Raw genomic sequence first — 72,089 nt, forward strand, 5'->3', positions numbered from 1 at the left:
ACAGTCTCAACGGCAGCTCCAGGCTCAACAGTATCAACAGCAGCTCCAGGCTCAACAGTCTCAACAGCAGCTCCAGGCTCAACAGTCTCAACAGAAGCTCCAGGCTCAACAGTCACAACACCAGCTCCAGGCTCCACAGTCTCAACAGCAGCTCCAGGCTCAACAGTCTCAACTGCAGCTCCAGGCTCAACAGTCTCAACAGCAGCTCCAGGCTCAACAGTCTCAACAGCAGCTCCAGGCTCCACAGTCTCAACAGCAGCGCCAGGCTCAACAGTCTCAACAGCAGCTCCAGGCTCAACAGTCTCAACGGCAGCGCCAGCCTCAACAGTCTCAACAGCAGCGCCAGGCTCAACAGTCTCAACAGCAGCGCCAGGCTCAACAGTCTCAACAGCAGCTCCAGGCTCAACAGTCTCAACAGCAGCTCCAGGCTCAACAGTCTCAACAGCAGCGCCAGGCTCAACAGTCTCAACAGCAGCGCCAGGCTCAACAGTCTCAACAGCAGCTCTAGGCTCAACAGTCTCAACGGCAGCGCCAGGCTCAACAGTCTCAACGGCAGCTCCAGGCTCAACAGTCTCAACTGCAGCTCCAGGCTCAACAGTCTCAACTGCAGCTCCAGGCTCAACAGTCTCAACAGCAGCTCCAGGCTCAACAGTATCAACAGCAGCTCCAGGCTCAACAGTCTCAACTGCAGCTCCAGGCTCAACAGTCTCAACAGCAGCTCCAGGCTCAACAGTCACAACACCAGCTCCAGGCTCGACAGTCTCAACAGCAGCTCCAGGCTCAACAGTCTCAACTGCAGCTCCAGGCTCAACAGTCTCAACATCAGCGCCAGGCTCAACAGTCTCAACAGCAGCGCCAGGCTCAACAGTCTCAACAGCAGCTCCAGGCTCAACAGTCTCAGCTGCAGCTCCAGGCTCAACAGTCTCAACAGCAGCTCCAGGCTCAACAGTCTCAACTGCAGCTCCAGGCTCAACAGTCTCAAGAGCAGCTCCAGGCTCAACAGTCTCAACTGGAGCTCCAGGCTCAACAGTCTCAACAGCAGCTCCAGGCTCAACAGTCTCAACTGCAGCTCCAGGCTCAACAGTCTCAACAGCAGCTCCAGGCTCAACAGTCTCAACAGCAGCTCCAGGGTCAACGTTCTCAACAGCAGCTCCAGGCTCAACAGTCTCAACAGCTGCTCCAGGCTCAACAGTCTCAACACCACTCGGAACTGCACCTTTATCAACATCACCAATTTCACAAGCAATCACAGCCACAGTTGCTACAGCCACTTCAACAGCAGGTTATGTGTCTCAAGCAAGCTCACAAACTTCAACAGCCCCATTAATATCCTCAGCAGTCACTGCGGCTGCCTCTCCCACACCATCGACACCAACATCACATTCAGTAGCAGTGTCTTCCTACTCTACAGCTGGGCCAAGCTCAGTAACAGCTCCATCAACAGCTGTGAAAATTACGCTTTCATCTCCACCAGGTATTAAAATGTTTGCAGGCAACAGCAGCCCACCATCTCACTACAATATCGCTTCCAAAATGTTTTACATACTAGCCACATACACACAAATCCTGCACCAAACATCAACAGTCTAAACAACAATAACAAAACAATAATAAAATGCAAACTTCATCATGTCCAACATGACAATAATAACATTTACTTAATTATTTAAAGATAATTAGCAACTGCTAATGTTGCATTGGTTGATGTTTTACATTTTACTTCTTGCAGGATCCGCAACAACGATAAAAACGACGATCTTTACCTCTTCAAGTCCTCAAACTATTTCTGAAGGTAAAAACATTTCTGGATGTGAACGTGCCTTTGAATGCTTTGTTACCGATGCTGAACAAGACAACTGGGAGAGGCCGGCATTGAACATTTATCTTAATAATTTAGCCTTTGGTTGTCAGTGAAACATATTGAAAACCATATTCCATACGTAATATATATGTAGAGTGCGATGAGAGGGGGTTATAATGAGAGGAGGGGGGAGAGGTGTGAGAGTACAAGGATGAGAGTAACGTGAGATGAGAGCGGAGAGTAAGTCAGGTTAGAGTCAAGCGAGGATCTTAAAGATTATTGATACATTCATAACCATTTCTCAGCTGCCCTATTTCCTCGGGTCACCAATGTCACAAAAAGTATCCTATGGTCTGTGAACTCAGGTCAGGACATTGCAGCTTGTATGGCATGCCCACTTCCCTCCCTATAAATTTTAATTAAGCTTTATTCATGTAATTTTTGCATGTATGTTGAACTTCTTTCGCACCGTACGGAGCCAACCGTGCTAATTGTAGGTGCAAGGGAAGTGATTTGTTTACCTTTCCTATACTTCACACTCCTATCATGTTTTGTAATGTTTATTGTTGTAACGTTTTGACCAGTTTAACACGTAGGGTGCCGCGGCCAATATCATCCATAATATAGGTTTTTTTTGTTGGGTTAGATCGCATAAATATAAATGCGTCTTTAAACCCAACACCACCCAACACAGCCAATTAGAAAGGTTTGTCACGTAAATAGAATATGCCAATTAATTACTAGTACAGCACACCAGTGTGTTGGAGAGCAAATCCACAACATTTACAAGCCCCGACTGAACATCTGTGAAAATAACTTCACAACTTATTGTATTTCTTCCAGTATAAATACATATTCTGTTTAAGGGTGATAAATAATTTTAACTTGTTCTTTCTCTTTTTACCAAAGCGACATTGGTCCCTGTGACAAATGCACCAATCAACGCAGTGAAGACAACAACCTCATCTCCAAGCACAGGTAAACGTGCATCCATCAAAGTTGATGATGTTTGAGGTGGGTAGGTGGCTAATAATGTGTCGCAGACGCTGAGTCGGCACCGCCGAGATCATGGGTTCTAATTTGGGATTCAGCCACACAACCAAAATGTGTTCTGAAGCGAAATGCGTTTATCAGTCACCAATTACTTATGCAGACTTACGCATCGACTAGAAACCATCCTTAATCTCCCAGTGCATTCATCAAATCAAATGTTATATGGCTATGCTATATGGATTACATGAAATGGGTTAATATGAACGCTGTAGTCACTAGAGAAGCGCTACCATTGACCACAATGTTGAAAAACAGAGAATGGAGTCTTGAATAGAATTTAATAGAACTTGGTTTTTCACAGTTGTGCTGCACAGCTCTCCGATATGTATTCAAAGTGTGCTTCTGCATTTTGTACTACCCATTGATCAACCAATAATTAAAGATGTTCCGCGAAAATAAGGTTCTAAGTGGAATGTGGAAAATGCTTAATATTCCATTTGTATTCATACTCCTAACGCTATGCAAAAATTTAAACTTTTCAGGCACAACTGCAAAAACAACAACAGCTCCTAGCCTAACAAACTCACCACCAATAACCACAATAGGCACATCAACTACAACAGCAAAAATATTAACAAGCCAGTCTTCCATGGCAATAGTAGGACCCATATCGTCAGCCACAACGCCACCAACAGTCGCACTAATCACAACAATAACTGCAACTGCAGCGTCATCAGCCTCAACAACAGCTCCAGGCTCAACAGTCTCAACAGCAGCTCTAGGCTCAACAGTCTCAACAGCAGCGCCAAGCTCAACAGTCTCAACAGCAGCACCAGGCTCAACCGTATCAACAACAGCTCCAGGCTCAACAGTCTCAACAGCAGCTCCAAGCTCAACAGTCTCAACAGCAGCGCCAGGCTCAACAGTCTCAACGGCAGCGCCAGGCTCAACAGTCTCAACGGCAGCTCCAGGCTCAACAGTCTCAACAGCAGCTCCAGGCTCAACAGTCTCAACAGCAGCTCCAGGCTCAACAGTCACAACACCAGCTCCAGACTCAACAGTCTCAACAGCAGCTCCAGGCTCAACAGTCTCAACAGCAGCTCCAGGCTCAACAGTCTCAACAGCAGCTCCAGGCTCAACAGTCTCAACGGCAGCGCCAGGCTCAACAGTCTCAACGGCAGCTCCAGGCTCAACAGTATCCACAGCAGCTCCAGGCTCAACAGTATCAACAACAGCTGCTCCAGGCTCAACAGTCTCAACAGCAGCTCCAGGCTCAACAGTCTCAACAGCAGCGCCAAGCTCAACAGTCTCAACAGCAGCACCAGGCTCAACAGTATCAACAACAGCTCCAGGCTCAACAGTCTCAACAGCAGCTCCAGGCTCAACAGTCTCAACAGCAGCGCCAAGCTCAACAGTCTCAACAGCAGTACCAGGCTCAACAGTCTCAACTGCAGCTACAGGCTCAACAGTCTCAACTGCAGCTACAGGCTCAACAGTCTCAACTGCAGCTCCAGGCTCAACAGTCTCAACTGCAGCTCCAGGCTCAACAGTCTCAACGGCAGCGCCAGGCTCAACAGTCTCAACGGCAGCTCCAGGCTCAACAGTCTCAACAGCAGCTCCAGGCTCAACAGTCTCAACAGCAGCTCCAGGCTCAACAGTCACAACACCAGCTCCAGGCTCAACAGTCTCAACAGCAGCTCCAGGCTCAACAGTCTCAACAGCAGCTCCAGGCTCAACAGTCTCAACAGCAGCTCCAGGCTCAACAGTCTCAACGGCAGCGCCAGGCTCAACAGTCTCAACGGCAGCTCCAGGCTCAACAGTATCCACAGCAGCTCCAGGCTCAACAGTATCAACAACAGCTCCAGGCTCAACAGTCTCAACAGCAGCTCCAGGCTCAACAGTCTCAACAGCAGCGCCAAGCTCAACAGTCTCAACAGCAGCACCAGGCTCAACAGTATCAACAACAGCTCCAGGCTCAACAGTCTCAACAGCAGCTCCAGGCTCAACAGTCTCAACAGCAGCGCCAAGCTCAACAGTCTCAACAGCAGCACCAGGCTCAACAGTCTCAACTGCAGCTACAGGCTCAACAGTCTCAACTGCAGCTACAGGCTCAACAGTCTCAACTGCAGCTCCAGGCTCAACAGTCTCAACGGCAGCTCCAGGCTCAACAGTCTCAACAACAGCAACAGGCTCAACAGTCTCAACAGCAGCTCCAGGCTCAACGGTCTCAACAGCAGCGCCAGGCTCAACAGTCTCAACAGCAGCGCCAGGCTCAACAGTCTCAACTGCAGCGCCAGGCTCAACTGTCTCAACAGCAGCGCCAGGCTCAACAGTCTCAACTGCAGCGCCAGGCTCAACTGTCTCAACAGCAGCGCCAGGCTCAACAGTCTCAACGGCAGCTCCAGGCTCAACAGTTTCAACGGCAGCGCCAGGCTCAACAGTCTCAACGGCAGCTCCAGGCTCAACAATCTCAAAAGCTGCTCCAGGCTCAACAGTCTCAACAGCAGCGCCAGGCTCAACAGTCTCAACAGCAGCGCCAGGCTCAACAGTCTCAATGGCAGCTCCAGGCTCAACAGTCTCAACTGCAGCTCCAGTCTCAACAGTCTCAACTGCAGCTCCAGGCTCAACAGTCTCAACAGCAGCTCCAGGCTCAACAGTCTCAACAGCAGCTCCAGGCTCAACAGTCTCAACAGCAGCTCCAGGCTCAACAGTCTCAACTGCAGCACCAGGCTCAACAGTCTCAACTGCAGCTCCAGGCTCAACAGTCTCAACGGCAGCTCCAGGCTCAACAGTCTCAACTGCAGCTCCAGGCTCAACAGTCTCAACAGCAGCTCCAGGCTCAACAGTCTCAACAGCAGCGCCAGGCTCAACAGTCTCAACAGCAGCGCCCGGCTCAACAGTCTCAACAGCAGCTCCAGGCTCAACAGTCTCAACGGCAGCGCCAGGCTCAACAGTCTCAACGGCAGCTCCAGGCTCAACAGTCTCAACAGCAGCTCCAGGCTCAACAGTCTCAACAGCAGCTCCAGGCTCAACAGTCACAACACCAGCTCCAGGCTCAACAGTCTCAACAGCAGCTCCAAGCTCAACAGTCTCAACAGCAGCTCCAGGCTCAACAGTCTCAACAGCAGCTCCAGGCTCAACAGTCTCAACGGCAGCACCAGGCTCAACAGTCTCAACGGCAGCTCCAGGCTCAACAGTATCCACAGCAGCTCCAGGCTCAACAGTATCAACAACAGCTCCAGGCTCAACAGTCTCAACAGCAGCTCCAGGCTCAACAGTCTCAACGGCAGCGCCAGGCTCAACAGTCTCAACGGCAGCTCCAGGCTCAACAGTATCAACAACAGCTCCAGGCTCAACAGTCTCAACAGCAGCTCCAGGCTCAACAGTCTCAACGGCAGCGCCAGGCTCAACAGTCTCAACGGCAGCTCCAGGCTCAACAGTCTCAACAGCAGCTCCAGGCTCAACAGTCTCAACAGCAGCTCCAGGCTCAACAGTCACAACACCAGCTCCAAGCTCAACAGTCTCAACAGCAGCTCCAGGCTCAACAGTCTCAACAGCAGCTCCAGGCTCAACAGTCTCAACAGCAGCTCCAGGCTCAACAGTCTCAACGGCAGCGCCAGGCTCAACAGTCTCAACGGCAGCTCCAGGCTCAACAGTATCCACAGCAGCTCCAGGCTCAACAGTATCAACAACAGCTCCAGGCTCAACAGTCTCAACAGCAGCTCCAGGCTCAACAGTCTCAACAGCAGCGCCAAGCTCAACAGTCTCAACAGCAGCACCAGGCTCAACCGTATCAACAACAGCTCCAGGCTCAACAGTCTCAACAGCAGCTCCAGGCTCAACAGTCTCAACAGCAGCGCCAAGCTCAACAGTCTTAACAGCAGCACCAGGCTCAACAGTCTCAACAGCAGCTCCAGGCTCAACAGTCTCAACAGCAGCTCCAGGCTCAACAGTCTCAACTGCAGCGCCAGGCTCAACGGTCTCAACTGCAGCTCCAGGCTCAACAGTCTCAACTGCAGCACCAGGCTCAACAGTCTCAACTGCAGCTCCAGGTACAACAGTCTCAACAGCAGCTCCAGGCTCAACAGTATCAACAGCAGCTCCAGGCTCAACAGTCTCAACTGCAGCTTCAGGCTCAACAGTCTCAACAGCAGCTCCAGGCTCAACAGTCTCAACTGCAGCTCCAGGCTCCACAGTCTCAACAGCAGCTCCAGGCTCAACAGTCTCAACTGCAGCTCCAGGCTCAACAGTCTCAACTGCAGCTCCAGGCTCAACAGTCTCAACAGCAGCTCCAGGCTCAACAGTCTCAACGGCAGCTCCAGGCTCAACAGTCTCAACTGCAGCCCCAGGCTCAACAGTCTCAACGGCAGCTCCAGGCTCAACAGTCTCAACAGCAGCTCCAGGCTCAACAGTCTCAACAGCAGCGCCAGGCTCAACAGTCTCAACAGCAGCGCCAGGCTCAACAGTCTCAACAGCAGCTCCAGGCTCAACAGTCTCAACGGCAGCGCCAGGCTCAACAGTCTCAACGGCAGCTCCAGGCTCAACAGTCTCAACAGCAGCTCCAGGCTCAACAGTCTCAACAGCAGCTCCAGGCTCAACAGTCACAACACCAGCTCCAGGCTCAACAGTCTCAACAGCAGCACCAGGCTCAACAGTCTCAACAGCAGCGCCAGGCTCAACAGTCTCAACAGCAGCGCCAGGCTCAACAGTCTCAACAGCAGCTCCAGGCTCAACAGTCACAACACCAGCTCCAGGCTCAACAGTCTCAACAGCAGCACCAGGCTCAACAGTCTCAACAGCAGCGCCAGGCTCAACAGTCTCAACAGCAGCGCCAGGCTCAACAGTCTCAACAGTTGCTCCAGGCTCAACAGTCTCAACAGCAGCGTCAGGCTCAACAATCTCAACAGCAGCACCAGGCTCAACAATCTCAACAGCAGCACCAGGCTCAACTGTCTCAACAGCAGCTCCAGGCTCAACAGTCTCAACTGCAGCTCCAGGCTCAAAAGTCTCAACAGCAGCTACAGTCTCAACAGCAGCTCCAGGCTCAACAGCCTCAACACCACTCGGAACTGCACCTTTATCAACATCACAAGCAATCACAGCCACAGTTGCTACAGCCACTTCAACAGCAGGTTACATGTTTCCAGCAAGCTCACAAACTTCAACAGCCCCATTAGTATCCTCAGCAATCACTGCAGCTGCCTCTCCCACACCATCGACACCAACATCACATTCGGTAGCAGTGTCTTCCTACTCTACAGCTGGGCCAAGCTCAGTAACAGCTCCATCAACAGCTGTGAAAATTACGCTTTCATCTCCACCAGGTATTAAAATTTTGCAGGCAACAGCAGCCCACCATCTCACTACAATATCGCTTCCAAAATGTTTTACATACTAGCCACATTCACACAAATCCTGCACCAAACAACAAAAGCCTAAACAACAACAACAATAATAAAACAATCATAGAACGCAAACTTCATCATGTCCAACATTACAATAATAACATTTTCAGAATTTTAAGATTATTAGCAACTGCTAATGTTGCATTTGTTGATGTTTTACATTTTACTTCTTGCAGGATCCACAACAGCGATAAAAACGACAATCCTTACCTCTTCAAGTCCTCAGACTATTTCCGAAGGTAAAAACATTTCTGGACGTGAACGTGCCTCTTAACGCTTTGTCACTTATGTTGAACAAGATAACTGGCAGAGGCTGGCATTCAACATTTCTCCCAATGATTTAGCCTTAGGTTGTCATTGAAACATATTGTAATCAACATTCCACACGTAGTATATATGTAGAGTGCGATTAAAGGCGATTCTAATGAGATACGGGGGAGAGGTGTGAGAGTGCAAGGGTGAGAGTAGAGTGAGATGAGAGCGGAGATGTATTAAGGGTAGAGTCAAGCGAGGATTTTAAAGATTAAGGATAAATTCATGAACATTTCTCAGCTCCCCTATTTCCTAAGGTCAGCAATGTCACAAAGACTATCCTGTCGTCTGTGGAATCAGTGCAGGACATTGCAGCTTGTATCCCATGCCCACTTCCCTCCCTATAAAGTTTTTTTTTTAATTGCATTTTTTAAAATGTAAGTTGAATTCTGTCTCACTGCACGTAGCCAACAGTGCTAATCGGAGGTGCAGGGGAAGTGATTTGATTACCTTTCCTATACTTTGCACTCCGATCGTGTTTTGTATTGTTTGTTGTTGTAACGTTCTGACCTGCCCCCGAGTGAACATATGTGAAAAAAAGGTTCATAGCTCATCGCATTTCTTCCAGTAAAAATACATATTCTGTTTCTATCACCCCAACCCTACTGAAAACCAGTTTTAACTTGTGCTTTTCTCTTTTTACCAAAGGTACAATCGTATCTGTGACAAATGCACCAATCAACGCAGGGAAGACAACAACCTCAACTACAAGCACAGGTAAAAACGTGCATCCTTCAAGGTCGATCATGTTTGAGGTGGCCGGGTGGCTAATAATGTGTCGCAGACAATCATAATTAAAGTGGGTTCTCAAGCATAATGAGTTGATGGTTTTAACCAAGTCACCAAAAACTTACGCAAACTTATGCATCGACGAGTAACCATCCCTAATCTCCCAGTCCATTCATCAAATCAGATGTTACGAGGCTATGCTATATAGATTACATGCAATGGGTTCACGTGATCTCTGTTGCCTGACGGGAGAGGCACTAACATTAACAAGAATGTTGAAAAACAGAGAATGGATATTTGAAAAGAACTTGGGTTTTCGCGGTTGTGCTGCATTGCTCTCCGATATGTTTTCAGGGTGTGCCTCTGTGTGTTGTAAACCCCATTGATCAACCAATAATTAACTGATTAAATGTTCCTATAAATAATGTTTTAAGCGGAGTATGACGAATGCATGACATTGTATTTGTATGAATATCACTAACACTGCAAATATGAAAACTTTTCAGGCACAACTTCAAAGACAGCAACAGTTCCTAGCCTCACAAACTCAACACCAATAACCACAATAAGCACATTAACTACAACAACAGCAGCAACAGCAGCAATAATATTAGCAAGCCAGTCTTCCACGGCAACAGTAGCCACAACGCCACCAACAGTCTCAACAGCAGCTCCAGGCTCAACAGTCTCAACTGCAACTCCAGGCTCAACACCCTCACCACTAACCTCATCCACACCAATTGCATCAGCAGCAGTCACCTCAACTTCTCAAACAGTGAGAATATCCACAACAGCAGCCAAAGGTAATTTGAATGCTGTATCAAAACCCTTGCCCTTCACACACAATAATATACAGCACAATAAACTCCTTACCCCCTACTGTGAAAACTTGGCAGGATCCTCCTGATAGAGTACCTTAGGACTCAGTGACTTTGCCTTGGGTAAACAAGCATAATAATCAATACATCAAATAGAAGCTCTCTGCTGTATGCCTGGGTTGCATTGCATGTTGTTTTAACGTGGTGCCCTACATTTGTCTCTCCGTGCTGGAAGCTTCTTCAATCCACTTCCTGTTAGAATCTAATTTAATTACACTGCAAAATTGTATAATTGTTACATTAATAAAATCTGAACGATAAATGTTAACTTGCACATGTAAATCAAAAAGAACAACACGCTTGAAAAAAACTAGACTCTACACACATCAACAAAATAATCTTTGTATTGCCGATGATCGACGTTCAATCACACGCGATCCATGAAACAGTTTGCGACGTTGCAGCATGACCTTGCAAAGAGTTACTTTGCCAATCATTTAAATCTACTGCAACACAAGAGCTTTTTTGAAATAAAGCGGTCTATTTCTTCCCCAACAGCCACCACGACAGCAAGTGTCAACGGGACGACGACTGTTCCACCAGCAGCATCAACTGCTTCAACAAGAGCAACAGCTGGTAAAGCATGCCACTCTAATTTTCTGCTATAAAGTGCTGCACCATAACGTAGCAGAGACGTTTCAGTGGTGCACTACCACTGTCGAAGGGAGATCACTGGAAAAAACTGCCGAATATGTATTTGCCGGGGACAATTATTGACGGCGGAACGGGATCCAATAAAGTCATCCCTATCTGCCATGTCGGTCATGGGCATTATTTGACCATGCTTCACCATGCTGGTCAGTGCGGGTTTGGTGAACGGGGGTAACCCAGGAGTGGTCGGGGATCAAACCTGGGTAACTGGGTTCATAATACAGTGCGTTAACAACCACACCACCGCTCCACCCCGCACATTGATGGTGCAGTGCAGTGCCGTGTACGATAAATCACTGGCTCCTTCTCGTTTTCAGGACTACTGACGTCACAGACAACGGCGGTCACATCAAATGCCACGGAAGGTGAGTGCTCTGAATGGTATTACAGTCACACTCATGCAAAGCACCATTAAAACAAGTACGGTAAGTTCTCTATTTACGTCGGGGATGCTTCCCTGGAAAACGCAACGATAGGTGGTGAAACAACGTAAATGGAAAATTATATAATCTTAGGATACGTTCCGGGGGGTAATTTTTTGTTAAAAATTTTCAGAAATAATATTAAATAAACGCCAAAAGAAAGATAACAAAAGGTACCCGAAACATAGTCTATCACAAGTCTAAATATATAATGTAAGTTAATACAGAGTACTCACCAGAGATGATGGCGGAGATTGCATTTAGACAAGGTAGTACAGTTGATCATCGATTATCCGGCACCGCGCGATTATCCGGCTGCTTCCAACATTATCCGGCAGTCCCGAGTCAATCCGGCGAGACCGGCAAACCCGCTCCAAAGGCTGTAACCAGTCCGGCGATCGGCACCGTGTAGCGTGACCAAAAAAAGTCGCTATGATTGATTTTCAGTGTCAAATATTATATGCAATACATTATACACTACATACAACTTAAACAATGAAAATGCTGCACGTATATACATCACCCCATGCAGAGTCTTTGAGATTGGAGTGGTAAGTACGTTTATTTATGGCAATTTCACGTAGTAAACTAATTAAAAACACTGCAAAAAAAAACATACTCCACCTAAAAACATGTCAAACAATAATATACAAAAATAAGCTATTTAAAATAATAATTTAGTAATTATCCGGCGTTTTTGAAAATCCGGCGCCCCCACCCCCTGGATAATCGATGGCTTGAGCGCCTGCTTGGGGCCGTCGTCGTATCCACTGCCCAAACCACTGCGTTATTTAATTTCAAATTTTTCAAAAGAACATTCCAGCTAATCAATGCATTTTAAATCGAATTTTTTCCTCTCCATCGTTGGCGATGTTAAAGTGAGAAAAAAACGTAAACAGGAGCAACGTAAATGCAGAACTTTCTGTACAAAGCATTAACAATGTAGCCGATCCACAAATGATGAAACTCGCAGTCAAGATTTCGTTAAATGCGTAAAAGCTGTGTCCCTCAGTCTATTACGGGGGGGGGGGGGTTAGCATAAACTATCGTAACAATGATCCAAAGGGGATTAATCAATAGTATAAAGTTATCTTGCTCTTAGGACGCCTAGAGAAAACCAAACACTGATCCGAGGATTAATGCTCAAAACGTGGAGACATAAATCAGAGCAAAAGGGACGATTGGCAAATCAAATACTCCTGAGGACAAACGCATGTTGGTAAGTGTTACGTAAATCATGTTTATTTGTGAGTTTGCCTTCTAACTGTATTTTCTTTTTTGCTGAACTGAAGGTCTAATTGTGCCCGTGACGCAGCCACCAATTAACGCAGCAAAGTCAACAACTACAGGTAAATGCGTTCCCTTTATGTTGTTTAAAAACAACGCAACCCTCATAACACAAACAGCTCCAGCATCGGATGTGTGTATAGTGTCACTTTCTTAAATACCACAGAAACTCAAAGTGCCTTATATCTCATCTAACTTATTACAATATACTGATGCAGACTAGCCCAGGGGAACCCCATTGGCAGTTATCCCTCTGCAGCAATTTTGGGGTGCCATGGGGGCGAGATGTTAACTCCCTCGCCTGGTATGCAGGTGGTCATGGGTTGAAACCTGACCCTGACGCCTGAAAATTTGGAGTTTGCATGTTTTCCCCGTGGTTGCGTGGATTTTTCTCCAGGTCCTCCGGTTTTCCCTCCACATTTAGAAACATGTGTTTAGAGTATTTGGCTGTGATACATTCCACATAAGCCACTTCATTGATTAATGAATTGTGGCCAGGCTGCTTCTGGAAAAAAAGTGTAGTTTTAATTTAAATAAGGTGTATGCAGCACTGATCTGCATGTGAGCACTAGCTTGCCACTAGTTAGCGATGTTGTGCCCTGTTTTTTTTTCAAATTACGTAATTTACACACGATTTGCATGGCCCGTGAAGTTTTATTCGAGCCACGCACCCCTCTCCACCATCACCCCGGATAGTTGAGCGTTCAGATCGTACCATTAATAACGATGTTGCGCACTGAAATTGGTATTAATCCTCAGGATTGGATTGCATTGGTGCCCTCAACGAACGCGTCCTTCTTAACAGCGTCATTCACCGCCGACGTGTTTGTGCGGCGGTGCACTTTGCGTCCACTACCTGCAACCGGCCATGCGTGTTCCTCATTTGTGGGGTTGTCTAACAGTGCCGTTTTTACTTCTCCAATCCTCCAGTGCCCGTCCATGTGACCACAAGCATCGTCCCTGGGTTCACGTCCTCTGTGACGACGCTGTCGAGCACGAGCTTGCCTCCCTCGGTCGTGTCGAACACGCCGATCTCAATCAACACACCCGGGTGGATGACCACAACCACGCCAACAACGACCACACCAACAACGACCACACCAACAACGACCACACCGACATCAACCACACCAACAACGACCACAACCACCGGTGTGCCACCCACAGCGCCACCAACAACTTCTTCCACGGCGACGACAGCCATCACCTTGGCCCCAACTGGTGAGTTGCCCTTCATGAGTCTGATGAGATGGCCCGTTGAATTTGTGGGTGGGAAACACCCAGTAGGAATTGCATGTGAATCTGGATTTAAATCTAGGTTTTAGCCACCCAACTTTGATTAACCCCTTGGTCAAATGTGGTGAGTTTATGGTCTCAGCATGGTCACTCATGACTTTATAGAGGTCTGTAGACTTACACAGAGACCCATTAACTCACGTAAACAGAGGTGTGATTAAACTGGGTTCTCACATGTCACGGACTGTTAGTCTCAGCGCGGAGGCCAATGACTGCACAAAATCCATCGTCACATATCATTTTCTTTTTTTTTAAGCATGGCTTGCAAAACTTCTCCTTTCATTGCTTTTCTATTGAAGCTCCGATTGTCCCCGTGACAACGACAACAGCAACCTTCCAGCACTTCTACATCAAGTTCACCATCGTCAACCGCAACTACAGCAGCGATCTGGCGCAAAGCTACTCTCCCCTGCGAACGGAGTACACAACAAACATTTCCAACCTGGTGAGTGTCTCTTCACGGTCACGGAAATTTTCGTCTACGGAGTGCCAATTCTACACGTCCAAACTTAGCTTCGTTTCTCATTCCTAAGTTCTCTGTACTGGCTGGAATCAAGAGGCCAGAGCTGGCACAGCTGATATTATGGGTTAATATTTGGTTTCAGCCGCCTGTCACTATACTGGGTTTTTCGAGTGTGGTGAGTTGATGATTTTAGCTTAATCACCAATTACTGTCCCAAAATTTAAAAAAACATTTGGATCTCCACTTAATTGGGCTACATTCTAGCTCTATATAAAAAAAATGTATAACTTTGACTTTTAAAATGCAACGAACGTTACTCTAAGTGGCAGATCGGGTGGGAAACGTGTCATTAGTTATATATCTGCTTCTGTGGAATGTATATCAAATCACTTAGGGTTGTCCTGCTATGTGAGAGTTCTGAGTAAATTCTTCATCTCAAAACGTGACACCAATACCACAATTGGGATAAAATATGGGGAAAAGACAAACATGTTTAATGACACTGGTGCTTGAACCGAGATGTTTGCAAATGCTTGGCTTTTTCTCTCTCTTTCAGTTGGAGAACCTGTTCTATCAGAAAATCGGGGATGCAGTGCAAGCATGCACAGTGACGAATTACTGGTACGTGTGCTAAAACTTTAATCGATAGTAAAAGTTGTCATTTTAATCTCTCTTGTGCACACACGGATCAGAGAACAAACGTTGAACTTTGTGTCAAACGATGATGTACGTCAACTTTGTGTCATTGAATTCCGCAGGGAGGGCCCACTCGTGGTGGTTGCCAGGTGCGAGTTCACAAACACCAGCAGTGTGGACGAGTCGGTGGTTGACGCGGCCTTCAAAGCAGGAACCAACCAACTGTACAACCTGGGACCTTACCTGCTCAAGAACACAGACCTCACAGTGACCAGTAAGTGGACGCCTTCATTTCAACATAAAGAGTTTTGTCTATGACCACAGCACCCAGAATGCGCCCCATCTCATCAGATCTCATGAGCCAAGCAGGTTTAAGCATACATAGTTATTGGATGTGCGACCACCATGCATGACAGGTGCTACAGGCTGCCGCGAGGGCTACGTTGTGGGCAGCAAAGAGCAAGTACCGCTAAATCCATCGTTGTACTGTACTTGTATGCTCCCAGGTCTAGCGCAGTGGATTGACAGAAGCGCTGTACATGTACACGTTATGCACAACACTCTGCTAGTCGCACGGACGTGCGGTGCAAGCGGTTGAGATGTTGGATCGTGGATGTTTGCGTGTGAACAGGAACGGAACCACTGCCTCCAACAGGAACGCCAGCAACTACCAGTGCCGTCACAGCTACAGGTGAGTCTACCAGCACAGTTATCAATCTGGACTATCATCATCAGCCATGGTCAATCCACTGCTGGATAAAGGCCTCTCCAGCATTCGCCACCTCTCACAGTTCTGAATTATTACAATCCATCCGGCACCTGCACACGAGTTGATTTCATGGCTCCATCTACTCAGTAGATGTGCTCTCGGACACGTTATATTCTTTAGCTACCACTCTGTTATTACTCCTGACCATCGTCCATCTTCTAGCCAGGACGTGTCCTGCACAAGCTCACTCGATTTTCTTAACAATTTGAAAGGTGTCTTTAACCTGCATATGTTCTATCATCCACGTGTTCCTTAATCTGTCCCTCCGTGTAATTTCAGGCGTGCATCTCCCCATGCTTCATTGCAAACGTCTCAGTTTCTGTTCCATATTTTTGTGAGTGATCATGTTTATGGACCATATGTTGTAACAGGCAGGACACACTGCCTGTCACAGAAACCCAATGGAATGTAAGGGCTGTGTAACCGTTATTCTAAAATGTTCACGTTTATAACGTGACTTTATCATCATTGGCAGGTCGCTGAAAGTGTTAAAGACCCAAGTAAATGTTGTGGCAACGTTTGAACGTAATAATGACAATTACATGTTCTTTTGCTTTTCTCTAAGTTGCAACAACTACTTCTGCAAGTGCATTCAACGTCACCACAAGTCAGTCGATCACCCAAGGTAGAACATACTTAACATGCAGAATGTAATCAACACTTGAATCGACCTGACGCTGAATAAATATTATGTTGCAGTACCCGCCTGTGATCGCATTCTGTGTGGAATTTCTGTGTTAAATTCCTGTGTTGTATTGATCACGGCTAATGACCATGATGATGATGATGAATTATTCGCTTTCTGGTGAGGTCCACATTAATGGAGGAACCATTTCTGATGTTTTTTTGGAAGATCTTGGGAAAATACCAATTTCATGAACTGTATCAGAAATGCTTTATCAGGGATAATTGATTAAAAGGAAAACTCAGAAGCCCTAATCATAGCTCACACATTAATTATAATTTTAGCACTTTCCAACTCAGGTTGAAAGCGGAAATGCATTAACTATGTCCGTCCTCCTAAAGCGGCGTCACTGTGATTCTCGTGAACATAAGTCAATGTGAACAAAACTTAAATATGAGGTTGTGTTGCTCTTTGGAACTCACCCTGGAGAAAACCAGACACAATGATCAAAGGATCATTGCTCAAAGCTTGGAGACACAAACGAGGGTTACACTTAGAGACACAAACCACCTTTAAAAAAAACGGTGCCGCGGGCTAATGCCCATGTGACGTGACAGCGTGCGACGTCACAATCTGACATCACGTGTTGTTGCGCCATGCGGCATCGTCTCGCTGTGCTACCGGAAACCTAATATCATTATCGCTCATTCCACACTCCCGAAGAAAAGCGCATTTGAAAGCAATGCCATTCACATGAATTTTCGAACTCTTTTCATCCCTTCCCCCCACCCCACTAATCAAAGCTCCAACTGTGCCTGAGCTGAGCCAACTGATCCCCACGACGTCGCCACCGTTCGCCCCGACCGTTGGAGACCAGCAGCACTTCTACATCAAGTTCACCATCGTCAACCGCAACTACAGCAGCGATCTGGCGCAGAGCTACTCTCCCCTGCGAACCGAGTACACCACAAACATCTCCAACCTGGTGAGCGTCGCTTCAGGGTCACGGAGGTTTTCATCTACAAAGTGACAATTCTACACGTCCAAACTTAACTTTGCTTCTCATCCCTATGTTCTTTGCCAATTCAGAGTTCGTTGCTTAAATAGTACTGGCTGTAATCAGAGGTCAGAGCTGGCACAGCTGAGATCATGGGTTCATATCCAGGTTTCAGCTGCCTGTCACTATAATGGGTTTTTCAAGTGTTGTGAGTTAATGATCTCAGCTCAGTCACCAAATACTATCCAACAATGATAAAATGTGGTTCTGAACTTAATTTGGCTAAATTCTAGCACTTAGAATTAAAAAACAAACGTACGTGACTTTGACTTTTATAATGCAATAAACATTACACGCCAGTATAACTTGTCAGTAGTTCCAAAATATCTGCTTCTGTGGAACATATATCATATCACATAGGGTTGTCCTGCTTTGTAAGACTTCCGAGTAAATTCTTCATCTCATAACGTGACACCAATAGCACAATTGGGATAAAATATGGGGAAAAGACAAACATGTTTAATGACACTGGTGTTTGAAACAAGATGTTTGCAAATGCTTGGCTTTTTCTCTCTCTTTCAGTTGGAGAACCTGTTCTATCAGAAAATCGGGGATGCAGTGCAAGCATGCACAGTGACGAATTACTGGTACGTGTGCTAAAACTTTAATCGATAGTAAAAGTTGTCATTTTAATCTCTCTTGTGCACACACGGATCAGAGAACAAACGTTGAACTTTGTGTCAAACGATGATGTACGTAAACTTTGTGTCATTGAATTCCGCAGGGAGGGCCCACTCGTGGTGGTTGCCAGGTGCGAGTTCACAAACACCAGCAGTGTGGACGAGTCGGTGGTTGACGCGGCCTTCAAAGCAGGAACCAACCAACTGAACGACCTGGGACCTTATCTGCTCAAGAACACAGACCTCACAGTGACCAGTAAGTGGATGCCTTCATTTCAACATAAAGAGTTTTGTCTATGACCACAGCACCCAGAATGCGCCCCATCTCATCAGATCTCATGAGCCAAGCAGGTTTAAGCATACATAGTTATTGGATGTGCGACCACCATGCATGACAGGTGCTACAGGCTGCCACGAGGGCTACGTTGTGGGCAGCAAAGAGCAAGTACCGCTAAATCCATCGTTGTACTGTACTTGTATGCTCCCAGGTCTAGCGCAGTGGATTGACAGAAGCGCTGTACATGTACACGTTATGCACAACACTCTGCTAGTCGCACGGACGTGCGGTGCAAGCGGTTGAGATGTTGGATCGTGGATGTTTGCGTGTGAACAGGAACGGAACCACTGCCTCCAACAGGAACGCCAGCAACTACCAGTGCCGTCACAGCTACAGGTGAGTCTACCAGCACAGTTATCAATCTGGACTATCATCATCAGCCATGGTCAATCCACTGCTGGATAAAGGCCTCTCCAGCATTCGCCACCTCTCACAGTTCTGAATTATTACAATCCATCCGGCACCTGCACACGAGTTGATTTCATGGCTCCATCTACTCAGTAGATGTGCTCTCGGACACGTTATATTCTTTAGCTACCACTCTGTTATTACTCCTGACCATCGTCCATCTTCTAGCCAGGACGTGTCCTGCACAAGCTCACTCGATTTTCTTAACAGTTTGAAAGGTGTCTTTAACATGCATATGTTCTATCATCCACGTGTTCCTTAATCGGTCCCTCCGTGTAATGTCAGGCGTGCATCTCCCCATGCTTCATTGCAAACGTCTCAGTTTCTGTTCCATATTTTTGTGAGTGATCATGTTTATGAACCATATGTTGTAACAGGCAGGACACACTGCCTGTCACAGAAACCCAATGGAATGTAAGGGCTGTGTAACCGTTATTCTAAAATGTTCACGTTTATAACGTGACTTTATCATCATTGGCAGGTCGCTGAAAGTGTTAAAGACCCAAGTAAATGTTGTGGCAACGTTTGAACGTAATAATGACAATTACATGTTCTTTTGCTTTTCTCTAAGTTGCAACAACTACTTCTGCAAGTGCATTCAACGTCACCACAAGTCAGTCGATCACCCAAGGTAGAACATACTTAACATGCAGAATGTAATCAACACTTGAATCGACCTGACGCTGAATAACTATTATGTTGCAGTACCCGCCTGTGATCGCATTCTGTGTGGAATTTCTGTGTTAAATTCCTGTGTTGTATTGATCACGGCTAATGACCATGATGATGATGATGAATTATTCGCTTTCTGGTGAGGTCCACATTAATGGAGGAACCATTTCTGATGTTTTTTTGGAAGATCTTGGGAAAATACCAATTTCATGAACTGTATCAGAAATGCTTTATCAGGGATAATTGATTAAAAGGAAAACTCAGAAGCCCTAATCATAGCTCACACATTAATTATCATTTTAGCACTTTCCAACTCGGGTTGAAAGCAGAAATGCATTAACTATGTCCGTCCTCCTAAAGCGGCGTCACTGTGATTCTCGTGAACATAAGTCAATGTGAACAAAACTTAAATATGAGGTTGTGTTGCTCTTTGGAACTCACCCTGGAGAAAACCAGACACAATGATCAAAGGATCATTGCTCAAAGCTTGGAGACACAAACGAGGGTTACACTTAGAGACACAAACCACCTTTAAAAAAAACGGTGCCGCGGGCTAATGCCCATGTGACGTGACAGCGTGCGACGTCACAATCTGACATCACGTGTTGTTGCGCCATGCGGCATCGTCTCGCTGTGCTACCGGAAACCTAATATCATTATCGCTCATTCCACACTCCCGAAGAAAAGCGCATTTGAAAGCAATGCCATTCACATGAATTTTCGAACTCTTTTCATCCCTTCCCCCCACCCCACTAATCAAAGCTCCAACTGTGCCTGAGCTGAGCCAACTGATCCCCACGACGTCGCCACCGTTCGCCCCGACCGTTGGAGACCAGCAGCACTTCTACATCAAGTTCACCATCGTCAACCGCAACTACAGCAGCGATCTGGCGCAGAGCTACTCTCCCCTGCGAACCGAGTACACCACAAACATCTCCAACCTGGTGAGCGTCGCTTCAGGGTCACGGAGGTTTTCATCTACAAAGTGACAATTCTACACGTCCAAACTTAACTTTGCTTCTCATCCCTATGTTCTTTGCCAATTCAGAGTTCGTTGCTTAAATAGTACTGGCTGTAATCAGAGGTCAGAGCTGGCACAGCTGAGATCATGGGTTCATATCCAGGTTTCAGCTGCCTGTCACTATAATGGGTTTTTCAAGTGTTGTGAGTTAATGATCTCAGCTCAGTCACCAAATACTATCCAACAATGATAAAATGTGGTTCTGAACTTAATTTGGCTAAATTCTAGCACTTAGAATTAAAAAACAAACGTACGTGACTTTGACTTTTATAATGCAATAAACATTACACGCCAGTATAACTTGTCAGTAGTTCCAAAATATCTGCTTCTGTGGAACATATATCATATCACATAGGGTTGTCCTGCTTTGTAAGACTTCCGAGTAAATTCTTCATCTCATAACGTGACACCAATAGCACAATTGGGATAAAATATGGGGAAAAGACAAACATGTTTAATGACACTGGTGTTTGAAACAAGATGTTTGCAAATGCTTGGCTTTTTCTCTCTCTTTCAGTTGGAGAACCTGTTCTATCAGAAAATCGGGGATGCAGTGCAAGCATGCACAGTGACGAATTACTGGTACGTGTGCTAAAACTTTAATCGATAGTAAAAGTTGTCATTTTAATCTCTCTTGTGCACACACGGATCAGAGAACAAACGTTGAACTTTGTGTCAAACGATGATGTACGTAAACTTTGTGTCATTGAATTCCGCAGGGAGGGCCCACTCGTGGTGGTTGCCAGGTGCGAGTTCACAAACACCAGCAGTGTGGACGAGTCGGTGGTTGACGCGGCCTTCAAAGCAGGAACCAACCAACTGAACGACCTGGGACCTTATCTGCTCAAGAACACAGACCTCACAGTGACCAGTAAGTGGATGCCTTCATTTCAACATAAAGAGTTTTGTCTATGACCACAGCACCCAGAATGCGCCCCATCTCATCAGATCTCATGAGCCAAGCAGGTTTAAGCATACATAGTTATTGGATGTGCGACCACCATGCATGACAGGTGCTACAGGCTGCCACGAGGGCTACGTTGTGGGCAGCAAAGAGCAAGTACCGCTAAATCCATCGTTGTACTGTACTTGTATGCTCCCAGGTCTAGCGCAGTGGATTGACAGAAGCGCTGTACATGTACACGTTATGCACAACACTGTGCTAGTCACACGGACGTGCGGTGCAAGCGGTTGAGATGTTGGATCGTGGATGTTTGCGTGTGAACAGGAACGGAACCACTGCCTCCAACAGGAACGCCAGCAACTACCAGTGCCGTCACAGCTACAGGTGAGTCTACCAGCACAGTTATCAATCTGGACTATCATTATCAGCCATGGTCAATCCACTGCTGGATAAAGGCCTCTCCAGCATTCGCCACCTCTCACAGTTCTGAATTATTACAATCCATCCGGCACCTGCACACGAGTTGATTTCATGGCTCCATCTACTCAGTAGATGTGCTCTCGGACACGTTATATTCTTTAGCTACCACTCTGTTATTACTCCTGACCATCGTCCATCTTCTAGCCAGGACGTGTCCTGCACAAGCTCACTCGATTTTCTTAACAGTTTGAAAGGTGTCTTTAACATGCATATGTTCTATCATCCACGTGTTCCTTAATCGGTCCCTCCGTGTAATTTCAGGCGTGCATCTCCCCATGCTTCATTGCAAACGTCTCAGTTTCTGTTCCATATTTTTGTGAGTGATCATGTTTATGAACCATATGTTGTAACAGGCAGGACACACTGCCTGTCACAGAAACCCAATGGAATGTAAGGGCTGTGTAACCGTTATTCTAAAATGTTCACGTTTATAACGTGACTTTATCATCATTGGCAGGTCGCTGAAAGTGTTAAAGACCCAAGTAAATGTTGTGGCAACGTTTGAACGTAATAATGACAATTACATGTTCTTTTGCATTTCTCTAAGTTGCAACAACTACTTCTGCAAGTGCATTCAACGTCACCACAAGTCAGTCGATCACCCAAGGTAGAACATACTTAACATGCAGAATGTAATCAACACTTGAATCGACCTGACGCTGAATAACTATTATGTTGCAGTACCCGCCTGTGATCGCATTCTGTGTGGAATTTCTGTGTTAAATTCCTGTGTTGTATTGATCACGGCTAATGACCATGATGATGATGATGAATTATTCGCTTTCTGGTGAGGTCCACATTAATGGAGGAACCATTTCTGATGTTTTTTTGGAAGATCTTGGGAAAATACCAATTTCATGAACTGTATCAGAAATGCTTTATCAGGGATAATTGATTAAAAGGAAAACTCAGAAGCCCTAATCATAGCTCACACATTAATTATCATTTTAGCACTTTCCAACTCGGGTTGAAAGCAGAAATGCATTAACTATGTCCGTCCTCCTAAAGCGGCGTCACTGTGATTCTCGTGAACATAAGTCAATGTGAACAAAACTTAAATATGAGGTTGTGTTGCTCTTCGGAACTCACCCTGGAGAAAACCAGACACAATGATCAAAGGATCATTGCTCAAAGCTTGGAGACACAAACGAGGGTTACACTTAGAGACACAAACCACCTTAAAAAAAACGGTGCCGCGGGCTAATGCCCATGTGACGTGACAGCGTGCGACGTCACAATCTGACATCACGTGTTGTTGCGCCATGCGGCATCGTCTTGCTGTGCTACCGGAAACCTAATATCATTATCGCTCATTCCACACTCCTGAAGAAAAGCGCATTTGAAAGCAATGCCATTCACATTAATTTTCGAACTCTTTTTATCCCTTCCCCCCACCCAACTAATCAAAGCTCCAACTGTGCCTGAGCCGAGCCAACTGATCCCCACGACGTCGCCACCGTACGCCCCGACCGTTGGAGACCAGCAGCACTTCTACATCAAGTTCACCATCGTCAACCGCAACTACAGCAGCGATCTGGCGCAGAGCTACTCTCCCCTGCGAACCGAGTACACCACAAACATCTCCAACCTGGTGAGCGTCGCTTCAGGGTCACGGAGGTTTTCATCTACAAAGTGACACTTTTACACGTCCAAACATAACTTCGCTTCTCATTCCTATGGTCTCTGCCAATTCAACGTTTGTTGCTTTAAAAGTACTTGTTGGAATCAGAGGCAGGAGCAGTCACAGCTGAGATACTGGGTTAGGACCCGAGCTTCAGCCGTCTGTGATTAAACCGGGTTCTCAAGTGTAGACAGTTGATGGCCTCAGCTCAGCCACCAATAACTGCACAAAACGCAATTACATCAGAGGTGGCCGAGTCGCTCAGCGGTCAGAGACCAAAGCCGGCTCAGCTGAGATACTGGGTTCATATCCAGGCTTCAACCGCCCGTGAATACGCTGGGTTTTTCAGTGTGGTGAGTTGATGATCTCAGCTCGGTCATTAAAGACTGCCCCAAAAAATATCAACTTTGGTTAAATTTCACCTCTGAAAATTCATAAAGTATAGGAATATGTATCACTGTGGACCAGAGGACACTGGAAGGGGTCTCAGAGGTAGTTCTATGATATCTGCTTCTGTGAGCCGTACATTATATCAAGAAGGGTTGTACTGCTCTGTGAGCGTTTTTAATAAATTATTTGTCTCATGACGCGACACCAATAGCACAGTTGGGATATAATAAATAAAATGTGTCATGACACTGACGTTTGAAGCGAGCTGTCTGCAAATGCTTGACTTTTTCTCTCTCTTTCAGTTACGACACCAATAGCACAGCTGGGATATAATAAATAAAATGTGTCATGACACTGACGTTTGAAGCGAGCTGTTTGCAAATGCTTGACTTTTGCTCCCTCTTTCAGTTGGACAACCTCTTCGCTCAGAAAATAGGAGATGCATTCCAAACATGCCACGTGGCGAATTACTGGTACGTGCCAATTTAATCTTTCACACACTTCAGACAACAAACGCAAGTTCGAGACATCGCATTGACTTCGACGTTATAATTGAACACATTTAAAATGCATGAAGGTAGAGGTACAGCCCTGCAAGTACCTGCTCGCACCACTGCTGGCGGAAAGGCCTTCACTAGAGAGAGCTCAAAGAAAGTCCCTTGCTTTGGGGCATTTGCTTTCTCTTCTTGGAAGAGTTGGGAGTTACCCACACTTTACCCCACCATGCACAACACACCGATTGCTTCTACCCATTCATACTGCTGGGTGGACAGAGTTTGCGTGGTGGATTTAAGAAGCTTCCACCATTGTTATACTGCCGTGGGGAGAAATAAAATTGAACCGACGAAATCAAATCTGGATTGCAAGTCCAGTGTGATAACCATTCTACCACAGCAGCATCCCTGACAGTATGAAAGCTGACAATAGATTTTTTTTTGAAAACTAACTTTGCATCATTGAATTCCGCAGGGAGGGCCCACTGGTGGTGGTTGCCAGGTGCGAGTTCACAAACACCAGCAGTGTGAACGAGTCGGTGGTTGACGCAGCCTTCAAAGCAGGAACCAACCAACTGTACGACCTGGGACCTTACCTGCTCAACAAGACAGACCTCACAGTGACCAGTAAGTGGACGCCTTCATTTCAACGCGGCACATTCACGTGGAATGATTTCAGCTGCTGTGAGACATCTCACGGACAACTGTCAATGAACCCACTTGTACTCAATACGCGGATCCTTCCACTTGCTCTCAAGATCACACTCACAGTTTTAAAGATCCTCCACTGACTCATCCTTGTTTACCTTGTCACTCTCATCGCACTCTCCTGCCCATCATGCCCTCTCTGCTCCAGAAACTCAGGATTTCTGTCAAAGCCCCCAATTTACCTTTGCCTAGTAGTCGGTCGCTCATTCGCCTCTACTGCTGCCATTGGCTTGAACTCCCCTCCAGCAGCCATCCATGCTGTCAACTCCATGCCCAAATAGACTCCTCTGCCTATGATTGACTATTTCAGTCTATAAAATAAGAATGCCTACCCTTCTTGGGAAATGTCTGAAGATGCGGCCGCATTTAGACATTTTGTAAATTTACATTGTAATTGTGTCAATATTTTTAAGGCTGACATGACGTCTTTGTGCACAAATAGGAACAGAACCAATGCCTCCATCTGCAACACAAGCACCTACCAGTACAGGTAAGGCAACACATTCACCAACCAACAACAAATAACCGCGTCATATCAAGTGTGCCCCACATGACAAATTTCACTGCTCTTTCGAATTTGCAGATGATTACGTGGACGTCTGCCATCTGGCGGTGAACAATATACTGCGCATGTTGAAAACAAATATGGTGCACTAGTCCCAGAGTAATGGCCCACTCATAGTGAAATGTTTACCAAAATTGACGTAGGTGCCAGGTAACATGTGGTTACTCCCACCTCTTCCAAAACATCTGGCCAGCATGGAAGAGTAGGCCAACTACCCTTTAGATGGGCTTTCTAGAAGCGATGATGGTCATTTATGAGTCTGTGTCTTTGGTCCTCAGCAACTCCTCCATCAACGACACCACCAGGCACAGGGTTGCCACCCTCAGGTACGCCACACACAACATTCCGTCCAAACCACAACCACGTGGGCATCCGTAATCACAACCACAACAAATACAACTATTTACAACTAATGTTGAATTTGCATTGACTCTGTCTCAATTAAGTCTAATGAATACTTCTGAGGACAAATGTACGTTGCAAAGCGGCATAGAAGCCACGTATATTCATGATTTTTCTTCCTTGTACTTCTGTGTTTTAGTTTCCACTACAGCGGCTTTAACGACCAAACAGACGACCGCCACAGAAGGTAATCCGCGCGTTACCCACAGATTACATCTCACTGTAGCAGTACCCTCCTGAACAAGAGTCTAGGGACTCAGCGAGTCATGCTCACCATTGGCACTCCGTATTTCATTAAAAAACAAGTTGCCGATTTTATTCCCCCTTCAAAGAATTATAACCCCATAACAAAACAAAAAATATGCTCAGGAGGGGCTCCGTAGAGCTCCCTCGAGCGATCAGAGGCGCTTCCGCCAGCAATTAATTGAGCAAGATTTTTCAGAGCTGCACCTTAATCTTTACTTTTGAATTTTTCAAAGCACCCATCGTTCCCGTGACAAACAAACCGATCAACGCCGGGAAGACGACAACAGCGCCAGTCGGCCTGACCCAGGGACCCCAGCAGCACTTCTACATCAAGTTCACCATCATCAACCGCAACTACAGCAGCGATCTGGCACAGAGCTACTCTCCCCTGCGAACCGAGTACACCACAAACATCTCCAACCTGGTGAGCGCTGCTTCATGGTCACGGAGATTTTCGTCGATAAAGTGCCAATTCTGCACTTCCAAACTTAGCTTCGCTTCGTATTCCTAAGTTCTCTGGCAATTCAGAGTCTGTTGCTTTAAAAGTACTTGTTGGAATCAGAGGTAGGAGCAGTCACAGCTGAGATACTGGGTTAGGACCCGAGCTTCAGCCGTCTGTGATTAAACCGGGTTCTCAAGTGTAGACAGTTGATGGCCTCAGCTCAGCCACCAATAACTGCACAAAACGCAATTACATCAGAGGTGGCCGAGTCGCTCAGCGGTCAGAGACCAAAGCCGGCACAGCTGAGATACTGGGTTCATATCCAGGCTTCAGTCGCCCTTGAATACACTGGGTTTTTCAGTGTGGTGAGTTGATGATCTCAGCTCGGTCATTAAAGACTGCCCCAAAAAATATCAACTTTGGTTAAATTTCACCTCTGAAAATTCATAAAGTATAGGAATATGTATCACTGTGGACCAGAGGACACTGGAAGGGGTCTCAGAGGTAGTTCTATGATATCTGCTTCTGTGAGCCGTACATTATATCAAGAAGGGTTGTACTGCTCTGTGAGAGTTTTTAATAAATTATTTGTCCCATGACGTGACACCAATAGCACAGTTGGGATATAATCAATAAAATGTGTCGTGACACTGACGTTTGAAGCGAGCTGTTTGCAAATGCTTGACTTTTGCTCTCTCTTTCAGTTGGACAACCTCTTCGCTCAGAAAATAGGAGATGCATTCCAAACATGCCACGTGGCGAATTACTGGTACGTGCCAATTTAATCTTTCACACACTTCAGACAACAAACGCAAGTTCGAGACATCGCATTGACTGTTACGATAAGTGGGCTTCGACGTTATAATTAAACAAATTTAAAATGCATGAAGGTAAAGGTACAGCCCTGCAAGTACCTGCTCGCACCACTGCTGGCGGAAAGGCCTTCACTAGAGGGAGCTCAAAGAGAGCCACTTGCTTTGGGGCATTTGCCTTCTCTTCTTGGAAGAGTTGGGAGTTACCCACACTTTACCCCACCATGCACAACACACCGATTGCTTCTACCCATTCATACTGCTGGGTGGACAGAGTTTGCGTGGTGGATTTAAGAAGCTTCCACCATTGTTATACTGCCGTGGGGAGAAATAAAATTGAACCGACGAAATCAAATCTGGATTGCAAGTCCAGTGTGATAACCATTCTACCACAGCAGCATCCCTGACAGTATGAAAGCTGACAATAGATTTTTTTGAAAACTAACTTTGCATCATTGAATTCCGCAGGGAGGGCCCACTGGTGGTGGTTGCCAGGTGCGAGTTCACAAACACCAGCAGTGTGAACGAGTCGGTGGTTGACGCAGCCTTCAAAGCAGGAACCAACCAACTGTACGACCTGGGACCTTACCTGCTCAACAAGACAGACCTCACAGTGACCAGTAAGTGGACGCCTTCATTTCAACGCGGCACATTCACGTGGAATGATTTCAGCTGCTGTGAGACATCTCACGGACAACTGTCAATGAACCCACTTGTACTCAATACGCGGATCCTTCCACTTGCTCTCAAGATCACACTCACAGTTTTAAAGATCCTCCACTGACTCATCCTTGTTTACCTTGTCACTCTCATCGCACTCTCCTGCCCATCATGCCCTCTCTGCTCCAGAAACTCAGGATTTCTGTCAAAGCCCCCAATTTACCTTTGCCTAGTAGTCGGTCGCTCATTCGCCTCTACTGCTGCCATTGGCTTGAACTCCCCTCCAGCAGCCATCCATGCTGTCAACTCCATGCCCAAATAGACTCCTCTGCCTATGATTGACTATTTCAGTCTATAAAATAAGAATGCCTACCCTTCTTGGGAAATGTCTGAAGATGCGGCCGCATTTAGACATTTTGTAAATTTACATTGTAATTGTGTCAATATTTTTAAGGCTGACATGACGTCTTTGTGCACAAATAGGAACAGAACCAATGCCTCCATCTGCAACACAAGCACCTACCAGTACAGGTAAGGCAACACATTCACCAACCAACAACAAATAACCGCGTCATATCAAGTGTGCCCCACATGACAAATTTCACTGCTCTTTCGAATTTGCAGATGATTACGTGGACGTCTGCCATCTGGCGGTGAACAATATACTGCGCATGTTGAAAACAAATATGGTGCACTAGTCCCAGAGTAATGGCCCACTCATAGTGAAATGTTTACCAAAATTGACGTAGGTGCCAGGTAACATGTGGTTACTCCCACCTCTTCCAAAACATCTGGCCAGCATGGAAGAGTAGGCCAACTACCCTTTAGATGGGCTTTCTAGAAGCGATGATGGTCATTTATGAGTCTGTGTCTTTGGTCCTCAGCAACTCCTCCATCAACGACACCACCAGGCACAGGGTTGCCACCCTCAGGTACGCCACACACAACATTCCGTCCAAACCACAACCACGTGGGCATCCGTAATCACAACCACAACAAATACAACTATTTACAACTAATGTTGAATTTGCATTGACTCTGTCTCAATTAAGTCTAATGAATACTTCTGAGGACAAATGTACGTTGCAAAGCGGCATAGAAGCCACGTATATTCATGATTTTTCTTCCTTGTACTTCTGTGTTTTAGTTTCCACTACAGCGGCTTTAACGACCAAACAGACGACCGCCACAGAAGGTAATCCGCGCGTTACCCACAGATTACATCTCACTGTAGCAGTACCCTCCTGAACAAGAGTCTAGGGACTCAGCGAGTCATGCTCACCATTGGCACTCCGTATTTCATTAAAAAACAAGTTGCCGATTTTATTCCCCCTTCAAAGAATTATAACCCCATAACAAAACAAAAAATATGCTCAGGAGGGGCTCCGTAGAGCTCCCTCGAGCGATCAGAGGCGCTTCCGCCAGCAATTAATTGAGCAAGATTTTTCAGAGCTGCACCTTAATCTTTACTTTTGAATTTTTCAAAGCACCCATCGTTCCCGTGACAAACAAACCGATCAACGCCGGGAAGACGACAACAGCGCCAGTCGGCCTGACCCAGGGACCCCAGCAGCACTTCTACATCAAGTTCACCATCATCAACCGCAACTACAGCAGCGATCTGGCACAGAGCTACTCTCCCCTGCGAACCGAGTACACCACAAACATCTCCAACCTGGTGAGCGCTGCTTCATGGTCACGGAGATTTTCGTCGATAAAGTGCCAATTCTGCACTTCCAAACTTAGCTTCGCTTCGTATTCCTAAGTTCTCTGGCAATTCAGAGTCTGTTGCTTTAAAAGTACTTGTTGGAATCAGAGGTAGGAGCAGTCACAGCTGAGATACTGGGTTAGGACCCGAGCTTCAGCCGTCTGTGATTAAACCGGGTTCTCAAGTGTAGACAGTTGATGGCCTCAGCTCAGCCACCAATAACTGCACAAAACGCAATTACATCAGAGGTGGCCGAGTCGCTCAGCGGTCAGAGACCAAAGCCGGCACAGCTGAGATACTGGGTTCATATCCAGGCTTCAGTCGCCCTTGAATACACTGGGTTTTTCAGTGTGGTGAGTTGATGATCTCAGCTCGGTCATTAAAGACTGCCCCAAAAAATATCAACTTTGGTTAAATTTCACCTCTGAAAATTCATAAAGTATAGGAATATGTATCACTGTGGACCAGAGGACACTGGAAGGGGTCTCAGAGGTAGTTCTATGATATCTGCTTCTGTGAGCCGTACATTATATCAAGAAGGGTTGTACTGCTCTGTGAGAGTTTTTAATAAATTATTTGTCCCATGACGTGACACCAATAGCACAGTTGGGATATAATCAATAAAATGTGTCGTGACACTGACGTTTGAAGCGAGCTGTTTGCAAATGCTTGACTTTTGCTCTCTCTTTCAGTTGGACAACCTCTTCGCTCAGAAAATAGGAGATGCATTCCAAACATGCCACGTGGCGAATTACTGGTACGTGCCAATTTAATCTTTCACACACTTCAGACAACAAACGCAAGTTCGAGACATCGCATTGACTGTTACGATAAGTGGGCTTCGACGTTATAATTAAACAAATTTAAAATGCATGAAGGTAAAGGTACAGCCCTGCAAGTACCTGCTCGCACCACTGCTGGCGGAAAGGCCTTCACTAGAGGGAGCTCAAAGAGAGCCACTTGCTTTGGGGCATTTGCCTTCTCTTCTTGGAAGAGTTGGGAGTTACCCACACTTTACCCCACCATGCACAACACACCGATTGCTTCTACCCATTCATACTGCTGGGTGGACAGAGTTTGCGTGGTGGATTTAAGAAGCTTCCACCATTGTTATACTGCCGTGGGGAGAAATAAAATTGAACCGACGAAATCAAATCTGGATTGCAAGTCCAGTGTGATAACCATTCTACCACAGCAGCATCCCTGACAGTATGAAAGCTGACAATAGATTTTTTTGAAAACTAACTTTGCATCATTGAATTCCGCAGGGAGGGCCCACTGGTGGTGGTTGCCAGGTGCGAGTTCACAAACACCAGCAGTGTGAACGAGTCGGTGGTTGACGCAGCCTTCAAAGCAGGAACCAACCAACTGTACGACCTGGGACCTTACCTGCTCAACAAGACAGACCTCACAGTGACCAGTAAGTGGACGCCTTCATTTCAACGCGGCACATTCACGTGGAATGATTTCAGCTGCTGTGAGACATCTCACGGACAACTGTCAATGAACCCACTTGTACTCAATACGCGGATCCTTCCACTTGCTCTCAAGATCACACTCACAGTTTTAAAGATCCTCCACTGACTCATCCTTGTTTACCTTGTCACTCTCATCGCACTCTCCTGCCCATCATGCCCTCTCTGCTCCAGAAACTCAGGATTTCTGTCAAAGCCCCCAATTTACCTTTGCCTAGTAGTCGGTCGCTCATTCGCCTCTACTGCTGCCATTGGCTTGAACTCCCCTCCAGCAGCCATCCATGCTGTCAACTCCATGCCCAAATAGACTCCTCTGCCTATGATTGACTATTTCAGTCTATAAAATAAGAATGCCTACCCTTCTTGGGAAATGTCTGAAGATGCGGCCGCATTTAGACATTTTGTAAATTTACATTGTAATTGTGTCAATATTTTTAAGGCTGACATGACGTCTTTGTGCACAAATAGGAACAGAACCAATGCCTCCATCTGCAACACAAGCACCTACCAGTACAGGTAAGGCAACACATTCACCAACCAACAACAAATAACCGCGTCATATCAAGTGTGCCCCACATGACAAATTTCACTGCTCTTTCGAATTTGCAGATGATTACGTGGACGTCTGCCATCTGGCGGTGAACAATATACTGCGCATGTTGAAAACAAATATGGTGCACTAGTCCCAGAGTAATGGCCCACTCATAGTGAAATGTTTACCAAAATTGACGTAGGTGCCAGGTAACATGTGGTTACTCCCACCTCTTCCAAAACATCTGGCCAGCATGGAAGAGTAGGCCAACTACCCTTTAGATGGGCTTTCTAGAAGCGATGATGGTCATTTATGAGTCTGTGTCTTTGGTCCTCAGCAACTCCTCCATCAACGACACCACCAGGCACAGGGTTGCCACCCTCAGGTACGCCACACACAACATTCCGTCCAAACCACAACCACGTGGGCATCCGTAATCACAACCACAACAAATACAACTATTTACAACTAATGTTGAATTTGCATTGACTCTGTCTCAATTAAGTCTAATGAATACTTCTGAGGACAAATGTACGTTGCAAAGCGGCATAGAAGCCACGTATATTCATGATTTTTCTTCCTTGTACTTCTGTGTTTTAGTTTCCACTACAGCGGCTTTAACGACCAAACAGACGACCGCCACAGAAGGTAATCCGCGCGTTACCCACAGATTACATCTCACTGTAGCAGTACCCTCCTGAACAAGAGTCTAGGGACTCAGCGAGTCATGCTCACCATTGGCACTCCGTATTTCATTAAAAAACAAGTTGCCGATTTTATTCCCCCTTCAAAGAATTATAACCCCATAACAAAACAAAAAATATGCTCAGGAGGGGCTCCGTAGAGCTCCCTCGAGCGATCAGAGGCGCTTCCGCCAGCAATTAATTGAGCAAGATTTTTCAGAGCTGCACCTTAATCTTTACTTTTGAATTTTTCAAAGCACCCATCGTTCCCGTGACAAACAAACCGATCAACGCCGGGAAGACGACAACAGCGCCAGTCGGCCTGACCCAGGGACCCCAGCAGCACTTCTACATCAAGTTCACCATCATCAACCGCAACTACAGCAGCGATCTGGCACAGAGCTACTCTCCCCTGCGAACCGAGTACACCACAAACATCTCCAACCTGGTGAGCGCTGCTTCATGGTCACGGAGATTTTCGTCGATAAAGTGCCAATTCTGCACTTCCAAACTTAGCTTCGCTTCGTATTCCTAAGTTCTCTGGCAATTCAGAGTCTGTTGCTTTAAAAGTACTTGTTGGAATCAGAGGTAGGAGCAGTCACAGCTGAGATACTGGGTTAGGACCCGAGCTTCAGCCGTCTGTGATTAAACCGGGTTCTCAAGTGTAGACAGTTGATGGCCTCAGCTCAGCCACCAATAACTGCACAAAACGCAATTACATCAGAGGTGGCCGAGTCGCTCAGCGGTCAGAGACCAAAGCCGGCACAGCTGAGATACTGGGTTCATATCCAGGCTTCAGTCGCCCTTGAATACACTGGGTTTTTCAGTGTGGTGAGTTGATGATCTCAGCTCGGTCATTAAAGACTGCCCCAAAAAATATCAACTTTGGTTAAATTTCACCTCTGAAAATTCATAAAGTATAGGAATATGTATCACTGTGGACCAGAGGACACTGGAAGGGGTCTCAGAGGTAGTTCTATGATATCTGCTTCTGTGAGCCGTACATTATATCAAGAAGGGTTGTACTGCTCTGTGAGAGTTTTTAATAAATTATTTGTCCCATGACGTGACACCAATAGCACAGTTGGGATATAATCAATAAAATGTGTCGTGACACTGACGTTTGAAGCGAGCTGTTTGCAAATGCTTGACTTTTGCTCTCTCTTTCAGTTGGACAACCTCTTCGCTCAGAAAATAGGAGATGCATTCCAAACATGCCACGTGGCGAATTACTGGTACGTGCCAATTTAATCTTTCACACACTTCAGACAACAAACGCAAGTTCGAGACATCGCATTGACTGTTACGATAAGTGGGCTTCGACGTTATAATTAAACAAATTTAAAATGCATGAAGGTAAAGGTACAGCCCTGCAAGTACCTGCTCGCACCACTGCTGGCGGAAAGGCCTTCACTAGAGGGAGCTCAAAGAGAGCCACTTGCTTTGGGGCATTTGCCTTCTCTTCTTGGAAGAGTTGGGAGTTACCCACACTTTACCCCACCATGCACAACACACCGATTGCTTCTACCCATTCATACTGCTGGGTGGACAGAGTTTGCGTGGTGGATTTAAGAAGCTTCCACCATTGTTATACTGCCGTGGGGAGAAATAAAATTGAACCGACGAAATCAAATCTGGATTGCAAGTCCAGTGTGATAACCATTCTACCACAGCAGCATCCCTGACAGTATGAAAGCTGACAATAGATTTTTTTGAAAACTAACTTTGCATCATTGAATTCCGCAGGGAGGGCCCACTGGTGGTGGTTGCCAGGTGCGAGTTCACAAACACCAGCAGTGTGAACGAGTCGGTGGTTGACGCAGCCTTCAAAGCAGGAACCAACCAACTGTACGACCTGGGACCTTACCTGCTCAACAAGACAGACCTCACAGTGACCAGTAAGTGGACGCCTTCATTTCAACGCGGCACATTCACGTGGAATGATTTCAGCTGCTGTGAGACATCTCACGGACAACTGTCAATGAACCCACTTGTACTCAATACGCGGATCCTTCCACTTGCTCTCAAGATCACACTCACAGTTTTAAAGATCCTCCACTGACTCATCCTTGTTTACCTTGTCACTCTCATCGCACTCTCCTGCCCATCATGCCCTCTCTGCTCCAGAAACTCAGGATTTCTGTCAAAGCCCCCAATTTACCTTTGCCTAGTAGTCGGTCGCTCATTCGCCTCTACTGCTGCCATTGGCTTGAACTCCCCTCCAGCAGCCATCCATGCTGTCAACTCCATGCCCAAATAGACTCCTCTGCCTATGATTGACTATTTCAGTCTATAAAATAAGAATGCCTACCCTTCTTGGGAAATGTCTGAAGATGCGGCCGCATTTAGACATTTTGTAAATTTACATTGTAATTGTGTCAATATTTTTAAGGCTGACATGACGTCTTTGTGCACAAATAGGAACAGAACCAATGCCTCCATCTGCAACACAAGCACCTACCAGTACAGGTAAGGCAACACATTCACCAACCAACAACAAATAACCGCGTCATATCAAGTGTGCCCCACATGACAAATTTCACTGCTCTTTCGAATTTGCAGATGATTACGTGGACGTCTGCCATCTGGCGGTGAACAATATACTGCGCATGTTGAAAACAAATATGGTGCACTAGTCCCAGAGTAATGGCCCACTCATAGTGAAATGTTTACCAAAATTGACGTAGGTGCCAGGTAACATGTGGTTACTCCCACCTCTTCCAAAACATCTGGCCAGCATGGAAGAGTAGGCCAACTACCCTTTAGATGGGCTTTCTAGAAGCGATGATGGTCATTTATGAGTCTGTGTCTTTGGTCCTCAGCAACTCCTCCATCAACGACACCACCAGGCACAGGGTTGCCACCCTCAGGTACGCCACACACAACATTCCGTCCAAACCACAACCACGTGGGCATCCGTAATCACAACCACAACAAATACAACTATTTACAACTAATGTTGAATTTGCATTGACTCTGTCTCAATTAAGTCTAATGAATACTTCTGAGGACAAATGTACGTTGCAAAGCGGCATAGAAGCCACGTATATTCATGATTTTTCTTCCTTGTACTTCTGTGTTTTAGTTTCCACTACAGCGGCTTTAACGACCAAACAGACGACCGCCACAGAAGGTAATCCGCGCGTTACCCACAGATTACATCTCACTGTAGCAGTACCCTCCTGAACAAGAGTCTAGGGACTCAGCGAGTCATGCTCACCATTGGCACTCCGTATTTCATTAAAAAACAAGTTGCCGATTTTATTCCCCCTTCAAAGAATTATAACCCCATAACAAAACAAAAAATATGCTCAGGAGGGGCTCCGTAGAGCTCCCTCGAGCGATCAGAGGCGCTTCCGCCAGCAATTAATTGAGCAAGATTTTTCAGAGCTGCACCTTAATCTTTACTTTTGAATTTTTCAAAGCACCCATCGTTCCCGTGACAAACAAACCGATCAACGCCGGGAAGACGACAACAACGCCAGTCGGCCTGACCCAGGGACCCCAGCAGCACTTCTACATCAAGTTCACCATCATCAACCGCAACTACAGCAGCGATCTGGCACAGAGCTACTCTCCCCTGCGAACCGAGTACACCACAAACATCTCCAACCTGGTGAGCGCTGCTTCATGGTCACGGAGGTTTTCGTCGATAAAGTGCCAATTCTGCACTTCCAAACTTAGCTTCGCTTCGTATTCCTAAATTCTCTGGCAATTCAGAGTCTGTTGCTTAAAAAGTACTTGTTGGAATCAGAGGTAGGAGCAGTCACAGCTGAGATACTGGGTTAGGATCCGGGCTTCAGCCGTCTTTGAATAAACCGGGTTCTCAAGTGTAGAGAGTTGATGGCCTCAGCTCAGCCACCAATAACTGCACAAAACGCAATTCCATCAGAGGTGGCCAAGTCGCTCAGCGGTCATAGACCAAAGCCGGCACAGCTGAGATACTGGGTTCATATCCAGGCTTCAGTCGCCCGTGAATACGCTGGGTTTTTCAGTGTGGTGAGTTGATGATCTCAGCTCGGTCATTAAAGACTGCCCCAAAAAATATCAACTTTGGTTAAATTTCACCTCTGAAAATTCATAAAGTATAGGAATATGTATTACTGTGGACCAGAGGTCACTAGAAGGGATCTCAGAGGTAGTTCTATGATATGTGCTTCTGTGAGCCGTACATTATATCAAGAAGGGTTGTACTGCTCTGTGAGAGTTTTTAATAAATTATTTGTCTCATGACGGGACACCAAAAACACGGTTGGGATATAATAAATAAAATGTGTCATGACACTGACGTTTGAAGCGAGCTGTTTGCAAATGCTTGACTTTTGCTCTCTCTTTCAGTTACGACACCAATAGCACAGTTGGGATATAATAAATTAAATGTCTCATGACACTGACGTTTGAAGCGAGCTGTTTGCAAATGCTTCACTTTTGCTCTCTCTTTCAGTTGGACAACCTCTTCCCTCAGAAAATAGGAGATGCATTCCAAACATGCCACGTGGCGAATTACTGGTACGTGCCAATTTAATCTTTCACACACTTCAGAAAACAAACGCAAGTTCGAGACATCGCATTGACTGTTACGATAAGTGGGCTTCAACGTTATAATTGAACACATTTAAAATGGATGAAGGTAAAGGTACAGCCCTGCAAGTACCTGCTCGCACCACTGCTGTCGGAGGGAGCTCAAAGAGAGCCACTTGCTTTGGGGCATTTGTCTTCTCTTCTTGGAAGAGTTGGGAGTTACCCACACTTTACCCCACCATGCACAACACACCGATTGCTTCTACCCATTCATACTGCTGGGTGGACTGTCATGGGGAGAAATAAAATTGAACCGACAAAATCAAATCTGGATTGCAAGTCCAGTATGATAACCATTGTACCACAGCAGCATCCCTGAAAGTGTGGAAGCTGACAGTAGATTTTTTTTTGAAAACTAACTTTGCATCATTGAATTCCGCAGGGAGGGCCCACTGGTGGTGGTTGCCAGGTGCGAGTTCACAAACACCAGCAGTGTGAACGAGTCGGTGGTTGACGCGGCCTTCAGAGCAGGAACCACCCAACTGAGTGAACTGGGACCTTACCTGCTCAACACCTCAGACCTCACAGTGACCAGTAAGTAGATGGCACCCATCTTAAGAAAAAAGTTTCCTTACAAGTGTCAGTGCAATGACTTTGGCAACTCACGCAGTGGTAGCCAGATGGCTCATGGGTAAAGAGAAGCTGAGCGGGTACCGCTGAGTACCTGGGTTCAAACCGAGGTTTCAGCTGCTCGTGAGTTGATCATCTCAGCGTGGTCGCCGATGAATGCACAAAACAAAACAATCACATTATATATTTTCTTCTCCTCAATTTGGGTGAATTCCAACTCTGAGAATTAAACAAATCTTTATTTATGTGATGAACATTTTTCCATGGATTAAAGAAGTCACTTGAAGAGATCTCAGAAGTAGTTCCGTATAATCTACTTCCACTGACCGTTCTCTAATACGGGTATGATGCACTGCTCAACTAAAGTTCTTGAATGGATACTTGCTTATGAAATGTAATCAACGTGGGAACATTTTTTTTTTATAAAAATAAATTTGTACAAAATGTGCAAACTCGCAGAGTCGCACTACTTTGCACTCACAAACTGATGTCTGTGTTACCAGGGATTGAACCCACTCCTCCGAATGCAACGCAAGCACCTACCAGCCCCGGTAAGACCCCTGGTATATCTCTACATGCAGCGTCCATTAGCAGAGACACAGTGCAGTTAACCCCTCCTTGTATTTGGACTTCACTGAGACATAAACGCACAACACGACAGCGTCACAATGCAGTTCAATTATTAATTTAGGTTTTTAAGCAAGTGGTGCATGCGTGGAATCTTGTGCAAAATTATTTGTCTTATTTTTATTCATATAGGTTGTATATCGTGGGTTTACGTAACTCCTTACAACCACTACAGATTCCTCCATTCACCACAATGCTCACAAAAAAATGTAATCGCCATTCGGAATAATGATAATTGCATGAATTTCCTTGGTGTGGTGAATCATGACACCTTAATTTCAAAGCAGAACACATAATGAAATCCTATGTATAAAATATATTTTAAAATGTATATACATAGGGCCTTTGACGCGAATTCACATTCGTGCTCGTCCCTTATTTTAATTTATGATTTCAATTCTGATGTCTCCATGGTGCAGCAGTTAGCGCAATGCACTTGCAATCCAGAGACGTCTAACCAGCGTGAAAGATTAAGTCAAAAATACACTGTTTAAGAGGGGCTATCTCATGCTCAATCTAGCGAGCGGGGGCCCTTCTGCCAACAGTCGCTTGAGCAAGTAAATGCAGGGCTGCACCTTAACCTTAACTTTTTATTTTTCAAAGCATCCATCGCTCCCGTGACAAACAAACCGGTCAACGCCGGGAAGACAACAGCGGCAGTCGGCCCGACCCTGGAATCCCTGCAGCATTTCTACATCAAGTTCACCATCGTCAACCGCAACTACAGCAGCGATCTAGCGCAGAGCAACTCTACCCTGCGACAAGAATACACTGCAAACATCTCCGGCCTGGTAAGCATCGCTGCATGGAGATCCTGAGATTCTAAGATACTGTATTCTCTGGATTACGAGACACAAAATCTAAAGTATGATGCACCGCAAACTCTTCCCCGGTGTCAAAAAGGACAACAAGTCTGGTCACACATGCAAACACCGACCAGAATTTATTACGAGATGCACCCCAAATGTTGGCTGTAAAACAGAGGTGGGGCAAGAAGTGTAATATCTATAATCAAGAGTATATGGCAATACAAACGACACTGGCATTAACCAAATACATTGACACGTACACACATGCATACATGCATACATGCAAACATACTGGTTAGCCACTCACAGAACAGATAACAGGATATTGCTCTGCACTTTTTTCTGTGCGTTCCCTCAGCTGGAAGACCTTTTCCGAAAGCAAGTCGGCAATGCACAGCACAACTGCACCGTCACAAATTACTGGTGAGTTTAATATTACTCCTCATTTTCACTCGCGTGCTTTCAATAACGGCATCTCACGACGGTAATCGTGATTATCGGAGTTGATCAAAAGTGTTAACGCTAACGGGGATCTTCTTCAGGCCTGGCACACTGGTGGTGGTGGTGGTTGCCAAGTGTGAGTTCACAAACACCAGCAGTGTGGACGAGTCGGTGGTTGACGCAGCCTTCAGAAACGGAACCGAACAACTGACCAGCCTGGGACTCTACCAGCTCAACACGACAGACCTCAGTGTGACCAGTAAGCGAACGCCTTAATTTCAAGATGAACGATTCACACCATGTTCACATGGGATGATTTCAGCTGCTGAAAGACACCCACAGCAGTCAATGAGACCACATGCACTCAATATGCTGATTTCTCGACTTCATTTTAACAACCATATTTTGGATCCCAAAAAAGTCTAAGTGGTATTCAGGCTCAAATGAGCACTGAGGCATTGGTGATCATCTCCCGTTTACATCCCTGAGCCAGTAAAGGAAATTCCACATTCCTATGACAGAGCTGATCGCTCCATAGGACAACCACTGTTGACTTCTATAAAATGTGTTTCTTTTATCGACCCGAGGGGATGATGGGCTGAGTCAATGCACTCAACCAGGAGTTGAACTCACAAATTTCCAATTGCGAGCCGCTCACTCTACCGCTGAGCTACCTGGCCTGTTACATAGGTTGCCAACACGTTTGCTCGGGTGTGTAACAAATACGTGGGAAAAAAGAAATTCGATCGCAGAGTTTAAGTTTATGTTCAGGGCAGTTTTTGAACTTCTTGGGGAGCAGCAGTTCTATGCATTGTGCCACCTCTAGTACACACGCGATGCAAGCGCATGACATCTTGACCCACACATGTTTCTGTACGAACAGGAACGGAGCCATTACCTCCGACACAAGCTTCAACCACCGCAGGTAAAACAACAGGTTCACCTCCTGACACAGTCCTTGCAGTCACTAGAGACCACTGCATTCTCCACAGCGTTGACAAAATAAATGATCCCTGAATCGAATCGCCATCCGGAATCATAGTGATTGCATGAATTTGCCTTGGTGGTGGTGGTGGTGAATTATGCCACCTTTTTTTCTAAGCAGAAAACAATGAAATCTCATGCAAAATTTTAAGCACAGCTTGCATGTATAGTGAGTCCTCGCTAAATGCGGGTTCACGCAATGCGTGTTCGCTAAAACGCGGTTCTTTTACGAGAGAACACTTTTCACAACGCGGAACGCACCGTTGCCACGCAGTTTCTGAGCAGTCGACGACGATCTACTTTCTTGAGCTGCGCAGTAGTGATAGAGTGCAGGGAATGATGCAGTACACGCAGGCGGCGTACCCTCATCTCAGTTCTTTGTCCTGCTATGGGATCACTGCAGGCTGATTTATAGTGCAAATGTCATTCCAATTTACATGGTTTGTTATTTCGTTATGCCCTGTAATGTATATACGATAATTACTCGGTCAACTCGGTTTTACTTAACGTGACATTTTTAAGGAACGCATATACTGCGTTAAACGAGGAATTACTGTATATACATAAAAAAAACTACATATACACACGGGCTTCAATGCTAATTTGTATTCATGCTCGTTATTTATTTTCAATTCTGATGTTGCCGTGGTGGTAACGATTAGCACACTGGACTTGTAATCCGGAGATGTTAGCCGGCGTGGAAGAATTAAGCCAAAACTACGCTCCCTAGTGCTCAATCTAGCAAGCAGAGGCCCTTCCACCAACAGTGGTGTGAGCAAGCAATTTCAGTGGTGCACCTTATCCTATACTTTGTCATGTCTTAAAGGACCAATCGTTTCCGTGGCGACGACGATGAAGACAACAGCGGCAGTCGGCCCGACCCTGGAACCCCTGCAGCATTTCTACATCAAGTTCACCATCGTCAACCACAACTACAGCAGCGATCTGGCGCAGAGCAACTCTACCCTGCGACAAGAATACACTGCAAACATCTCCGGCCTGGTAAGCATCGCTGCATGGAGATCCTGAGATTCTAAGATACTGTATTCTCTGGATTACGAGACACACAATGGAAAGTATGATGCACCGCAAACACTTCCCCGGTGTCAAAAAGGACAACAAATCTGGTCACACATGCAAACACCGACCAGAATTTATTACGAGATGCACCCCAAATGTTGGCTGTAAAACAGAGGTGGGGCAAGAAGTGTAATAATATCTATAATCAAGAGTATATGGCAATACAAACGACACTGGCATTAACCAAATACATTGACATGTACACACATGCATACATGCAAACATACTGGTTAGCCACTCACAGAACAGATAACAGGATATTGCTCTGCACTTTTTCTAAATGATGCGCCTGTGCGTTCCCTCAGCTGGAAGACCTTTTCCGAAAGCAAGTCGGCAATGCACAGCACAACTGCACCGTCACAAATTACTGGTGAGTTTAATATTACTCCTCATTTTCACTCGCGTGCTTTCAATAACGGCATCTCACGACGGTAATCGTGATTATCGGAGTTGATCAAAGGTGTTAACGCTAACGGGGATCTTCTTCAGGCCTGGCACACTGGTGGTGGTGGTGGTGGTTGCCAAGTGTGAGTTCACAAACACCAGCAGTGTGGACGAGTCGGTGGTTGACGCGGCCTTCAAAAACGGAACCGAACAACTGACCAGCCTGGGACTCTACCAGCTCAACACGACAGACCTCAGTGTGACCAGTAAGCGAACGCCTTCATTTCAAGATGAACGATTCACACCATGTTCACATGGGATAATATCAGCTGCTGATAGACACCCACAGCAGTCAATGAGACCACATGCACTCTATATGCTGATTTCTCGACTTCATTTTAACAACCATATTTTGGATCCCAAAAAAGTCGAAGTGATATTCAGGCTCAAATGAGCACTGAGGCATTGGTGATCATCTCCCGTTTACATCCCTGAGCCAGTAAAGGAAATTCCACATTCCTATGACAGCTGATCACTCCATAGGACAACCACTGTTGACTTCTATAAAATGTGTTTCTTATATCGACCCGAGGGGATGATGGGCTGAGTCAATGCACTCAACCAGGAGTTGAACTCACAAACTTCCAATTGCGAGCCGCTCACTCTACCGCTGAGCTACCTGGCCTGTTACATAGGTTGCCAACACGTTTGCTCGGGTGTGTAACAAATACGTGGGAAAAAATAAATTCGATCGCTGAGTTTTAGTTTATGTTCAGGGCAGTTTTTGAACTTCTTGGGGAGCAGCAGTTCTATGCATTGTGCCACCTCTAGTACACACGCGATGCAAGCGCATGACATCTTGACCCACACATGTTTCTGTACGAACAGGAACGGAGCCATTACCTCCGACACAAGCTTCAACCACCGCAGGTAAAACAACAGGTTCACCTCCTGACACAGTCCTTGCAGTCACTAGAGACCACTGCATTCTCCGCAGCGTTGACAAAATAAATGATCCCTGAATCGAATCGCCATCCGGAATCATGGTGATTGCATGAATTTGCCTTGGTGGTGGTGGTGAATTATGCCACCTTTTTTTCTAAGCAGAAAACAATGAAATCTCATGCAAAATTTTAAGCACAGCTTGCATGTATAGTGAGTCCTCGCTAAATGCGGGTTCACGCAATGCGTGTTCGCTAAAACGCGGTTCTTTTACGAGAGAACACTTTTCACAACGCGGAACGCACCGTTGCCACGCAGTTTCTGAGCAGTCGACGACGATCTACTTTCTTGAGCTGCGCAGTAGTGATAGAGTGCAGGGAATGATGCAGTACACGCAGGCGGCGTACCCTCATCTCAGTTCTTTGTCCTGCCATGGGATCACTGCAGGCTGATTTATAGTGCAAATGTCATTCCAATTTACATGGTTTGTTATTTCGTTATGCCCTGTAATGTATATACGATAATTACTCGGTCAACTCGGTTTTACTTAACGTGACATTTTTAAGGAACGCATATACTGCGTTAAACGAGGAATTACTGTATATACATAAAAAAACTACATATACACACGGGCTTCAATGCTAATTTGTATTCATGCTCGTTATTTATTTTCAATTCTGATGTTGCCGTGGTGGTAACGATTAGCACACTGGACTTGTAATCCGGAGATGTTAGCCGGCGTGGAAGAATTAAGCCAAAACTACGCTCCCTAGTGCTCAATCTAGCAAGCAGAGGCCCTTCCACCAACAGTGGTGTGAGCAAGCAATTTCAGTGCTGCACCTTATCCTATACTTTGTCATGTCTTAAAGGACCAATCGTTTCCGTGGCGACGACGATGAAGACAACAGCGGCAGTCGGCCCGACCCTGGAACCCCTGCAGCATTTCTACATCAAGTTCACCATCGTCAACCGCAACTACAGCAGCGATCTGGCGCAGAGCAACTCTACCCTGCGACAAGAATACACTGCAAACATCTCCGGCCTGGTAAGCATCGCTGCATGGAGATCCTGAGATTCTAAGATACTGTATTCTCTGGATTACGAGACACACAATGGAAAGTATGATGCACCGCAAACTCTTCCCCGGTGTCAAAAAGGACAACAAATCTGGTCACACATGCAAACACCGACCAGAATTTATTACGAGATGCACCCCAAATGTTGGCTGTAAAACAGAGGTGGGGCAAGAAGTGTAATAATATCTATAATCAAGAGTATATGGCAATACAAACGACACTGGCATTAACCAAATACATTGACACGTACACACATGCATACATGCAAACATACTGGTTAGCCACTCACAGAACAGATAACAGGATATTGCTCTGCACTTTTTCTAAATGACGCGCATGTGCGTTCCCTCAGCTGGAAGACCTTTTCCGAAAGCAAGTCGGCAATGCACAGCACAACTGCACCGTCACAAATTACTGGTGAGTTTAATATTACTCCTCATTTTCACTCGCGTGCTTTCAATGACGGCATCTCACGACGTGATTATCGGAGTTGATCAAAGGTGTTAACGCTAACGGGGATCTTCTTCAGGCCTGGCACACTGGTGGTGGTGGTTGCCAAGTGTGAGTTCACCAACACCAGCAGTGTGGACGAGTCGGTGGTTGACGCGGCCTTCAAAAACGGAACCGAAAAACTGACCAGCCTGGGACTCTACCTGCTCAACACGACAGACCTCATTGTGAACAGTAAGTGGACTCTCTCACCACACCGACATACACGTGTTAACGAAACACATGCCTAAAAAATCCAACTGTGCACTGATTGAAAACTTTCCTCTTTATACATTGCTATGTAATTACTCTCAAGATTAAAATAAAAAAAAGTTGTGGTCATACCATCTCACTTGGCTAAGGGCATTGCTCTTCAGTCACCTCATCACTCTTACAATGTTATATACTGTATACATATATGTACACGATTTTATTTTTCTAAGTTCTTTTTTTTTACCATGACGGCAGCGACGACCGTGTGATGAACGCGTTTTCATCTGTACTTTGCAGGAACTGAGCCGTTACCTCCAACAGAGGCACCAATAGCAGCTCCAGAGACACTCGTGGCATTCTTCATCAAGTTCACAGTGGTGAACTACAATTACACGGTTGATCTGGACAACAGCAGCTCTCCATTGTATCAGGAACACTCGAAGAACATCTCTCAAGAGGTGAGCGATCGCTTGTACACGATCACAGGGGGCGAGCAACATATGGCCCATGACTTCACTTCAGACGGGCCCGCGACCGCATGAGGCCTACCGCTTAGTCATGGCCTGTAAAGGATTTTTACCCTCAAGGCTCTCCGACGTGTTTTCGCCATCATGACCGACGTTTCGCTGTACATACTAGGAGCTTCTTGACCCACAACGTGCAGTCAAACGCCAGGCATCATGCCGAACAACACACCGTCCAAACCTGAAAAACGCATAAGGAAACAATATGGCACAACCACCAAAGCCTATGCAGCAATGATGTTTATCCATCACTGCAAGCATCCTGGCTGCACAAATGGGCGGGTATAAGAAGGGAATGTTTTCGACCTGGCCACAACAGTGTTTGTAATGTTTGCATACTCAATCACCCGTACAGATGAGCCCTCATAAATGTTGTGTTATTACTGGATAACGCTAAGGTGTGTGTTCATGTGTAGTCTACCACGAATGAAGAAAGATACCCCACACATGCTGTATAAGCATGAAAATAAATACTATGCGGCGCGCATGTGATATTCCAGTTAATCTGATGCTTTGTGTTTCTTTCAGCTGGAGAAACTGTACAAAAATGTCAAGGGAATCAATTTGAAGAACTGCACCGTTGTAGACTTCTGGTATGCTTATAATTTCAATCCGCCATTTCAATTCCTCAATATTTTGCATTGCAGTTATTATGATTGTCATATATATGGAATCGGAGCGGTGGCTCGGTGGTTCACATCATGCCATGAACATAAGAATCAGTTACTTGACCCATCCTTCTGCCAGTGCCTTGGCGTCGTTGGGGCATGACTATTTCTTTCACCGCTGTCTCCTTGCAGTGCCTATCCACTTTTCTCCATACATCATTGTGTTCTTTAACTAAGACGGCTTCGATCCTGTCCAGTGGTTGATGTTTGATGTCCAGTCAGTTCATGGTATTCTTTTCCCCTAGCACCTGAATGAACTTGAACTTGAGAATATGGCCTTCCTTCTCTTCCCAGACCACCTTTGAGTGTTGCTACAACTTGCGGTTTAAGGCACAGATGTTTTTCTCTTTTATAGGGACCAACCACTGGCGGTGGTTGCAAAGTGCTTCTTCGTCAACACCAGTGACGTCAACAACAACAGTGTACATGAAAACTTCAAGAATGGGACGAAATCGTTGAAGAAACTCGGAAATTACAGCCTCACTGAGAAAGACGCGGACGTCACAGTAACAAGTGAGTCGAGAATTCTCTGTCACTCTCACAGAGCCCATTTGCTGAATTGTGCTACAATATGTATTTTTACAAAACGATCATCATCATCCACTGCTGGATGAAGGCCTTGCCAAGTCACCACCACCTCTCAGTCTTATTATGCAATAATCCACAAGTGAAAAAGGGCTGTAAATATTTATAATTTTTACTTATTAGTTCCTGTGAATAAAATTCACCACGACAAAATCGTAGCCTTCATTGGTCGCGTTGTTTTTCACAGAGGAACAACCCGTGCGTCCCACCGTACAACCCATGCGTACCACCGTACAACCCGTGCGTCCCACCGTACAACCCGTGCGTCCCACCGAAGCCCTGAAGGATTTCGACATTCAGTTCACGATCCACAACCACACCTTCAAAAAGGAACTCAAGGATAACAATTCTTCAATCTACAAAGAATATGTAAAGAACATCACCGAACTGGTAAGGGTTATTTTGCCTCAAGTTTTCTCCTACACGAATCAAGACACTTGTTCCAAATACCCAAATGTAGCAGGACCCTCCTAAGAAAAAAAGTATTGAGACCCAGTAAGGGGGTAGAGCGGTGGCAGTGTGGGTCGGTGCGCTGTGCTATAAACCCGGCAACCCCAGTTTGATTACCAGGCACGGTTGTTGACATCAATGGTGAGTTATATCTGAACTGGTCCTGGGTTCCACTGCCTTCACCAACTCGCACCGACTAGTGTGGCCAAGTATGGTCAAACAACCCCAAATTTACTGAAATTTACTGTTTTCAGCTGCGTGTAATGATGCTCACAATGTTTCATTTCAGGTGGAGAACCTCTACAGGACAAAGTACAACAAGACACTGCACTACTGCGTGATAACCGGTTTCACGTACGTGATTTGACTTGCACCATTTTTTTAACTCGATTTGTCGAAGCTACAAGCTGTGTTGTTTGAGATTGTACGTACTTTCAAAGGAGTGCATGTATGACTGAGATCCTGGGTTCCAATCTGGGTTTCAAATATTTGTGATTGACAGTATAGGAGATGATGGACTCAACCCCAGTCATCAATAACTGCACACAAATTAACCCGTAACATTAAATATGGTCATGCATTTAATTTGGTCAAATCCCAGCTCTGAGAATTACAAATATATCGGTTTGACCATCATGCAACGAATATTACTCTCTGTGGCTAAGGTGTGAAGGAAAGTGCTGCCTTCTACTGCGTGGATCGAAATTAAACTATGGTTTGTGATACTGTATTGGCAGTGGTGCAAAAACACAAGAAACAAAAACTCAACAGAGTTATCAGTACCACTGCCCCTAAAGATGTAAACATATATAATATGTTACGTTTTGGACAGTGGAGCGATGAAATCAGCTCTTGTGCAGGTGCTGGGTGGATTTTTACATCACGGTATTGTGGCGGCTTGGGTTGCCTTCATCCAGCAAGTAAGTAAATTAACTATGGCTGCTACTACTGATGATGATAGCATTCTGTGTTTTTTTTGTTTGGCATTACAGAGAAGGCTCAATCAAAGTGGATTGCAAATGCTACTTCACAAATAGCAGCACAGTGACAGTAGCCGACATCCTAGAAACATTCTCCAACAAAACGGATGGCATCGACGTGCTCGGAGCTTACAAGCTGCAGCCCAACAAGCTCACAGTGAATGGTACGTCGCGTGTGTGTGTATGTCTGTGTTTTTGAGGGGAGCGGTAGTGTAGTGGTTAGCGTGCTACACTACGAACCCGGCCCGCCAGGTTCAGTTCCCGCTCACGGCCAACACTAATGACAATTACTGAATTGGTCATGGGCCTCCTCTAGGTCGACTCAGCCTCAAATGAGTACCTGGTGAGGTGTGTAAACATCACCACTGGGGAGATAAAGGCGGCCAGGTGTGCTGTTGGCCACCCACCCCGTCGTGTGCCGTGCCGGCCTTGACAGGTGCTCGCTAACAGCACTTGCCCCATATACGGGGGATGTTCCTTTTTGTCTTTGTGTGCCTAGCACAATAAGGAAAGCAATGTGGAGGTTGGGAATAGAGTGTGGCTGAAAAGTGTTGTAGTTATGAGGTTTGTGATGGGTGGGACTCGAACGGCGGATGTCTTGTTGCACCCACGAGACCATGAGAGATAAACAAGGGCTTTGGGAAACCTTAATTTACTGTTGGATAAACCATGATTGATGATGGTATTACCCACAACTCTACACTTTGGCACGTAATAAGGGGGCGGGGGGTTTCTTGTTGTATAATTTTACTGTTTTGTGAAAGTAATTATCTCGCCGTAACACATTGATGGCCAGGGTTTCAGACTGACTCGCTCTGACTCATTTTAGGAATAAAGCCCGAACATGAGAAGTTGAAAACATTCTACATACAATTCCGTCCATTCCTGGCAAAGGAAACTCCAGACGAAGCTTTCAAAAAGAATGTTACAGATGAGGTATGGGACTAACCAAGGTTGCTGCAATACGATACGATATATTGCACGGAAAGTGTATTGCCAGTGTTGCACAATGTGTTCATATTGACCCAGACTTAAAGCATCAATGAGCTCTTACCTGGAAGCCCCCAGTCAACATCGATCTCTGCTGTCCCCGCAATAATTCTGGAACTCCCTGCCTTCATCCGTGCTGCTGGCCCCCTGCCCCAATTTCCAAGAGCCTCCTCTTCTCCCCTGCCAATAACTGCTTCTTTCTCGACGTAAAATATTTATGCTCACTTTCTATACAGCTTCTTGAGATTTGGTCACGTTTAGATGCTAATATGAATCTACGTTGTATCACATTGTACAGCTCACCCAAAATTCTAGATAATGTGGACATGGGGGGGGGGGGGGGCTCGTTTAATTATTTACACCAAGCCCAGGGTTGCCACCTGTTCTGTTTTGCCAAAATTGTCTCCTTATTGAGGTAGTTGCTGTCCTCGCAAATCTGTAATTTCTTCCAGAGACATAAAGAGACCCGGTAATAATGTCCCACTGAAGACAATGCATTTACATCACGTCCTGTTCTGTTCTGGTATTGTGAGATATTCTTCTTTCCATGATGTGTCCCACTATATTGTATCTCAAGCGTTGGCAACCCTAACCAGGGCCCATGCCAACCGTGCTCCACCGCCGAGTTTGATGGAAATGTGTGTGCATTCGTCTTGCAGCTGGAGAAACTCTTTAATCAGGAGCTTGTGAACATCACACGCAACTGCAGCTGGGTGGGCAGGTAAGACACCACTTTGGTTCAGTATTGCCTGACGGTTAATTTCTACAGCATTTTCTTTAATATTTGTCATAGTCTTAGTCTTTGGATTTCAGGTGATAATTGAACATTATGGCAGGAACCCGGGGTGTCATAAGCCCCCAGCTCTCACATAAACAGCGTTGCAACGTCATTTGTCTGTTGAAGGCGAACGATACGGCAATCTATTTCCTCTCGACGAGCTCTACACGATGCGCTAATAAAAAAGTTTTGTTTATGACTACGGCAATTTGGGCAACGACGGGTGCTTGGTGAAGAACGAGAGGATTGATTTTTGGTGGGTCGTGGCGTTTATGTGCACGGTGGGATAAAGTCGCCAAAAATAAATGAATTAATTACGATTTTGACTTCCATTTATTCGGGACCCCGGGGTCCCACCATAAGGTTCAATTACTGATTTGGAATTTGGTGATTAGGCACCAAAGTTGTTAAACAGCTTATCCAGCAATGTTATAAGTGCGCCCACAACTCAGCAATGAAAAGCATTATTTTCAGATGTCGTATGAATAAGTGGACAAGAGAGTAGTCTCTTGCAAGTGAGACTATCCTTGTCTCTGGTTACACCAAATAAACCGAGCCTTGAACTTCACATCCTGCAGGACTCCAGATTATATCATCACTGAGAAGTGCGACTTTCTGGACTCGCCGGATCTCAACGAAACGGTCATCAGAGACGCCTTTATCAAAGGGACAAAAAACATCACCAAGCTGGGCGACTACTACCACCTCACAAACGATGGCACCTTCAATGTTTCACGTAAAGCCATTTTCATCTTTCATAATTGTTTTTCTTAGCTTTCAAGTGCATTGTATTCTGCCACGGTGTAATGGTTGGCACACACTACACTTACAATCCAGAGGTGGCCAATTCGATTCGATCTCCTGGCATGCCAGTTGAGACAATTGGGCAGGTTTCTTAATGCCTCCAACTCTGTTGACCGAGCAATATAAATATATACGCCACAATTGGTCGATCGGTATAGTGAATTAAAGTGTTGATACTCCCACCTCTTTTAAGATGTCCAACTGTCGTCAAGAAATTTAGATTAGTGAGATGAAAACGAGATAAATAAGAGATAGAGATGAAAAAGCTGCAGACAAGAGATACAGATGACTGATCACTGGGAAGTAAGATACATTTTTGGGATGTTTGTCCAACTCCATTCATGTTTATACATGTGGAGAGAAAACTGGAGTACCCGGATTGTCACAGATGATTAATGCTAATCATGTATTTATTATTATTACAGCCAAACCAATCGTGCCGCCACCTGCAGAGACGCTGAAGCCGTACTACCTAAAATTCACAGTCACCAACCAGAAGTACAAAACCGACCTGGAGACCGTGACCTCTCAGTCTTACGCAAACATCACCAAGGGAATCTCTGCAGAGGTACAGCATATCAGCACAATGTCCAGAGTTATTACGTTTATTTAATGTTAACTGGAAAGAAAATATTATAATTGCCGCAGGTGCCCAGGTGGCTCAGAAGATCAGACGGAGCACTGAGCTGACACCGCTGACATCCTGAGTCTGAATCCAGGTTTCGGCCACCTGAAATTCACCTGGGTTTCTCAGTTGTAGATAGTTGATGGTCTCAGTGACTTACACAGAAGTGCATTAACTTATATTGAGACCCATATATTCTGTTTAGTGATGTAATGGTCTTAGCCGAGTCACCAATCAGTTCAAAAAAACCCCATCACGTTAAATTAGATTCTGAAATTTAGATAATTTCTAGTTCTGAGAATTGGTCTTACTATCACGAGCATTATTCTTATATTCACAGAGGGTGGGAAAATGCTTCCCTTCAATGTGTGGACCAGTGGTCACTTGAAACGATATCAGTGGCAACTCTGTGATATCCATTTCTGTGGGCCGGACTCTAACACGAAGGGTTGCACTGCTCTGCTAGTTCCGAACATATTGTCACATGACATGACACCGATAGCGCAGGATAAGATTGGGGGAAATGACAACAAATGTATAACACGAAAAAATACTATTTCGTATTAACTTGCAATGCTCTTTCCAATTTCAGCTGGATAAGTTGTTCAACAAAGAAATTGGAAACAAGTCTCACGGATGCACAGTCGTGGATTACTGGTAAGGGAGCCAACTTCACTCCTTGACTCCCCTACCCATGTTGAGCACGAGGTCTAGCAGACAGACTGTTTTATGGCATCCACTTTCTGTTCAACCATTACACTTGAGGTCAAAACGCTTCTCTTTCTGATTTTGTCCTCACACTGCCCCCACCTTCGAATTCCCTCCCATCGTTTTCTTTTCTCAAAATTCATATAACCTTGCTCAGCCCAAGAAACACGTGAACCGCATTCTCTGCATTATAAGATGCTCCTAAAAGTAAGATGCACCCCAAACTCGTACCCAATGTCAATTCATTTATACAAACCTGATCACACACACTGCTTAACACGTGTATACCTCCTGGATATAAGACCCACATCCAACTTTGGCTTTAAAATAAGCAAGGGAAAAGTGCGTCTCGTAATAATACCGTAACGTTTATCTATTAAACCTTCAATCGTACTGTTTGTTGCTAGGAGTTTCTGGACCTTTGGGCTTGTGCTGAGCAACCGTTATGGCTACAATTACGTAATTCATATTTTGAGCACCTCCATCACACTATCAATCCATACATGCCTGGTAGGCATTGAGCCGTCATCAGTCTCGACCCCCTCGGGACACATGAACACCTGAAGATCGCCTACAGTGCTCTCAAGACTGCTCTGGTTTAGGCAATGTAAATCACACAAACTCTCCACATTCGACCACTGAATGAACCTCATGCCAGAAGCTTCCACCCCTAAGAGGGCTCTGTCGCAGGGATCACTGATGGTATAAAATAAGTAGATACAGCACCCCACCCTGCCCCCCCATCCACTATATTAATTCCATCTTCTTCACCATGTGAAGCTAACCAACCATAAACTGCTCTCCCCTCCGTCATTATTCTTCTCCTGTCGTTTAATATTCTCCTCCATCTGTCTCCCAGTCCCTTACTTAGCTTGCCCTCTGTTGTCCTGAAGTAATTCTTTTTTTTGTTATCTTCTTTGAACCTATCTACGTGACTTTACCGAAAGACCCAAAGAATAAGAATTTCTGCAGTAACGAAAGCTTTAAGTCAAGATTGAATATTTTACACATCATGAGCCGCACGGCCTTTTGGGAGTGCATTATGTCAGCAGCACTGGATCAACGTAAGCAGATTATGGACTGTTTTTAGCATTAGTTGTCTCATCAGCAGTCATGCTTGTTTGAACCAATGCTTAACTGCCAGATGTTCGAGGCAAGGACCCTCTCAATTAGACATAGTCTCAGTTTGACACAAAACCACAATACAGATCATGACCAAAGAATACAATACATTGTTTTCTTTTCTCACCAACCTCCCTTTTCCAAAATTTTCAGTCTAGATTGTTGTTAAAAAGGATAAGTAAACTTTGAAACGACATTTCTATGAAATAAATGGAAAGTGTTGTCATTAATCGGGAGGTTTCTGTTCTCCAGGCCGGCAAATAACGACGGTGCACTGAAGGATTTGGTGGTGGTGGCTAAGTGCAACTTCACAGACACGCCGGAAGTGAACAAGACCGTCGTTTGGGACGCATTCTACAAGGGCACCAACGGAACTTATAAACTCGGAGCATACGACTTGAAAAACAACGCCTTGGAAGTCAAAGGTATGATCTGAAAGTGCAAGCAGAGTCCACGCTCAATTATCATGGGGTCGCCCGAATAAAACATAACAACATGGAAAATGCAATAGACGTGACCATTACTGAATTGGGACAAACCATAGCGTAACATCACCCATTATTGGCAGACTAATGCCCACTTGCAGGCTGGTGCTGTATGCATCTTGTGCTAAACAGGGACAGCTGCCACTGAGGGTCTCTTCTTGGCTAGGCTAGAGGAGTGCATTGGAATGGTTGAGATTGAGATGCTGAAGTAAGTTGCTTTCAGTTGTTGAGATATTTAAGCAAGTGCCCTATACACACACATCCTGAGAAGACTACCAAAATGTATGTATTGCTGACCTATGGGGAGCTCTCCAGAGCTCCCTCTAGTCGAGGCCCTTTCACCAGCAATGGCATGAGCAAGATATTGAAGGGCTGTACCTTTGATAATGGCAAAAGTTTTAAAAAGTTATCTTATTTGTATAAATAAAAATGCTGCAACAAAGGATGAACTCAGATTACTTAAGTACTTGTTCACAACTTAAGCTGAATAAAAAATAACAACCAAAAAAAAGCTACCAGCATGTGGAGCGAAACTTTGATGCCCAACCACACGCGGTGCAACTTGAAACCACATCGGATAGCTACGCAGCACAAACTAAAACACCTCCACCTGAAAACAAAACGTAGCCTGTTTAAATAAAATTTGTGTAACCTGTGTGAAGTGTACCGTAAACCCCCATTGTACATATTTACATTACAGTTTCACATGTTTTCCACCCCTTGTCTGAATACAAATTATTTTGGCAGTTCATTTGAGCTGGTGGTCTGGATAGATGTGGAGAGGAAACTGGGGTACCTGGATTGATCACAGATGATTAATGCTGATTATGTATTTATTATTATTACAGCCGAACCATTCGTGCCGCCAACTGCAGAGAAGCTGAAGCCGTACTACCTAAAATTCACCGTCACCAACCACAAGTACAAAACCGACCTGGAGACCGTCACCTCTCAGTCTTACGCAGACATCACCAAGGGAATCTCTGCAGAGGTACAGCATGTCAGCACAATGTCCAGAGTTATTCTGTTTATTGTATGTTAACTGGAAAGAAAATATTATAATTGCCGCAGGTGCTCAGGTGGCTCAGAAGATCAGACGGAGCACTGAGCTGACACCGCTGACATCCTGAGTCTGAATTCAGGTTTCAGCCACCTGAAGTTCACCTGAGTTTCTCAGTTGTAGATAGTTGATGGTCTCAGTCTGTTCACAGTGACTTACACAGAAGTGCATTAACTTATATTGAGACCCATATATTCTGTTTAGTGATGTAATGGTCTTAGCCGAGTCACCAATCAGTACAAAAAAACCCCATCACGTTGAATTAGATTCAGAAATTTAGATAATTTCTAGTTCTGAGAATTGGTCTTACTATCACGAGCATTATTCTTATATGCACAGAGGGTGGGACAATGCTTCCCTTCAATGTGTGGACCAGTGGTCACTTGAAACGATATCAGTGGTAGCTCTGTGATATCCTTTCAGTGGGCCGGACTCTAACACCGGACTCTAACACGAAGGGTTGCGAGTCCCGAACATATTGTCACATGACATGACACCGATACCGAAGGATAAGATTGGAGGGAATAACAACAAATGTATAACACAGAAAAATACTATTTCGTATTAACTTTCAATGCTCTTTCCAATTTCAGCTGGATAAGTTGTTCAACAAAGAAATTGGAAACAATTCTCACGGATGCACAGTCGTGGATTACTGGTAAGGGAATCAACTCCACTCCTTGACTCCCCCACCCATGTTGAGCACGAGGTCTAGCAGACAGACTGTTTTATGGCATCCACTTTCTGTTCAACCATTACACTTGAGGTCAAAACGCTTCTCTTTCTGCTTTTTTTCCTCACACTGCCCCGACCTTCGACTTCCCTCCCATCGTTTTCTTTTCTCAAAGTCCATATAACCTTGCTCAGCCCACGAAACACGTGAACCGCATTCTCTGCATTATAAGATGCTCCTAAGAGTAAGATGCACCCCAAACTCGTACCCAATGTCAATTCATTTATACAAACCTGATCACACACTGCTTAACACGTGTATACCTCCTGGATATAAGACCCACATCCAACTTTTGCTTTAAACTAAACATGGGAAAAGTGCATCTCATAATAATACTGTAATGTTTATCTATTATACCTTCAATCGTACTGTTTGTTGCTGGTCACTTGGAGTTTTTGGACCTTTAGGCTTGTGCTGAGCAACCATTATTGCTACAATTACGTAATCCATATTTTGAGCACCTCCATCACACTATCAATCCATACATGCCTGCTGGGCATTGAGCCGTCATCAGTCTCGACCCCCTCGGGACACACAAACACCTGAAGATCGCCTACAGTGCTCTCAAGACTGCTCCGGTTTAGGCAATGTAAATCACACAAACTCTCCACATTCGACCACTGGATAAACCTCATGCGGGAAGCTTCCACCCCTAAGAGGGCTCTGTCGCAGGGAACACTGATGGTGTATAAGTAGATACAAGCACCCCACCCTGCTCCCCCACCGTATTAATTCCATCTTCTTCACCATGTGAAGCTAACCATAAACTGCTCTCCCCTCCGTTATTCTTCTTCTCCTGTCCTTTAATATTCTCCTTCATCTGTCTCCCAGTCCCTTACTTAGCTTGCCCTCTGTTGTCCTGACATCATTCTTTTTTTTGTTATCTTCTTTGAACCTATCTACATGACTTTACCGAAAGACCCAAGGAATATGAATTCCTGCAGTTACGAAAGCTTTAAGTCAAGATTGATCATTTTACACGTCATGAGCCGCACGGCATTATGTCAGCAGCACTGGATCAACGTAAACAGATTATGGACTGTTTTTAGCATTAGGTGTCTTATCAGCAGTCATGCTTGTTTGAACCAATGCTTAACTGCCAGATGTTCGAGGCAAGGACCCTCTCAATTAGACATAGTCTCAGTTTGACACAAAACCACAATACAGATCACGACCAAAGAATACAATACATTGTTTTCTTTTCTCACCAACCTCCCTTTTCCAAAATTTTCAGTCTAGATTGTTGTTAAAATGCATAAGTAAACTTTGAAACGACATATATATTAAATCAATGGAAAGTGTTGTTATTAATCGGGAGGTTTCTGTTCTCCAGGCCGGCAAATAACGACGGTGCACAAAAGAATTTGGTGGTGGTCGCTAAGTGCAACTTCACAGACACGCCGGATGTGAACGAGACCGTCGTTAAGGACGCATTCTACAAGGGCACCAACGGAACTGAAAAACTTGGAGCATACGACTTGATGTACAACGACATTGTCATCAACGGTATGATCTGAAAGTGCAAGCGGAGTCCACGCTCAATTATCAGGGGTTCGCCCGAAAAAAACAAACAACATGGACAATGCAATAGACGTGACCATTACTGAATTGGGACAAACCATAGAGTAACATCACCCATTATTGGCAGACTAATGCCCACTTGCAGGCTGGTGCTGCATGCATCTTGTGCTAAACAGGGACAGCTGCCACTGAGGGTCTCTTCTTGGCTAGACTAGAGGAGTGCATTGGAATGGTTGAGATTGAGATGCTGAAGTTGCTTTGAGTTGCTGAGATATTTAAGCAAGTGCCCTATACACACACATCCTGAGAAGACTACCAAAATGTATGTATTGCTGACCTATGGGGATCTCTCCAGAGCTCCCTCTAGTCGAGGCCCTTTCGCCAGCAATGACATGAGCAAGATATTTAAGGGCTGCACCTTGATAATGGCAAAAGTTAAAAAAAAGTTGTCGTCTCATGTGTACAAATCAAAATGCTGCAACTAAGGATAAACTCAGATTACTGAAGCACTTGTTCACAACTTAAGCTGAATAAAAAAATAGCCAAATAGAAGCTCCCAGCATGTGGAGCAAAACTTTGGTGCCCAACCACGCGCGGTGCAACTTGAAACCACATCAGAGAGCTACGCAGCACAAACTAAAACACCTACACCATAAAACAAAACGTAGCTTGTTTAAATAAAATTGTGTGTAACCTGTGTGGAGTGTACCGTAAGCCCCCATTGTGCATATTTACATTACAGTTTAAAATGTTTTCCCCCGCTCGTCTGAATACAAATTATTTTGTCAGTTAATTTGAGCTGGTGGTCTGGATAAGGCGGAGTTTTTGGCCATGCAATTCACGTTATTGCATTGTAAAATGTTTGCTTTCCATCCTAGACTCATGTTTCTGCTGTGATAGGTTTTCTCGTCATTGACAGATATTAATTAATAATTTTGTCACGTTTCAACAGCACAAAGACCCTCCCAACCTGAAGTCTTGAAAGACTTCAACATCCAGTTCACCATATCGAACCACACGTTTGCGCCAGACCTGTACAACCCAAACTCATCACTGTACAAGGAATACGTGAAAAACATTACCGATCGGGTGAGTTTGAATCATGAATATTTGAATCCTACTAATTTTCTGCTTTAACTAATCCCTTAACCACCCACCCAGAGATGAATTTTAGCTGGGTCTGTCTGGGTTGGAAAGAATATCCACTGTACCTCTCACTGTGGCTCTATATATATGTATGTTGAACTTTTTTCGCACTGTACATAGCCAACCGTGCTAATCGGTTGTGCGGGGAAAGGACAACAAACTAAACTCAAAAAGCAGTTCAAAAGCAATGAGTTTTCAATTTAGATTTAAAAGTGCATAAGCTCCAGTGGCTTCCTAATATCAGAAGGAAGATCATTCCAGACGGCCGCAGAAGGGCATCTGCACCACCTTTATGGAGACCGCTGGGTTCATAAACTTTTGATAGTAACAGCAACAGCTGCCATCCTCTGCTGCTGATGATTATCATCATCAGTAACAACATGATATCCCATCCACTGCTCATGTTTCCATGTCCTTCCTCTCCATTTTAGTGCCTCCTATTCCACTCCACCCATGCCATATTTTTCTCGGTCGTCCACTGCCTCTACTTCCTTCCACTGTCGCTGTAATTTATTTTTATGGATTCCTGTTTGGTGCCAGCCTAAACTGGTCCAGTCCACCAGTGACCCGAAAAATATTCATTGGGTAAAATTAGGCCCTACACACGCAAACCACAGTGTGAGGAGCGTTATACAAAACAATTGCAAGTTACAAAATGTCTATTTTAATCATGATAGTTCTAACAATAATGTCATAACATGATTTATGTATTTATTCGGGAGTGGAGTCATGGCGCAATGGTTAGCACACTGTGTTATAAACCCAGCAAAATGAGTTCGATTACAAACTTCAAAGGGTTCCTGACAATTTGAAATATGCTCATAAAATGCACACTTTTCATTTCAGTTGGCCAACTTATACAAGACGAAGTACAACAGCACGTTCAAATACTGCAATGTGACCGGCTTAAGGTAAGAGCAACAATTTAATGACATTAAAGTACAGTCGACTCTATTTTATCCAGGGTAATGGTGAGGAGAGGGGTGGCACAGATAAAACAAAAACACAGATAATGCGAAACATTTGCAAATTATGCGATAAAATAACAATTATTGATTTTTACGTAGAATGCGGCAAAGACGTAGGATACGTCACATGTTCTTCAAGCAATCGGTTTACTTGCCGACATGTTTGTGAAGCACCTGAGTCCCTGACCCGAGATGAGTAGCTGATAATTGAACTAGCGTGCCTAAAGATATTTTCTTTCTTTTTTGCAAGCAAGGTTAACTGCAACCGAAATAACACACCCATAGGTAATTGAGAGTTAATTGTACAGAATTATATACATACGTTTTATAAATAATGTTTTTGTATTTTTCCCAATGTTATCTCAATTGTGCTATCAGCATCGTGTCATGAGACAAAGAATCAGTTTGGATCTCTCTTAGTTTTAGGGAACGGCCCACGGAAGTGGATATCACAGAGTTACCACTGAGATCCCTTCTTCAAGTAACCCCTAGTCCACACAGGAGAGGGCAGCAGTTGCCTACATGCTCTGTATATCAGAGTTCGATTCATCTCATGACATTCAAACCAATATTTTAATTCTCTGAGCTGGAATTTAGCCAAAAATAGTGCAGAAACAGATTTAATGATGGATTTTTTTTTGTGCAGTCATTTCTGGCTGGGCTGAGACATTGAACTCACTATACTCGAGAACCCAGTTTAATCATGGTTGGCCGATACCTGGATTCTAAACCTCAGCATCTCAGCATTGCCAACTTAGCACTATGAACGTCTGAGCCACCCAGCCATCTCTCATACTTACGTTTGGTGAGGACAGCATTGTATTCAATGATGATGTAGCCCCCTACATATAAAATATTTGTACTGCAACTCTTAATGTGTATTTATACACCTAGGCCTTCCTGTGAGAAGCATGTATGAAGCTTTTTTTTTATCTCAGGTCAGGTGAGCTATCGAGTCAAGAGCAATTTCGCCAGGGGTACCAAAATGCGAGCTTGGCTATAACATTAAAATCTTTTTTTTCTTACTAACAAAGCTTTGAACTTGCGTTGGGCAAGCCGGGACGCAGCTAGGTACGCATGTGTAGTGGTGGTGTTGACGTGCGCCGACAGTGATGGATTACGGGGCGGCGCGGGGTGCGGGGTTGGGCACGCATGTGGGCGTGGTGTGGACGCGCGCGCCGGGAGGGAGTGAGTACGGGGCGGCGCGGCGTAGGGGATTGTGCGCGCTGACACGAGGTGAGAAAAGGGGATCGTGGGCAGCGCGCAGTGATTGGTCAAAAGGGATGGGTGCTCTCAGCGACGTCCGCAGGATGGGCATAAAAGAGGACGCGCGGGAGCACTCGTGTTAGTTGTTAACCAGTTGAAGATTGAATAACGGAGTTGAAGAAGTAGTGCCCTGAGACCCCTAGTCCCGCAGTCCTTGTCAGGACCGGGGCCCTGTGTGGCTCGGAGGCGAGACTGTGGGACCCGTGGTCCGACGCCCATGTGGGTCGGGACTGTGGGACCCAGAGTCAAGACGGACACCCCGGTTGGGTGTGTTCCGAGAGGCTACATCATGCGCCTGCAGACGGAGCCGACATTTTCTATAACCACAGCGGCGCGCGGGAAAATCATTCCTCGGAGGCCGACGACCGGGCCTTCCAGCAACGATTGCCCACGCTGACGGCGTTCAAGGCGGACGGGAGCGACTGGGGAGCCTTCCAACGAAGGTTCTTCGCACATCAAGAAATGTCGGGGTGGTCTGACACCACTGCCCTACGCGCGCTGCCAGCGACGCTCGACGACGACGCGCTTGCAGCCTTCACATCTGCCCCAAGGTCGTCTCGCTCAACGCTCCAGGCCGCGCTACATCTAATGGCCAAGGTGTTCGGCCCGCCCTCGACCTGTCGCCACCATTTCTACGAACGGCGCAAGGTGGTTGGAGAAACAACGCTCGCCTATCGCACGGCGCTGCTCGCCCTGGCGGACGCAGCTTTTCCCCGCATGGACAAGGAGAAGAAGGACGCCATGGTGACGGAGCAGCTGCTGGCGTTGGCTCACGACCTGGGAGTCCCTATCAATACGGCGGACGAAATGGACATCTGCTCCCTGGGGATTGCCACGAGTATTCACGGTCATCTGCGCATCGGCGGGGATCGCGGCACCTGCCGCCACGGTCGCCGAGCCTCAGCCTGCTGCGGCTCGGGAGGAGGCCTTCGCCGTATCAAGTCCGGGGGAGTGGAGAACGGGAGGTCGTTCGCCCACACGTTCATCCCGCAAGCTGGAGCAACCGAAACCTACGACGTCCCTCGTCGTCTGCTACAACTGCGGCCTTCGGGGTCACGTCGCGTCCGGGTGCCGGGCTCCGCGTCAGCGCGCCACGGGACCACGTCCGGACGACGACCAGGGCCGAAAGTCGTCCCAGCTAAACTCGGCAAGTCGCGGCACCTCACACGCTCGGTCCACACATACGGCACACTCGGGTCGCCGCTTCGCGGTGGGGGGACCGCGTATGGGTACCGGGGATTCGGTTCGGCGAGGGGGGTTCGTACACGGCCCGAAGGCAGTCGAATGGTCCGAATTGGCCCACAGGATGGTGGCTGCGTCGGCCGGGTCGTCCGTGGTAACGGGGTTTATTGATGGGGTTGAGGTCCGGGTGCTTGTGGACACGGGTGCGTCAGCCACTATCATTTCGGACCTTATTTATAACATCCTTCCCGTCCAATGTCGACCCCTTTTGCCGGTGGACGTACCATTTTACGCGGCAAACGGGGGATCCTTGGGGAACATCGGCCAGATTCGGGCGACTATTTCTATTGGCGATATCAAATTGGCGGGTCCTATTTTTGTATCATCATCGCTGGCAGTTCCTTGTTTACTAGGTACGGACTTTCTGGCTAAAATGCCCATAAAAATTCTCATAGATCAGGCCTGCATTGAGCTTCCATCGGGACGGCGGGTTGCATTTTTGACGAGTCCTACTAAAATACGCACGGTTTGTGCGACGGTACAGGCGCTGGCAACTCAGACTGTACGGGTACCCCCGGGATCGCAAATGTTGGTACCCCTTCGATTGAGGAAACCCCTCGGGGTGGATGCGGGGGGACAGGGAGTTCTGTTGGGGCCGTCTAACAGAGCTGTTGGGGGCCTCGGCTTAGCGGTGGCTCAGACCATGGTGCGGGCGGACAGTGAGCCGTTCGTTATGGTCCTGAATACGGGGTCGCAGCCAGCCGTAATTACACAGGGAACAGTGCTGGCTCACGCGGCGCCGCTACCCGTCGAGGAACAGCTCGTTGCTCACGCGGATTCGAGGGTCGATACGCATCCTCAAATTGAGGAGGGGACAGAGTGGTTGGACTCGTTGTGTGCTGGATCTAGTAACTTGTCTAGTGTGCAGTTGGGTGCGTTGAGGGGCTTGCTTCTCGAATTCGCTGACGTGTTTAGCAGACACAAGTATGATATTGGCTGCACAGACCTGTTGCGCCACCACATAGCGACGGGGGACGCGGCCCCTATTCGACAGAATCCCTTCCGGCTCAGCCCAGCCGAGAAGGAGCATGTACAGTCGGCGGTTAATGACATGTTGGCGGCCGACATCATTTCGCCCTCTTCCAGTCCGTGGGGTGCTCCCATCGTCCTTGTTAAAAAACAGGACGGGTCCTTGCGGTTCTGTGTCGATTTCCGCCGCCTAAACAAAATCTCAATGGCCGACGCGTATCCGCTCCCTAGGATGGATGAGTCGCTGGATGCCTTGGCGGGAGCACAGTTTTTTTCGACGCTTGATCTGCTTTCGGGATTTTGGCAATTGCCCCTCGATGACGAATCGAAACCAAAAACCGCTTTCCGGACACCGGGAGGCCTATTTGAATTCAACCGATTGCCCATGGGCTTACATTCCGCTCCCGCCACGTTCCAGAGGCTCATGGAATTGGTTTTGTCAGGACTCCAATGGGACACCTGTTTGATTTACCTCGATGATATCATCGTTTTCAGCCGGACTTTTGAGGAGCACCTCCAGCGACTGAGAGCGGTGTTCCTCAGGATGCGTTCCGCTAAACTTAAATTTAAACCGGCTAAATGTTACCTGCTTCGGGAATCGGTCAGGTACTTGGGCCATATCGTTAGCCGTTCAGGGATCTCGACAGACCCTGCTAAGACGCACTGCGTCAGCTCATGGCCAACGCCAACCTCGGTCACTGAAGTCCGCAGCTTCATAGGATTCGCCTCCTACTACCGTCGTTTTGTCAAACAATTTGCCACCATAGCCAGGCCCCTGCACGCTCTGACGGCTAAGGGTGTGAGGTTTCACTGGGGGCCGGAAGAGGAGGCTGCATTCTGCTCCCTTCGTGACGCCTTGGTGCGGGCTCCCCCCTTGTGTTACCCCGATTTCACGCAACCGTTTCTGCTCGACACGGATGCCAGTAACACGGGTATCGGGGGAGTGCTCTCACAGGTGGTCGGGGGGGTCGAACGGGTGGTCGCCTACGGTAGCAGAGTTCTGTCACCTGCGGAACAACGCTACTGCGTAACGCGTCGTGAATTATTGGCGATTGTTTTTTTTATACAGCAGTTCAGGCCGTATCTTTACGGCCGTCCTTTTGTGGTTCGTACGGACCATGCGGCTCTCCAATACGCTATGCGGGTGGCGCAACCCTCCGGCCAATTGTCCCGATGGTTGGAGGTCCTTCAGGACTACCAATTCACGACGATTTACCGTAAGGGATTGCGCCACTCGAATGCGGATGCCTTGTCGCGATTGCCGCCGCGCACGGAATGCGCATGTCTGCTGGGATCGGCGCGGTGTAAACCCCCTGTCGCCGCCCCCGCGGAGGTTTTGCTCGCAGCCACTGACACTACGGGGGTCGACGCTCCTACGGGGACGGACTCGTTACTAGCGTTGCCTCTCATCGAGTGGGGCCGTCTCCAAATGGCCGACAGCTCCCTACTCACGCTACGTCGGAAGGTTGACGCTACCGGAGGGGGGAAACGCGGGTCGGTTCCTGGGTGTGCAGACAGGGCCTCTTGATGAAGTGGGACAACATGTCTCGGCGTCACGCGCTCGTTGTGCCATTTGCTATGCGGGGGAGGGTCGTTCTGGCTGCTCATGAACGACTCATGCATCTGGGTTTTCACAAAACGCTTGCCCTAATCCAGCGAGACTATTATTGGCCGGGGATGGGCAACGACGTGGCGAACATCCTTAAGGGATGTGTAGGGTGCGCCCAAAGAAACCCGCCACCGATAGCGGCTAATCCACCGCTGTAATCCATTCAGGTTTCGCGCACAAACGAACTGGTTGCGCTCGACATCTTGGGGCCTTTTCCCGCTACACCTAGGGGTAATAAGTACCTGCTGGTTGGCGTAGAGTACTTCACCCGTTGGCCCATGGCATGGCCACTCGCCAACCAGTCGGCTGCGGCAGTGGCGGACGCCTTTGTCCAGGGCTATGTTTTGGACAAGGGCGCCCCCGAACGCTTGCTGACGGACCAAGGAAAACATTTTTCGAGTGTTTTGTTGCGTGAGGTGTGCGATCTGTTGAGTACAAAGAAAGTGCGTACCTCCCCGTACCACCCGCAGACTGACGGAATGGTTGAACGTCTGAACAGGACCATTACTTCTATGCTGTGCCAACAGGTCTGCAACGATCAGGTTGATTGGGACTTACAGGTACCGGGGGTACTTGCGGCCTATCGAATGGCCCCTCATGCGGCGACGGGGTTTTCCCCATTTTTTCTCATGTATGGGCAGGAGGCCGATCCGGCCATGGACGTCCAACTGGGGATTTCCCAGCCACACGAAAAATCTAAATTGGCAGACCACATCAAATTTAATATCGCCAAACTGGCTGAAGCGCGAGAGGCTGCGAGATTGAATTCGCGGTCTCGGCAGATCGCGAACGAAAGGTTGCATGAACGAAAGGTGCATACGCACGATTGGAAACCAGGCGATAAGGCCTCGCTGCATTGTCCACATACACCGTTGGCTACGTCCCCTAAATTGTTGAGGCCATGGAGGGGACCGGTGGAAATTGTGCGTGTTGCACGACCCCAGAGTATACAGATTAAATGGGAAAAACGCCGTTGGTACGTGCACCCCTCCCGACTGAAACCCTTCGCGGCACCGCGTGACCCCACTTTGTGCCGTGGCGACCGAGCGTGTGATGTGGCCGTCGACTCGGGGAGGGATCTGTCGCAGGCTGATCCTCACGTGTCTCCGCCTGACCCACCCCCAGGTGTCTCGGACCTGACGGCTGTTGACCATCGGGAACCGGAACCCCGCGGCACGCGCGGATCTCCGATGCCTGGCCCGTGCCTTCCTGGACTGCCGGCACCACCGGACGGTCAACCGCGTCGGGTGCCGTACGACGGACCGGCAAGGCGGACTCGTGCTAGGACACAACACTTTTCATGAAGAAAAAAAAAAAAAACATTTTCAAACCCGAGCTCGCCGCCGCGTTCCCCCTCTGCCGGGGTAATGTCCCATTCAAGGGGCGCTCGGAAAGAATGGGACGCTGCACGAGTCGGAAAACATTTTTTTTTCTTGCATACACATTTATTGTTGTCACTCGCCGGATTGTACATATTGTTCTTCTTTGGTTTTTTTCGGTTAAGTCACGTCTAAAAATAAAATAATAAATTAAAATAACATATTACGACGTTTCGATTGCAACACAAGCAATCATCATCAGGTATAAAAGAAATAGCAACAAAAATCTAACTAGAAAACTATAGACAGACATACAAGCAGACAGACATCACAACGGCACACAGAGAGAGGACACAAATCGGCACAAAGAGAGGGGTCGTTTCTGTGACGGTCCCTTAAATATAGAGAGGGGGGGCGGGGACGGAGAGAGGGAGGGGGCAGAGAGAATTAGCATATCAATGAGTGTACGGCAACGTACTGCTGTTGCAAGTAAGATGACAATGTGGAACGGGCACGCAAAATTGAAAACGGGCACGCAAAATTGAAAATTAGGAGACAGGCACACGAAAATTAAATAACCTAGCAAAATATCGAAATGTGATGTAATACAACACAGAGAGTCGGTTAACACACAATTAACGCATAGCCTGGTTGATTACGTGTTTCATATTGTTCTTTTTGTGTTGTTGCGATTGTTGTTGTGTTACGGGGCACACATGGGGGGAGTAATACATTTTTATAGCAGCCGGGTCGGCTGCGAGCTATGTGGTAGGGGGTGATGTAGTGGTGGTGTTGACGTGCGCCGACAGTGATGGATTACGGGGCGGCGCGGGGTGCGGGGTTGGGCACGCATGTGGGCGTGGTGTGGACGCGCGCGCCGGGAGGGAGTGAGTACGGGGCGGCGCGGCGTAGGGGATTGTGCGCGCTGACACGAGGTGAGAAAAGGGGATCGTGGGCAGCGCGCAGTGATTGGTCAAAAGGGATGGGTGCTCTCAGCGACGTCCGCAGGATGGGCATAAAAGAGGACGTGCGGGAGCACTCGTGTTAGTTGTTAACCAGTTGAAGATTGAAGACGGAGTTGAAGAAGTAGTGCCCTGAGACCCCTAGTCCCGCAGTCCTTGTCAGGACCGGGGCCCTGTGTGGCTCGGAGGCGAGACTGTGGGACCCGTGGTCCGACGCCCATGTGGGTCGGGACTGTGGGACCCAGAGTCGAGACGGACACCCCGGTTGGGTGTGTTCCGAGAGGCTACGGGGCGTAAGAGCCCGTGTTGGTGTAGCCAGGAGAACCGTGTGGGTTAGGCTGGTGTTAGCCACCCGTGTAACTAAGTGGGTGTTGGTCACCCGAGTAACTATAGCTGGTGTTAGTCACCCGTGTAACTATAGTTGGTGAAATAAAAGAGTGTGCTACCCGTGAAGTCGTCTCCCGCCGAGTTACTACACTACACATGCATAGCAGCGCTGCTCAGCAGGCACTAGGTGGTTTTTCCACCACAGAAGCCAAGCCGTGCCGCGACGTCACACCAGTATAGGCGCACGTAGATGACTCGGCAGCGACCCTGTGTGCATACATTGTGCTGACTGATATCGCACACAATGAACGCCAGATGCCTTGTGATACCAGCAAAGCATGGTTAGGTTCTGGCTTGGCACGGAAAATAGGTAGTTGATATCGACCCGTAGTGCCGTGAAGGCCCATCACTGGCTCAACTCGGATATGCCAGTAGAAAAGGGGTACAAAAGAAACTAGCTGTCTAGAAATGGAGCCACTATACTGCTTGGTGCTACACGCTGGAAATAATTACATCCGTCCCGATTGTCTGTCGGTGTGTCCATCTGTGTGTGTCTGTACGCTTCAGGACACTTCCTGTCTTAACGAAAACTATTTTTAAAAACATAGCTAACCCAATTGCTACACATCTAATCAAACAGCTCACCAACACCAATACCAAACTCACCGCCTTACTTTACAATTGAGATGTGGTTGCATAGACGCTATAATCCAGTATAATGTATTTAATAAACGTACACAGATTACACAAGAGATATCTAGACTTACACACAGAACCACAGACTCACATAGGGACATACTTACACAGAAAGCCATATATTTACACAGAGAACCAAAGACTCGCAGAGACCCATATACTTGCACAGACAGACAGTCTCACATCGGGACGCATAGGCTCACAGAGACTCATACTCAGACCAATATACTTACGCAGAGACCAATATACTCACAAAGTGACTCATAGACTATCAGAGACTTATGACCGCATCTTTCCCACTATAAAATAAATATGCCCACTGTTTCTGCATAGCATGTTGAGATGTGGTGGGTCGCATTTGGACGCTATGTAAATCCTCATTGTACTGCACTGAGTCACAGAGTTCAATAGACTCCAAGCGATCCCATAGACTCCCATCAATACATATACCCTACTGCATCGTTATCTCTAGAAAAAAAGGCTCGTCCATTATTTCTGTATGGCTTCTTGAGATGCGGTTTGGCCACATTTAGACTTTATATACAAATACACTTTGCATTGGAAACTGTAATGTATTTTCCTACCAGCTTGTTATTCGTGTAGGGTGCAGTTGTACAACCGTAGTTCTGTTTAACACCTCTGCGTGTGTGTCTCTTTCTCTCTCACAGGCTCGGATCTATCATCGTTGACTGCCACTGCTACTTCTCTAACAGCACCACGAGTGTGCCAGACATCAAGAACACATTCGCTAACGGCACGGGCGGAGTCGTAAATCTCGGAGACTATCAACTCTATCCCAACAGCCTCCAAGTCGACCGTACGTAGTGTCAGCAGGGCAGCAGAAGTTCCTAGAGGCCCACTGTAGAAAGCCATGAGGGGCTGCCTTATTTATATAAACACGTCCTATTTTCATATTCCATGGACGCTTCATATCACAATATTTTTTATTTCCAAAACGGTATTCCTTATCAAACTATTAATGGTATCCTTCTTGAATTAACAAAAAGTTATACAATTAACACCTTGCTCTTCTACATATTTGTGACCTGCATATAAAATACTTTAAGAAAATCGTTGTTAGTATGTGCCACTCTGGTTGATATAAATTCGGCATTTTCAGGCCAATAGCTCAATGACCATTTAGGCCCTAAGAGGATAATTTTCATCACGGTTGCTGTCCACTGGCACAAAGACCTATAAAACACCAAGCGGCCAGAAGCAAACACCATAATTAAAGTCATAATTGATAAGAGTTGACTTGTGATGAGCCGCAATTGCCGTGCAAACTATACCACTGTCTAATGCGCCTACTCAAATTTCACACGCGTTTGTATTTTCTTTTGGCAGAAGACAACATTCTGGTTTCCACAGCAGCCCCTACCACGACAAAACCGATTTACTCTGCAATGAAGCCGCTGCCATATTGGATCATATTCATCATCGCACTCTGCTGCCTCCTGTTCGCAGCGATGCTCTTACTCTGCCTACTGATGGTAAATAGAGCAGCCCGACACACGTTACGCTCCAAACACATGGATACAATAAGTCACCCTATGTTTCTGAAACCTGAATTCTAATTGTACTTTGAGTAATATAAAAATAAGCTGCCCGACCCTATTCACGATCCAGGGAATTCATTATTTTATGTGGATTTATGTTTGCGTAATATTTTTTATTTCTAACCTGACACCAGTTGCTTTAATGCCGATTTGTATTTGCTTCATTGCTCTAATTTATTTGATTTGTTGTTGTCATTTTGGTGACCTAAGTTGATTTTGGTTCAACCAGGTAAGAACTCAACGAGACCAGGATGTAAGTCTCATTTGCAAGAGTAACCGGGGTTACCAAATATGACAAAAGGAAAAATGTACAAACTATAACAATGAAGCACATCGAAATCAGAGAGAAAACCCTGAACTGCCTTACACCTAAAAAATACTACACGTAAAGAGTATAAAAATACATTCCTGTAATGAAAACTAAATCTAGATTTAAATTTACTTCTTTAGAACTGATTTTATTGTTTAGTTTGTTGTCCTTCCACCGCACCTCCAATTCGCACGGTTGTTCAACATATATATACATGCAACATCGGTTAAAAACAAATGAAAAAAGTTTTCGGAATACAAGTTAAAGATAAATTATAATGGAATGTGGGTGATAATTGGACTAGTATGCAAACAAGAAATAATAGTTAGCAGTTATTTCCATCTCTCTGAGTTACATACACGCTAAATGTCTCACTAACACAGCCACCGTTGCACCTTTTCCTCGATGTGGTCTTGTCCCTCGTTTTTCTAACGAGCTGGATGTCTCACTAGCACAGCCACCGTTGCGTTGGTTCGTTTATATTGGCATGCTAATCTCTCACAATACAATGACCACCTCCACAGCTGCGTCGTCGTCGTGGAGGTACATCACCGATCTTACATTGACATGCAAATTCCACCTCTAGCCCCGCCCACTTATCCTTCGGCTGAGCCCATCTCAAGCCAATATAACTTCGTGGTTCAGCAGCTCTCCCGCTGTATTTTCTCCTGCCTCGGCAGCTCTCCGGATATTTTTTTCACCTGATGACGATTGCTTGTGTTGCGATCGAAACGTCGTGATAATTTTATTATTTTTCTATCTACGTAGCTTTACCAAAAGACCCAAAGAATAAGACACACCCCCAGATTTGGGGTATTTTTAAAAAAACACGTGTTTTATCATTGGAAGAATACAGTTCGATGGAGAGCCATCTTCCATAAGAGGATTATGAACATGATGTTTTGAAATTTGGGGAGATATGTCTTCTCGAATATGATTCTAAATGGCTGGTGATATCGTCTGCCATACGAGTAGTCATGCATTGCTATGGTGACCATCTTCCAGAAGATGATTTAAACAATAATTTTGAACAAGGCTACGCGTTAAACTTAAATTAAACAATTAGATTAAAATACATCTTCCAGAAGACAATGTAGTCTCCAGATTATACGTCGAACCTCAAACTTTTGCTTTAAAATACAGGGGACAGTGTGACTTATAATCCGGAGAAATAAGTAGTACTGCTACACATTATTAGCACAACCAATTTATATTAAAGAATGTTGCAATTCTACTTACAACAATGCAAGAAATCAAGTAGTAAAAGGGTGAGTGATGTACAAAAATAAATTCTGTCAAAATATATATTCCCCTTACCAATTGAAAAATATGCATTTTCATCATCATCATTGTACTATTTTATCCACTGTTGCTTGTCTTTAACCTATCTATATGCATCTCTACGAGTGTTTATCTATTTCTGAGTCTCGAGAGCTATGAATCTTGATGCGTCTCTATGCATCTCTATATGTGTATCTATGTATCTCTGTGACTTCTATGTATCTATATGACTCGATGGATTTACTAAACGGTCCATTATTTGGATTGAATGGCCACAATTGAACTGCTGTGGCTTGTCTTTAATTTCCCATCTGTGAAAGAGATGCGCGCATCACCCTGTTGTTGTTCTGACGAGGTCGATGGTTACACCACCAGCATCTTCGAGGAGGAATGTTAAAGCCAGGAGGACTTCTACAGTGCAGGGAAACGTGTACACTCTGGTTGGGGCAATGGGGCCTTCCATCACATGTGTGTTTCTGATGATGTTGCATTTATACGTTTCTTTGCTTTTGACAGCTTTGTGTGAAGTACTGCCGGCACCACACGGGAAAATACCAGACCATGCAGCGACCCTGGGGAACCTACTACCCACACCTGGACTTGAGAAAAACGCACTAAATCTAGGGAGCAATGGACATGGCACGAGTCGCTCGCAGTGCATGCTCCGTGAAGTTTGAACAAACGTAGCACTTTACTTAAAAAAAGAATAAAAAATATGGCGTTTAATAACTTAAAAGTGTGTATGTGTAGGTAGACTTAAACAATCTATCTTTTTATATATATGAACTGTTTATGTTAAAGAATGTGGAAACCTTTATCCTTTTCCCGCAATATAAGTGGTATGTTGATGTAAAAATTCAAATATATATTTTAAGAAATGTATGCAAGCCGTATAAGTTACAATGTATGTTATTCCATTTCTGTTAAGCATTCACTATTAGATTTGAAAGTTGTGTTATGAAATGAATGTTTGCTTCTTTTATGTGGGAATTTTTAGTATATATTTCATTGCCAATTATCAAAATGTCCATGAATTTACATGTAATGCTTTACATTTCGAGAGCCATATATGCTTGGGGGGGATGCTAGGGCTTTTATTTGGATTTTTTGCTTTTTTCCATATGGCTGGGCCATTTAGTTTACATTTTTATGCTACTCATGTATCGTTTCATTTCTTAACTAACTCAGGTGGTTGGCGTTACTGTTACACTTTTAGCTAAACTCGTATTCTTGCAAGCAAAATATAATTGAAAGATGTCCTGAAAAAAGTTGATAACCCACCTAAAAATATACCATATTCTCCAGACTATCAGAAATTCTAGAAAGTAAGACGTATACAACACATGTGCTCCAGTGTCAATAAAGTTCTGCAAATCTTGTCACACTCCTACCAGATACTAAAATTTACCCCTAACTTTTGCATTAGATTTCAAGGAAAAAAGCATATCATAATACAGAGAATATGGTATATACAGTACAGTATTTTAAAAATAACCCACACTGGCACTTTGAAATCCACTGTTGATCAGTTGGAGCGCAGCTCTCCGATGTGCGTGTTGTTCGGAATGATGTCTGACGTTTCAGTCAACGTGCTGGGGGATTCAGAAACTAAGAGATCATGCCAAACAACACACACTGCGGTGCAACCGTAAAACACATTGGAACGCTGCTCAGCACAACCGTGAAACCGAACGCAGTTTGT

General features: G+C 45.9%; 1 protein-coding gene and 4 long non-coding RNA genes across 5 annotated transcripts; all 5 read left to right on the forward strand.

Annotated features, from left to right (window-relative positions):
• The first annotated feature begins 23,266 nt into the window (after positions 1-23,266).
• On the forward strand, positions 23,267-25,838 carry LOC144950809 (uncharacterized). The gene is made up of 5 exons (XR_013640406.1): positions 23,267-23,357; positions 24,186-24,250; positions 24,747-24,898; positions 25,422-25,469; positions 25,823-25,838. It is a non-coding gene; the product is annotated as an uncharacterized LOC144950809 (long non-coding RNA).
• Positions 25,839-25,994: 156 nt separating this feature from the next.
• Positions 25,995-45,242, forward strand: LOC144950735 (uncharacterized). Its single transcript, XM_078880808.1, has 34 exons — positions 25,995-26,133; positions 26,426-26,616; positions 27,339-27,403; positions 27,915-28,066; positions 28,590-28,637; positions 28,991-29,038; positions 29,254-29,301; positions 29,594-29,784; positions 30,507-30,571; positions 31,083-31,234; positions 31,758-31,805; positions 32,159-32,206; positions 32,422-32,469; positions 32,762-32,952; positions 33,675-33,739; positions 34,251-34,402; positions 34,926-34,973; positions 35,327-35,374; positions 35,930-36,120; positions 36,949-37,013; positions 37,468-37,619; positions 38,159-38,206; positions 38,886-39,073; positions 39,450-39,514; positions 39,634-39,791; positions 40,416-40,457; positions 41,343-41,518; positions 41,902-41,966; positions 42,086-42,246; positions 42,869-42,910; positions 43,792-43,967; positions 44,351-44,415; positions 44,528-44,682; positions 44,998-45,242. Exons 1-34 carry the CDS (start codon positions 25,995-25,997, stop codon positions 45,240-45,242), a joined length of 3,741 nt encoding a protein of 1,246 aa, XP_078736934.1.
• Positions 45,243-46,351: 1,109 nt separating this feature from the next.
• On the forward strand, positions 46,352-47,232 carry LOC144950810 (uncharacterized). Its single transcript, XR_013640407.1, has 3 exons — positions 46,352-46,405; positions 46,665-46,867; positions 47,217-47,232. It is a non-coding gene; the product is annotated as an uncharacterized LOC144950810 (long non-coding RNA).
• A 7,143-nt stretch (positions 47,233-54,375) lies between these two features.
• LOC144950811 (uncharacterized) lies at positions 54,376-56,659 on the forward strand. The gene is made up of 3 exons (XR_013640408.1): positions 54,376-54,410; positions 55,073-55,137; positions 56,546-56,659. It is a non-coding gene; the product is annotated as an uncharacterized LOC144950811 (long non-coding RNA).
• Positions 56,660-67,996: 11,337 nt separating this feature from the next.
• LOC144950808 (uncharacterized) lies at positions 67,997-70,916 on the forward strand. Its single transcript, XR_013640405.1, has 3 exons — positions 67,997-68,054; positions 68,585-68,730; positions 70,904-70,916. It is a non-coding gene; the product is annotated as an uncharacterized LOC144950808 (long non-coding RNA).
• Positions 70,917-72,089: the final 1,173 nt, after the last annotated feature.

The sequence above is a fragment of the Lampetra fluviatilis genome, chromosome 59, assembly GCF_964198595.1.
Source record: "Lampetra fluviatilis chromosome 59, kcLamFluv1.1, whole genome shotgun sequence".
NCBI classification, from domain to species: Eukaryota; Metazoa; Chordata; class Hyperoartia; order Petromyzontiformes; family Petromyzontidae; genus Lampetra; species Lampetra fluviatilis.

Excerpts from the sequence above, each read along its gene's own strand:
- LOC144950735 (XM_078880808.1), top strand. The coding sequence starts at position 25,995 with ATGAATACTTCTGAGGACAAATGTACGTTGCAAAGCGGCATAGAAGCC. Across the intron at positions 42,911-43,791 it reads ACAAGCTTCAACCACCGCAG|GACCAATCGTTTCCGTGGCG; the intron begins GTAAAACAACAG and ends CATGTCTTAAAG. Across the intron at positions 43,968-44,350 it reads CTGCAAACATCTCCGGCCTG|CTGGAAGACCTTTTCCGAAA; the intron begins GTAAGCATCGCT and ends GCGTTCCCTCAG.